Source organism: Lathyrus oleraceus, chromosome 3 (assembly GCF_024323335.1).
Source record: "Lathyrus oleraceus cultivar Zhongwan6 chromosome 3, CAAS_Psat_ZW6_1.0, whole genome shotgun sequence".
In the NCBI taxonomy this organism is placed as follows: domain Eukaryota; kingdom Viridiplantae; phylum Streptophyta; class Magnoliopsida; order Fabales; family Fabaceae; genus Lathyrus; species Lathyrus oleraceus.
The window spans coordinates 287,977,081-288,049,169 of NC_066581.1; the positions used below are offsets into that span (position 1 = coordinate 287,977,081).

The 72,089-nt window shown below is 32.7% G+C and overlaps 1 protein-coding gene across 1 annotated transcript; it reads left to right on the top strand.

Moving 5' to 3' along the window:
- Positions 1 to 9,681: 9,681 nt before the first annotated feature.
- Positions 9,682 to 32,969, top strand: LOC127129168 (uncharacterized). Its single transcript, XM_051058450.1, has 2 exons — positions 9,682 to 10,242; positions 32,484 to 32,969. Exons 1-2 carry the CDS (start codon positions 9,682 to 9,684, stop codon positions 32,967 to 32,969), a joined length of 1,047 nt encoding a protein of 348 aa, XP_050914407.1.
- The last annotated feature ends 39,120 nt before the right edge of the window (positions 32,970 to 72,089 follow it).

Sequence of the window (72,089 nt, forward strand, 5' to 3'; positions counted from 1 at the left end):
TGTCAGCTTCCAAGTCTTATTTCTCTCTAAGACATCAAGTTCTTATTTCATGGACTTCAGCGTGACTTTCTTCATGAGAGCTTCTTCCATGCTTACGGGTTCAGAGTCTACTAACATGAAACACTGAATACTTCCCCTTCAAAATCTACTTCAATATCTTACAACATGTCAAACTCTGCAAACCTTCTCGAAATGTTTCTGGTTCTTTGTGGCCTCTGAACTTGTTCATAACCTTCTGATTCTGGAATAGTATCAGATATTGGAACTCCAGAAGTACCGACTTCAGAAGCATGACCACCTTAAGAATTTGGAATATTCCCAGAATCAGGATAACCACCAGAATTTGAATCACCATCAGAATCTAGATCACCAAAATCTGAATCACCATTAGAATCTGGATAAGAATCAGATTCTTCCTCACAATAAATCTCGCCTTCTGATTCTGACTCACTCTCAGAATCATTTTTAGGCTCTGACTCATCTTCAGATTCAGAATCAATATCTTCAGAAGTTAACTCTGCACCGAAGTTGGATTGAGAGTTGCTCCAATCCCATATTTCCGACTCTTTCAACAAAATCTCTGCTGACTTCAACCTTATTAATGACTGGAAAATAAAGCTTATAAGCACTTGTACTGTGATACTCCACCAGTAACATCACCTTGCTTCTATCATCCAACTTCTTTCTAGTAGCATCCGGAACATGTTTATAATAGACAAAAACAAATAATCTGAAATGACTCATACTTTGCTTATCTCCAGCCCACCTCTCAAAAGGAACAATTCCCTTCAGCTTCTGGGTTGGACACCTGTTGAGCACATATGCTGCAGTGACAACAACTTCTCCCCACAAAATGTTAGGAAGCTTCTTCTCCTTCAGCATGCTCCTTGTCATATAAAGAAAAAATGGTTTATCCTTTCAGCAAGCCCATTGTGTTGAGGACTATATGGAGTAGTCACTTCATGATTAATTCCATTCTCCTCACAGAACTTCTTGAACTCTGTAGAGTTATACTCACCTCCACCACCAGTTCTGAGAATCTTTAGAGTCTGACCACTCTGTTTCTAAGCCTTGATTTTGAATTTCTTACATTCAATAAACACCTCGTGTTTGAACTTTATAAGGGATACCCTAGTCATCCTTATGAACTCATCCATAAATGACACAAAGTATTTATTCCCTCCTAGTGAAGGTTTTGGAAATGGTCCACAAACATCAGAATGCATTGCTCCTAAAACATGTTTTGCTCTTGGAGCTACTTCTGATGTAAATGGTAGTCTTGGTTGCTTCCCTCTAATGCACACATTGCATAAATTTTTTGGTTTCTTAATTGCAGGAATTCCATGTACCAGTTTCTTTGAATTCAGATTTCCTAAGCTTCTGAAGTTCAAATGACCAAATCTTTTGTGCCACAAATCACTTTCCTTTACAATACTTGTTGCGCTAAGGGATTCAAAGTTTGTAGTTTTAATATTCATCTTGAATGCTCTATTCCTTCCGTGTTCTAACTCCATAATTATCTTCTGATTACAATCATACAACTTCAAAAGATTGTCCTTCATGGTAACTGAAAATCCCTTTTAAATTAATTGACCTACACTCATCAGATTACTCTTCATGCCGGGAACATACCAGACGTTCTGAATTAACGCAAATTTTCCATTATTCATAATCACTCTAACATTATTCCTTCAGCATTCAGATACTTATCATCAGCACATCCGATCTTGGTCCTCTTCATAGAGTCAAAATCAATTAGCCATTTCTTATTTCTTGTAAGATGGTTTAAACAACCAAGTCTATATACCACTATTCTTCTAGAGACGCACTATCAGAATCAAAATCCATTAATAGAACATGTTCATCATCAGAACTTCTGGCTATATTCGCTTCTTCTGATTTCCTCTCCTTGTTTGACCAACAATCTGCAGCGAAGTGGCCAAACTTCTTACAACAATAACATTGAAATTTTCTCTTGTCATACTTCTTCTTTCCCTTCAGACTCCCAGAATTTGAGGTTTTTGACTTTTGAGACCTACCATGTCTTTTCTTAGCTTCTGACCAAGATTACTTCTGGTCTTTCTTGACAAAAGAAGCTTTCAGAGCATGCTCTACATCTCTCTCAAAGGTTCTTTCAGTCAGATGCAACTCTTACGCCTCTAGACTATTGTGCATCTCTTCTATTCTCATGCTGCTCAGATCTTTAGAATGTTCAATTGCTATAACAATGTAATCAAACTGAGGAGTAAGAGATCTAAGTACCTTCTCAATGATACTTTCTTTAGAGAGAGTTTCTCCCCACGACTTCATCTCATTTGTGATCAGAATCACTTTGGAGACGTAGTCAGGTAAATTCTCATTGTTCCTCATGCTAAGACTCTTATACTGCTTACATAGTGACTGAAGCCTCACCTTCTTCACTGATGCATCACCGCCGTAGCACCGCACCAGTGTGTCTCACGCAGCTTTCACCGTTGTCGAATCAATTATTTTCTCAAATAGATTCACGTCCACACAGTGATGGATGTAGAACAGAGCTTTCTGATCCTTCTTTCTCAGATCACGCTGAGCATTTATCTGTGCATGAGTTGCATTTTCTAGAAGTGCAACTGAACATAACCATCGTTGATGAGATCAAGAATATCTTGAGCTCCAAACAACACACTCATCTGAATCATCCAACGATTCCAGTTCTTGCCATCAAACATTGGAAGCTTGATACTTAGACTATCATTTTCCTTCATCTTTAACCTTCTGCAAAACACTTAGATCTCACCTAAACACAGTGTTTCCCGATCCTGTAGAATCAAGATATGTGATTCTGTTACATTTGTGAACAAAAATTCAACATGAATTCTCCGAATATAAACCAATCACACAATGCCTCACAGTTTCCCTCGTGTTTCCCATTATGTTTTCCCGTGGATCTGAACCGGAGCTCTAGATACCAATTATTGGTGCACGGGTGATAAAGATGAATAAACAAACAAAAGAGAGAAGAGAGAATAAACTCCCATTACTCTTGAATTGGTTATAAAATGGTTGCACCAAAAATGCATACATACATTGCAAAAAGAATAAAGGTATAATTTGTTGACACCACTCACTTGCTTAAATACAAGTTGGACTTAATGAGAAATACTAAAATACCCTCTAACAAACTTTATCTACATGTTACTGAAAATGAATTAATTTTAACATTTATATTGTTTTATTTCTCATTTTCTTTATTTCATTTATTTTTCAAATGATAAATTATTGTCATCTAAGTGGAAGATTGTTAGATTAATTATTTAAGTAATCAAATATGGATTAACATAATCAATTATTAACTAATTACATTATGGTCAATTGTTATTAAACCACTAATTAATGATGAATTACTTGTTGGATTTTGTGCCTGAATGGACCATGATGGGTTGTACAATTCAGTTAAGCCCAGTGAGAGGTCTCTGCCCTCAACCGTTTAGCTATTTAAGCATTTCCCCATTAAGCAATTAATATACGCTACAACCCTAAACGATAATGAATATGGTAATCGTCTCATACTCACTCTTCCAATGACAGTCTCTCAAATTCTACAAGGTACACCATTCTTATTATTCTGAATTATTAATTGATTAAATAATATCCTATAATTTGTGTCTATCTTATTCCTTTAAATTTAACAATTGGTATATCCCACCCCCATTTATTGTATTTTTATTTATTTATTTGCTTTAATTTTTTTTCCTTTAGATAGTTAGTTAAAATGAACTAATTAAATAATTGATCAAAAATAAAATCAACCTTTCTAAAATAAAATAAAAAACATGATCAACATCAAGAGCATTTTCCAAAACTAATAAAACCAACCATTTTGAGACAAAATCAACTTGGTCAAGACCTAGCCTTTTCTTAAAGAAACATCTCAATTCATTTCAAATCATTCTGCCACGCCAATCAAACCTCGATCAACATCGAGTGCATTTCCGAAATAAAAATAAGAACACTTAATCTTTATCAAACTTTTTGTCACAAGTAAGGATGAAAAAAGAACATGGTGTATATCACGAGCTTCCGAGGGTTAGCATACGAGGTGTATATCTCGACCATCTGAGTGCTTGTCATCCCTTTAAAAACTCTCAATGTGATTGATGCAAATCGATTTCTCAATAAATTGGACAAAAAAAGGAACATGGTGTATATCACGAGCTACTGAGGGTTAGGATACGAGGTGTATATCTCTATCATTTGAATGCTCGTCGTTCAACCAAAAATACCTGATTACATTAAACCCTTTCATAAATAAGATAAAAAGGAATGTGGTGTATATCATGAGCTCCTGGGGTTTAGAATACAAGGTGATATCTCGACCATTCTTGTCCTCATCATCATCCAAAAATATATCCAACTCATCCAAACCTTTTGCCTTTTGGCATAATCTCAAACTTCTTTTTCAAACGAAAGATGTTTCGTCTCGAGACGATGCAAAACAATGCTTCGTTAAGATATGTCCGAGTGAGCTAAGTGACGTTTTCCTGCGAATGTTGATATTAGATATCCATTCTATTGTGTTAAAAATGCCCCCTCCTCTAACTATTTTGGGCAAGAAATGGTTTCTGTTCAATTGCGACAAAATAACTTTCGCTAAAATCGACCAACAAAGAAACATTTTCTACCCAGAATTATGTAGCCTTAAGTTCTCAATCGCACACAGAGATACGTAGGAGCAAGACCCACAATCTTGTCAGGTACCTTAATAAAAAACTTTTGTGCGACACCTTTATTTTTCTCTTTGAATTTTTAAACTCGAGAAAACAAACATTTTTAAGCTAACACTTTTGCAGGAAACTAACTAAATAGTTCCCGTTGAGTACAACGGACATGAGTTGTGCTAACACCTTTCCCTTATGTAATCGTCTCCCGAACTCGGTTTGGTTGCGGCGACCATATCTTTGTCATCTTTAAGTGTTTTATCGATATTTTCTCTTCCCCTTTTTGAAAATAAATAAAGTTCGGTGGCGACTCTGTTTAATCTGGTCGAAATCAGATGTGAGCTCGATGGATTCAAACGGCATAAATATGAGATATTGATTTCTAGAGACTTCAATTACTTCACCTGAGATGCTTTCGGAGTTCATATCTAAGAATCGAATATGGAATCGTGAAAATTATGGGAATCAGAAGTTGATTCCCACAGACGGCGCCATTATTCCGTTGCAGAATGTGAAATGGATGATATTTTTGAAATCGTGGTGGAGCGGAGCTTCGTAGGTGACTTTCTGACCTGACACCGTGGATCGAAGGTTAAGATCACGGTGCTTCTTGAACCAGGAGCGTTAATCTTGAGCCAGTGTCACTAAAGACAATCTTATAGATTATTTTTTTAAAATAATCCATTGAAAATATGATATCTAAAGTCTAAAAAAAATTTATGCAATAATTTATCCTCTCATATTTCATAATATTTATTTAATATAAATGTAAGTTTTTAATTTACAATGGATAAGGAAGCAAAAATATAAACAAATCAATATTATATTTACGATAGGATGCAACTATGTAAAATATATAATAATATAAAGAAGTTGAATATTACAAGCCGACATTGAGATCTCTTCAAAGTAGGATAAAGCTCAAGGTCATGTTTGAGCATTGCATCAACTGGCATATTTACTAATGGTTGAGGAACTGTGAACCAAAATGATTCTACAAAAAGTACAATAGAAATGTGATTTAGAATCTAAATAAAATCATTAATCACAAAACTCATAAGTATTTTATAAACAACATTCTTTAAGAATTTCAATTAGATTCTAAATATGAATAGAGTCAAAAATAAATATTAGAGAGGAAAAAACGAATAACAAGCAAGGTGTGAACGGTGAAAATGAATGGCCAATAAGTTACCTATGAAAAATCAACAAATTGATTTCATTGTAAACGGGATCTAGAGTTTATATAACTCTCAAGACAACATAAGAAATAAAGGAACGATCATCTCTAGCTTTCAGTCAAAGCCCTTGATTTTCAAAATTTTATCATACAAATAATTTTTTTTGGCAACAATCGAACATGTGAGTAATGTGGATAATATACATATAATTCAAAATCAAAAACACACGGGATTAATATTTTGGATTATAAAATTAAACAATTTTTTCAATCTATCGAAATTTACACACGTTTTAAGTTTTATAGGAGTAATAGAGATTTGTTTATAATAATATTTTGAAATTACACACGTTTTAAAAAAATAGGATCATTTTGAAATTACACCACCATATATCTTATTTACACCCGTTTTTAGTTCAACCAGTTTAAATTTAAAATTATATTTTTCTTTTTGCACTAATGACTCTGTTTATCACCATCGACCGTGCGATGCGCTCGTGGTTGTGTTTTTCACGCCGCGACACATGACCAAAGAATATACAAAGCAATCGTCATCATCTTCAACCTTTCTCTATGCATACACACAACAATTACACATAATCATTTTTGTTGGGTGCCATCTAGATTCAAGATTGATAAGGTCCAATTTAGGATTTATAAAATCAAATTGGGTTGAGATTACTTTGGGGGTTTCAGTGATAAAACCAATTGAGGTTTTTCCTCCAATATCAAGTTGTATTTGGGGGGGGGGGGGGGGGGTTCTTGATCTTGCTTAAGATTAAGGGAAGAGAAGAAGATATAATCAACATCAAATTTGAGATTTTGGGGTTTGGATTTCTATTTCTCTCTTGTATTCAATATTTTGCAAAGATTTTCGAATTTCTCGATTCCATTTGGAATTGGGGGGAGACGTACCCATAGTGAGAACAATTGGGGAACTGTCTAAACAAATCCTTCTATGCTTTCTTTCTCCCTTTCTCTCTCTCTCTCTGTCTATGTGTGTGTGTGTGTGTTTAAGGTTTAAGGTAGCCGATGGTGATGTGTATGAAAGATCAGTGACATGTTCTTGAGAGGTGGAGAGAGAACTAAGAGGGTGAATAGAGAAGAGAGAGTGAAAGGAGAAAAATTGTTGAAATGATTCTCTCTCTCTCTCAGGCGCATTGTGATACCCTTTCCTTGCACACCTTGTCTCTACCGTTGATACCCCATATGTTGAGCTTTCTAGCAATTTATTTATTTATTATTTATTCTTTTTTAATTTATTGCATTTTTATTTTATTATTATTTTGTAAAATAGTTTAAATATTTATATTTTGAATTTTGTTTCATTATTTATTTATTTATATATCTTTTTTTTAAAAGTATTTTTATGCATATTTTGCAAGTATTTATTTATTTTCTTTAAATTTATTAAAATCATGTTTAACTAAAAAAATGATTTTCCTCTTAATTTAACTTATTTAAAAGATAATTTTTCTAACCAATCCCTTATTTGTAAATAATAATAGTTTCTTTTAAAAATTTCTCTCTTAAATAAAAATTCAAAAATTTAAATAGCACCATTATTTTCTTTCTTTTATTTGTTTATCTTATTTCATTTTTTCATATTATTTATTTCTTATTTGTTTTATTTTATTTATTCCTTAAATGAGAAATGTATCCTCATTTCTTTGATTGCATTTTTATTTATTTATGTGTGTTTATTTTTTGCTAGTTAAAATGAACTAATTAAATAATAGATCAAAAATAAAATCTATCTTTATAGAATAAAAAAAATCATGATCAACATCAAGTGCATTTTTCTAAACTAATAAAATCAATTACTTTGAGTCAAATATCAACTTGGTCAACACCAAGCCTTTGGTTAAATAAACATCTTAATTCATTTCAAATCATTCTGTCACGCCAATCAAATGTCGATCAACATCAAATGCATTTTCAAAATAAAAATAAAAATACGTAATCATTATCAAACTTTTTTTCACAAATAAGGATGAAAAAGGAAGGTGGTGTATATCATGAGCTCCAGAGGGTTAGGATACAAGATGTATTTCTCGACCATCTGAGTGCTCCTCGTCCCTTTAAAAACTCTCAATGCGATTGATGCAAAGCATTTTTTCAAAATATTGGACAAAAAAGGAATGTGGTGTATATCATGAGCTCCCAAGGGTTAGGATATGAGGTGTATATCTCTACCATCCGAATATTCGCCGTCCAACCAAAAATATATAGTTATATTAAACCCTTTCATAAATAAGATGAAAAAGGAACGTGGTGTGTATCGCGAGCTTCCTAGGGTTAGGATACAAGGTGATATCTCGACCATTCGAACACTCATCATTACCCAAAAATATACCCAACTCATCCAAAACTTTTGTCTTTTGACATAATCTCAAGCTTCTTTTTCAAACGAAAGATCTTTCGTCTCGAGATGATGAAAAACAACGCTTCATTCACATATGTGCGAGTGTGCCAAGTTACGTTTTCCTACGAATGTTGATATTAGAAATCCATTCTGTTGTGTTAAAATTGCCTCATTCTCTAATTATTTTGAGCAAAGAATATTTTCTGTTCGATTACGATAAAATAGCTTTCGCTAAAATCGACCCACAAACAAATATTTTCTACCCAGAACTACGTAGCATTGAGGTCTTCATCGCACCCGGAGATACGTAGGAGCAAGTCTGCAATCTTGTCAGACACCTTAAGAAAAAACGTTTTTGCGACCCCTTTCTTTTTCTCTTTGAATTTTTAAACTTGAGAAATCAAACATTTTAAAGCTAACACTTTTGCACAAAACTAACTAAATGGTTCTAGTTGAGTACAACGGATGTGAGAGGTGTTGATATCTTCCCTTTCCGTAATCGACACCCGAATCCGATTTGGTTGCGGCGATCATATCTTTACAATCTTTAAGGATTTTATCGATATTTTCACTTCTCTTTTTTAGAAATAAATAAAATCTGATGGTGACTCTAAATATCACCATCGATCGTGCGACGCGCTCGTGGTCGTAGTTTTCGCGCCGCAACACATGACCAAATACAAGTAGGAAATGCATTCACCACATTTAGTCGATTTGTAAATCAAGAAGTATAAAATACTAATAATTGATATGTAAATCCTTAAGTTTTGATGGTTGAGGAAATCATATAATTGAATAACAAACAACCGAAATATAAGTCTAGAGTTTTCTTTAAATTTGATTTTAAGAAAATTTGATGTACATGTTTTCTAATTATCTATCTTTCTCGATTAAGATTTTAAATGATTTCTCATGGAGACCGCGAATAAAATAAGGCTTTGTTTAATCCCTTTATTGCCAATTTCATGTAAGACACAAAATATAAGTCTACTAAGTCATTAATAAGTTAACGACATGAGAAAATAATATTTGATTGTTAGAATAAATAAAGAGACAAAAAAGCAGTAGCTCTCCAAATGAGAGCATAAATCTTCTTGGTAAAATCTTGAACAAGAGAAAACTACAAAATATTATTCAAATGAGTAACTTTGAATACAAATTACAAGTTCTGGTTAGTGCTCAAAGTAACTGATCTATCTATCACAATATGCATTTTAATATATCATCATCTTTGATCATTAGTTTTAAAGTATATTAAAAAGAACAAATTACCGGAATCAGTAGTTGAAATTGGCTAAACAACAAGGTAGTGTACAATTTGTTCTTTAACCTCAAAAGTGTTTCTTTAGTGATTCTAGTTATAAACACATACCTATATATATATATATTCACTTAAATCTCCCATAAATCATCAAACACTAACAGCAACAATACACAAAATGAAGAGATTTTGCCCTAAAGTTTCTTTTCTTTTGTTTCTTACTCTTATTATAATAAGTTTTGTCTACTCGGAAGCTCAGAGTTGCCGTCCAAGCGGTAGAATTAGAGGAAAGAAAGCTCCTCCGGGACAATGTAATCAAGAGAATGATTCTGATTGTTGTGTACGAGGAAAAATGTATACAACTTATCAATGTTCTCCATCTGTCTCAACTTACACCAAAGCATATCTCACTCTTAACAGTTTCCAAAAAGGTGGAGATGGAGGCGGTCCTTCAGAATGTGACAAGCAGTATCATTCCGACGATACTCCAGTAGTTGCACTTTCTACCGGATGGTTCAACCATGAGAGCCGGTGCCTTAAAAATATTACAATAAGTGCTAATGGGAAAAGTGTGGTGGCCATGGTTGTTGATGAGTGTGACTCCACAAAGGGATGTGATGCAGAACATGATTACCAACCTCCATGTCCAAACAACATTGTTGACGCTTCCAAGGCTGTGTGGAAAGCTTTAGGTGTGCCTAAAGAACAATGGGGTGGCCTTGACATTACTTGGTCAGATGCTTGATTGTAGAAGATGAAATCTATGTTTGTGATTGTGATGCAATACTTGTGTACTTTTATTTCTCATCTTATTTGTATATTATTATTATTATTATGTAAATGTTATTATGATTAAACATTCACTTATAAATTAAGAAAATTTCATACATTCCTATGGTTTTATAAAGTAAACTTCATCACCTTATGACATGTCTGCAACATTTCTCACCGTAAATCATACAATGTTTAGAATAAGCATGAGAAGAGTTACGAGTGAGAAAGAATTATTCTCAATAAATTGGAAATGAGCTCAATGCAACTATATGTAGAGTTACAGTGGAAAACAAACTCTATCTGATTAAAAAATAAGCCTAACTACTTCCAACTGTTATTTAACAAACTTCTAATAATGGACAACTTGCTACACAAGCTATTCATTTATTTCCTCTATTGTTACCCCCCACAAGATGTCCACGTATCCAAGCCTGGTGACGAGAAAATATAAATGCTGCAAGTTTAAAGTCTTGATTAAAATATTAGCAACTCGGAAAAAAACGCAAGAGTTTTATGAGTTGTTCTTGACCCTTAAAGCCTAACAATGTGACAATAAGTATCCAAATGCTAGGTGCGCTCATGAAAAACAGGAATGACAACAATTTGCATAACACTTAAAATCATGCTTGAGAAATGGAATCCTCCGAAGTTCCCTTGTGGATGCAGCTAATTCTCTATATTCTAGTTTAATAGAGGAGCATGAAACTGTATTTTGCTTCTTCGATTTTCATAATATGAGAGAATGACTCGTTGGTAAATTAACAAGTGTACTAATATATCAATATAATAATAATGAAAAATTTCAAAATATCGATCTCAAAGACTAAGTGACGATACAAAATTCGAGTTTTAAATCAGTTAACCAAAAGACTTGGAGTTTTGAATTGATGTTTTTGATATAGAAAAATAAACTAACAAATAACAGTAAACAAAACAGTTGAACGAATGAAAACAATAAGAGTAGGCATGCTAGGAAATGTGTATGTTAGAATTCGTTAGCAATTCTAACCTGACCTTGCAACAATTTATTTTAAAATATTGATTACCAATTCGTAAGGGTGTTTACTTCTAAATCCTTAATGAGTAAACCTTTAATTATTCAAATTAACTCCTATATCCGTAGTGAATTATAGATGAATTTAAGTATTACTTTAACAAGAAAAGTCTGGTTTCCATAGGGTATCATTAGTTCTATGTGATATCTACTACAATATTCTTTTAATTGAGCCTTAACAATGACAATCCTACTTACATATTAACCGTAAATCAAACTCAATTAAACACATATTAAAAGTAAATCGAAGATAATAGAAAAACTCAATTCTTGCATGCTTAATTCCATTTTCATAGATTATATTAATATAATTCGATTGTTGTATGATCCTTAATTATAATCAAGTTAACGTGGCTTTTCGTTATCGTGTTTGATTAAGTCATGTTTGTTTAATTCACGAGAGCTTAAATCTGTTTGTGTAATTCAGATAATAGGAACTTACATCGCATAATACAAATTATGCTTGTCAATGAGTTTTGTAATCGAATAGGAATAGATAATCCACTAAGAAAATTGGAATTGCAATAGTCAATGATAAGTCGGAACCCGAATAAGTAGGATTAGCCGTTTTAGCTTATCCGTAATCAAATTACTTTTACTATTATTTTGTTCGGAACCTAAACCTTAAAACCCCATCCCTTTCTGTTGGTAAGAGTCCTTGTGATACGACATTCGAGTGTTACTTTCCTAAACTACACATTTTATTGAATTTTTTTTTTAAATATCCAAAATTTTCAAAAAAAATTCAAAATTAACCATTTTTTCAAAAAAATTACACAAATGGGCAAAATTTGCCCTAATTGTGTACATAGGCGCCACAACGAACCAAATTGGCATTGTTGTTGGGGACTCTCTGTTTTTTTAGACAATTTTAGAATCATAACGTATAGTGTTGTTTGAATTTTTTGTTTTGTTTTGTTTTGTTTTATTTTGTTTCTTGTTTGTTGATTTTCAGGGTTGTAATATAGTGGTAAGTATTCAATCTATCAGATGACATTGTGTAAGCTACTGTTTCGAATTGCTCCGAATGATTTCCATAAATTCAAAAATAATTAAACAAACATTACACTTTTCAAAGAAACTTTTAATTGATTTTGACCCTCAAAATCGCAAATTCCTCATTTTTCTATTTTATTTAATTTATTTTTTGTTTTTTATATTTTCGAAAAAATCCAAAACAATTTGTAGAGTCTTATTTTGATTTTATTAGATTTTTATAGATATTTTTCAGATTTTATTTTATTTTATTTTAATCTTTTTTTTCATTTTTTCAATTGTTTTTCTCATTAGGGACATTGTTGATATTTTCATAGTTGTAGTTTGCTGATTCATGATGCATCTGATTATGTGTTCTCCCATAATTCTTTTTATTATAATATGGATAAATAAAGAACATTCAGAGAACTTGATGCATCTAATTCATTATTTGTTGATTTCCCTTCTTTATCTGATTTTGGTGACATCTATACTTGTGATGTTTGTACTGATATTCACTTATGCTCAATTTGTACTTAAATTGAAGCTTCTTTACAAGGTGACATTTCTTCTAATATTTCTTATGAGATTTCTACTGACAAAGTTGATGTTGTAGATGTAAATGTAGCTTTTGCTGCCAAATTTTTGTCATCCATTGAGCAACCACCTACTTTAAAGCTAAAGCCACTCCCTGTGTTTTTAGAGTTTAATGAAAACTTTCTTGTAATAATTTCATTTAAACTTAAATCTAAACAAGAACAAAAGTTATTACACGTATTGATGGAACATAAGAGGACAATTGGATGGACCTTGGCTGACATTCCTGGTATTAGCTCATCAATATGCACACATCAGGTCTTACTTGAAGATGTAGCAAAAGTAGTGAGGTAACCCTAAAGGCGGCCTAACCCTTTTATTTTGGATGTTAAAAAAATGAGATCTATATTTCCCCAAAATACAAAGAGAATGCCATTTTCACTTGTCCATTTGACACTTTTACCTATAGAAGAATGTTCTTTGATCCTGGAATAAAAAGTGAAGACACTGATAAAAATTTCAAATTCAATAAACACTCTCTCAAGCTATTCCACGAGAGCCCCACATTGGAAGAGGAAACTATAAAAGAGATCTCATTGGGAAAAGCTATATATTCAATCATCTATCCGTCTTGACTCCTCGGATGTATTCTTTCCTCTCTCTTCTCTCTCTCTTATTTTAAGCTTGTTCATTTCATTGAGGATAATGTGTATTTTAAGTGAGGGGGTGTCATTTACTTTTCTTATTTTGTTTTCTTTATTTAGTTTTGTTGTTTTATTTTCTTTAAAAAATATATGCATGCTTTTTCGTTGGTTTCTGGGGTTGTAAGCATAAGTAATTTATCCCTTCTCTTGAATAAAGATTCATGATGTGATGTGAGTGATTTGATATGCATTCTTAATATGATAAGTATGACTAAATTCTGAATTATGTACTATTTGTGGTAGATCATTAACCTTTATGAGATTTTGAGCCTAATAATGGATAACATTCAAAAATCCATCTCATTCTTTCTTGTGTGAATTTACTCATGTCTGTTAGTCTCTAGAACTTGATCTGACTCTATTTGAAATAGTTTGATTACTTGTGTACACTGGTATGATAAAGGCAAATTGTTTGTGTTTTATTTTTTAAGCCAATTAACCAAAAAAATCCAACCCTAGAAAATATCATCCCTCGTTTGAAAATCCCATTAAGCTTATTTATCCCATTTTTTGTTTACAACTCATTACAAGCCTATAAGTGAAAAACAATGTTATCACCATATTCAAAGGATTAAAAGAGTCTGTTTGGAGTTGTGTGATGTTGAATAATTTTAGTTGTGATATTTCATTCAAAAGTTGGCAGTAAATAGAAAAAGATAAAGAAATAGAAAAAGAATAAAAAGAAGAATGACAATACATATTTCTTCGGGGGAAAAAGGAGAAAATAGAAAAGAGAAGAGAAATAGGTGGAACGTTGTTATGTGAAAGTGAATGAAATTTTATTTAGTTCAACTCCCGAATTTTCTTTCAATTTTCTTTTGACCCTTTGAAATTTATCGTAGTAAACCTTATGATCTATCTCACATTTACCTTGGCCAACGTACAACCCAAATAAAGTCCTTTTGATCATTGTGTGCATGTATTTAAATTTTGGATGTTAGAGTCTTTTCAAGTTTTATGATAGTGCCAATTTTCATGATGTGCTTTGAGTGTAAATAGTCAACCTAAACACTTGAGAGTTGAGTGAATTTTATCCTGTGAGGATGTTTCTACTTATGATGTGCTCTTCAGTAAACTATCCGCTTATTTGCTTTGACTATCACGAAAATTTGTTCACTAACACAGTATTCTTAAAGCTTAGAATTAGGATTTTGCTTGATCTTTATCATCCTGAAAACTTTTAAATAGCATTTTATGTTTTGCTCTTATTTTTCTACTTTGAATTTTAAGTCTAGAATTTTGCTCAGAGTGCAAAAGTTTAAGTGTGAGGAAATTTGATCAGTGTATTTTAATACACTGTATTTTTACTTTGTGCTGAGAGTTTTATATGAATTCTCATATTATTTTAATTTATTTTAATAGGTTTTTAATAGTTAAGTTGATTTCTGCTTATTTTCTGAATAACAATTATTTGACACCTTCTCGATGTGTGGGTCATAACTTGAGCTTACAGAATCGGATTGACGCGTTCTAATATGTATTGGAAATATGAGATAAGAATCTACAAGTTTTGTGTTAAAGTCAGAAGCAAATTCGGAGTGCAGAAGAGTGGAATAATTCATTTTCAATTCAGACATAAGAAAATACTTAGGTTTTGGGCGGTTTCGTATTTTTTCGGGTCGGGTACTATTAGGCCCAAATTCCTTGCTCTATTTAAACAAATAAGTATTTTTAGAATCCAATTCACTATTCACAAAATTCCTTGCTCTGTACGATTTTCATGGAGAACTAATCCCTAAGGCGAATTCTGTTGATTTACGGATTCCAATGCTTTGAGGTTATAATAATTTCAATCAAATTTCTATTTCTTTCAATTTTATTTTGTGATTCTTGCAAGCTTAATTTGATTTTCATAGAGTATATTGATTTAATTTGATTGTTGTATGATCCTTAACTATAATCACGTTAGCTTTTTTGTTATCGTGTTTGATTAAGTCGTGTTTGCTTAATTCGCGAGAGCTTAAATCTGTTTGCTTAATTCGGACAATAGGAACTTACATCGCATAATACAAATTGCGCTTGTCAGTGAGTTTTGTAATCAAATAGAAATAGATAATCCTCTTAGGGGATTAAAGTTACAATAGTTAGTGATAAGTCGGAACTCAAATCAGTAGGATTAGTTGTTTTAGCTTATACGTAATCAAATCCTTTTTACTGTTAGTTTATTCGAAAACTACACCTTAAAACCCCCATAGCTTTCAGTTGGTAAAATTAAATACAAGAGTCCTTGTTGTTAAGGTTGGTTGAAAATATACATGTTGATACTCTTTATGGTGGATTATGATTATCGGTGAAGACAATGAAAACTTATGTATTATTTTAAATTAAGGTGGAGATTGTTGAGGTTGGTTGAAAATATACATGTTGAATAAGTCTCACATCGCTTAGTTTTGTGAATGAAGAGTGATTCCAAGTATATATATATATATATATATATATATATATATATATATATATATATATATATATATATATATATATATATATATATATGTATATATATATATATAGGATATAAGTTTTTTGAAGTCCCACATCGCTTGGTTTTGTGTAGGAAGAGAGAGTCCAAGGTTATATATAAGATTCAAGTACTTCATTCCAAGATGCACCAGTCAAAAGTACTTTAAGCTTATATTTGACTTTCTTTGTTCTCTTATACTCTTGTATTAGAGTGTTATGAGATGTAGTTAAAATATATGTTTTGGACGGTATGGATTTACTGGGGCCTAGGTTAGTTGAAGGTATATTATATGTTGTAACAATTTTCGCATTGTGTTATTCTCTGGTTGTCTATTGACAACGACCATGATTTTTTCTCTGATTTTGGAGTTTCCACGTTATGTTCTTATGTTGTGATTGTGTTCCTCATTTCTTATTATGCTCTGTAGTTGGAATCACAAATTTCATTGTGCATTTGGGCTAGACAAAGTTGATGGAAGAATTTTTTTGACTTGTAGAAAGTTCAAGTCAAATGTGCGTTGATACAATCAAGATTACATAAGGTGAAAATTATGTCGGTGGTTGAAGAGCTTCATGCCAACAATGAAGTTGCACCATAATGTTTCAACTTGGTTATCAACATGTGAAATTTTTTGAAGTGGTTTAGCTTCAAGTGAAGTATAGGATTATTTAGATGGAGTATGGTAGTTTTTTAAAAACTATGATTTTTGGTGAAGACAGTGTGAAATTATTGGAGTGGTTTAACTTCAACTGAAATTTATTCTTCATGATAAAGTATATGATTGTCGGTGACAATAATGTGAAATTCTTGAAGTGGTTTATATCCAAGTGAAATATATTTTTCATGAGAGAGTATGATAGTTTTTAAAACTATGATTGTCGGTAAAGACAATGTGAAAATTCTTGGAGTAGTGTAGCTTCAAGTGAATATACTATTTATGGTGGAGTATGATTGTCGGTGAAGACAATGGAAGTTTATGTATTATTTTCAATCAAGATGGAGATTGTTGAAATTGGTTGAAAATACACATGTTGATACTCTTTATGGTGGAGTATGATTATCAGTGAAGACAATGAAATCTTATGTATTATTTTCAATCAAGGTGGAGATTGTTGGGGTTGGTTGAAACTGTACATGTTGAAGACGTCCCATGTCGTTTACTTTTGTGAATGAAGAGTGAGTCCAAAGCTATATATAGGATACAAGTTTTTTGAAGTCCCACATTTCTTGGTTTTGTGTAGGAAGAGGGAATCCAAGGCTATATATAGAATTCAAGTTCTTCATTCCAAGTAGGCATGGCAACGGGGCGGGTCAGGATGGTTTTTACCTCCCCCAAACCCAAAGCCGAATCCCCAAACAATCCCCGTTCCCCTCCGCAAACCCAAACAAGGATGGAGAATCAAAACCCAAACCCGTCCTAAACGGGTTCGGGTATTCCCGCCCCCGCCACCATTCATTTAGTGAAATGATTTTTTTTAGTAGAAATAGTTATTTTTTCCAAAATAAAGTTACAATACAAATAATAAAATAAAACAATCTAAAAAAATTCCACACTTACATTTCAAATATTTTAAATAATAAATTAAAATTAAAATATCAAAATATTGACCACATATTTAATATTCTAAATTATCAAAAATAAATAATAAAGTACATAATGAAATAAGTGGGGCGGGTTCGGGGTGGGTACTAGTGTCCCCATTATCCGACCCGTCTCCATATTTTAAAATTGGGGAAAACCCAAACCCAAATCCAGTTAAAGTGGGTTTTCCCCGTCAACTTCGGGGCGGGTTCGGGTGGGTACCCGCGGGTACGGGTAATGTTGTCATGCCTAATTCCAAGATGCACCAATCAAAAGCACTTTAAGTTTATATTTGACTTTCTTTGTTCTCTTATACTCTTGTATTAGAGTGTTGTGAGATATAGTTAAATATTTGTTTAGAGGGTGTGGATGTACTGGGGGCCTGAGTTAGTTTAGATTATATTATGTATTGTAACAATTTTTCACATAGTGCTATTCTCTTGTTGTCTATTGACAACAACCATTATTTTTTCTCTGGTTTTGGAGTTTCCACGTTATGTTCTTGTGTTGTGATTATTTTCCTCCTTTTTTTCTCAATGCTTTGTTTGTTTTTTCCCAACGTGATACGACATTCGAGTGTCGCTTCCCTGAACTACAAGTTTTATTTACTCGTTTTTGACTCATGCGCGATAATAGATCAATAAAGAGGTGGCAGGTTTAGTTTGTGTTGTGGTTTTTAGGAAAGGATGTGTTGGTTTTTTGTTGCGGCTTTAGGCGGTAGAGGAGTTTGGGTTTTGTTAAAGGTCTTAGTAAATTTAGGTTTTGCGTCCTTCAGTTTAGTCTAAATTAATTTGGCTAATCACACTGGTTGTGAAATAAAGTAACGGTGATTGATGGAAATTTCATTTTCAAAATTTGGGTTAAGTACATTTATGAAACAGTTAAGAATTGCATCAGGCGGTAACCTCAATACTCGGTTACCCAATTTTTCAAAGTTAGCTTGGTATTTTGAAGCATTCACATGTTTTTAAAGTTTAAACAATTGAGCTTGGTGATTTTCATACATTGTGGGGGCTAAGCCATAATTCAAGAGAACATGAAAAAGTATTTTAATAACTTAATTATTTGTTTTGAACCATCCATTTATACCAACTAAGAGGCATGTCATTTCATATAGAAAAAAAACCATACATGAACGATTTTCTAAATGGGTATAATAATAAGCACAAAATTGTACAGCTTGAAATAACCATGCTAATGGATAAGAGCCATAAAAAATCATTACCTCAATTTTGGGGTTTAAATAAGGGACATGGGGTGTTATAATTTTTCAAGCAAAATAGGAAAATATGTAGGGTTGTTGAAAAGGGTGTGGTGAAAAGAAATGGCTGGAAAAGTTATGAAAGATGGGTGAGCAAAGTGTAATGGTGGAGGTAGTGGGAAATTATGAGGTGGTGGTGGTGGAATAACTAAATTAATAGCAAGTTGACTCCCCTTGTGTTCAGGGAAAATATCACGATTACTGAAAACCCCTCTCACAATGGTTGGAAAAGGGATATTATCATGGTTGACCAACCATTCTGAGATAGGGTGTAGTTGTAAGTATGCTCTTTTTCACCACGTGCGTCTGACCGTTGTGATAAACTAGGTATCACGCTATCTATCACAATGGTTATATTAAATAATCATTGTGATATATATATATATATATATATATATATATATATATATATATATATATATATATATATATATATATATATATATATATATATATATATATATGTGTGTGTGTGTGTGTGTGTGTGTGTGTATGTGTGTGTGTGTAGGTCATAAGTTTGAAACTCAGCAACAACAATTTAATTAAAGCGCAAATAAAAGTAACATTCCACCATGGTTATATATTCTAACTATGGTGGTATATATATATATATATATATATATATATATATATATATATATATATATATATATATATATATATATATGAGTTTATTATAAAATATATGGATTTCTTATTTTTCCTTACCCCTCAATAAACATATACGATCATTCAAATTGATTGAAAAGATAATAATTTGAAAAATTAAATTATTCTTGAAAAACAACTTAGACGATCCACTATTTTTCGAATTGAATGCATCTTGTAATTCATCTCTCGCTCTTTAACATATAGAATTTGGTTCAATGCACCCAAGTTTTTCAAAACAACAGTTAGTTCTCTTATAGTTTATTTTGTAAAGCATCCATTTGTTGACTAATTCGGAGTCATCATCATCACTATCATCATCATTATTTTAATCGACGATGATGATTATTATGATGACAGTCATGAAGATGATTCATTATTTATCAACAAATTTGATGTTTAGCAATATAAAATAAAAGATAATGAATCGTTTCTTTAAATAATTTGGGGCGTTGAACCAAATTGTATATGTTAAAGAACGCGAGATGAATTACAAGATGCATGCAATTTGGAAAATATTGAACATAAATTTTTAGATTTTGAAGAAAAACTAGTATCATACATGGAAGAAAGCTTATGAATAACATGGAAGAAAGCTTTTGACGAAGAAGAGGAATGATCAAGCGTATGAACTTGATTATCTTTTAGTATGAATAAGCTTATGAGGACAAGTTTGTTGCATGTGGAAGAGAGAGATGTTAGAGTTTTATTTTTAGAGTGACGATTGTTATAACATGATGCACAAGGAGATCGAGGTGTATGTCGACGATATGATTGCAAAGTCGAAAACGGAAGTTGAACATGTAGAACACTTGTTGAAGCTTTTCCAGCGTTTGAGGAAATACAAACTCCGCTTGAATCCGAACAAGTGTACATTTGGAGTCTGTTCCGGCAAGTTATTGGGATTTATTGTCAGGGAGAGAGGTATTGACGTTGATCATGCTAAGTTCAAAGCAATACAAGATTTGCCTGCGCCCAAAACTGAGAAGCAAGTCCGAGGTTTTCTTGGCCGCTTGAATTACATTTCGAGATTTATATCCCACATGACTGCCACATGTGCGCCTATATTCAAGCTCCTCCGGAAAGGTCAGCGTCATGATTGGATCGAGGATTGTGAAAAGGCCTTTGACAGTATCAAAGAGTATCTGTCTGAACCTCCGATTCTATCTTCGCATGTTGAAGGGAAACCATTGATTATGTACTTGATTGTGCTTGATGATTCCATGGGTTGTGTCCTTGGTCAGCAAGATGAATCAGGAAAGAAAGAGTATGCAATATACTACTTGAGTAAGAAGTTCACCGACTGTGAGTCTCGGTACTCAATGCTTGAGAAGACATGTTGTGCTTTGGCTTGGGCCGCTAAGCGTTTACACCAGTATATGTTGAACCATACAACTTGGTTGATATCCAGAATGGATCCGATCAAATATATCTTTGAGAAGCCTGCTTTAACTGGGAGGATTGCCCGTTGGCAGATGCTGTTATCTGAGTATGATATTGAGTATCGAGCTCAAAAAGCTGTTAAAGGTAGTATCTTGGCTGACCATCTGGCGCATCAACCAATTGAAGATTATCAGTCTGTGCAATATGACTTCCCTGATGAGGAGATTCTGTATTTGAAAATGAAAGATTATGATGAGCCTACGCTCGATGAAGGGCCTGAGCCTGGTTCCCGATGGGGTATGGTGTTCGATTGCACTGTCAATCAGTATGGAAATGGTATTGGGGCAGTGATTATTACTCCTCAAGGCACACATTTTCCTTTTATATCAAGGCTAACTTTCAAATGCACGAATAACATGGCGGAGTATGAGGCTTGTATTATGGGTTTGGAAGAATGTGTTGATCTTAGGATCAAACATCTTGATGTTTATGGCGATTCGGCCCTTTCTGTTAATCAGATTAAGGGTGAATGAGAGACGAATCATCCTGGTCTCATCCCATATAGAGATTATGCGAGGAGGATTTCAACTTTCTTTACTAAAGTTCACTTTCATCATATCCCTCGAGATGAGAATCGGATGGAGGATGCTCTCGCTACGCTTGCTTCAATGATTATTGTCAATTACTGGAATGAAGTCCCAAATATTACTATGATGCGCTTGGACAGACCAGCTCACGTGTTTGCAGTTGAGGAGGTGAAAGATGATAAGCCATGGTATTATGATATCAAGTGTTTTCTCCAAAGTCAGATTTACCCGCCTAGGGCATCTGTTAAAGATCAGAAGACTTTGAGGAGATTATTTGGTAGTTTCTACCTTAATGGTGATGTGCTTTACAAGAGGAGTTTTGACATGGTTCTACTCAGATGCATGGATAGACACGAAGCAGACCTGTTGATAACTGAGGTCCATGAGGGTTCATTTGGTACTCATTCCAATGGATATGCCATGGCAAAAAAGATGTTGAGAGCAGGCTACTATTGGCTGACAATGGAGTCTGACTACTGCAAGTTTGTGAAGAAATGCCACAAGTGTCAGATTTATGCAGATAAGATTCATGTTCCCCCGACACTTCTGAATGTTATTTCCTCACCATGGCCTTTCTCCATGTGGGGAATTGACATGATTAGTATGGTTGAGCCTAAGGCGTCAAAAGGTCACTGTTTTATTTTCCTAGACATTGATTACTTCACCAAGTGGGTTGAGGCGGCATCGTATGCAAATGTGACCAGGCAGGTGGTTGTGAGGTTTATTAAGAACCAACTCATATGCCGATATGGTGTGCCAGACAAGATCATTACTAATAATGGATCTAACTTGAACAATAAGATGATGAAAGAGCTATGTAGCGAATTCAAGATTGCACATCATAATTCTTCTCCCTATAGACCCAAGATGAATGGGGCTTTTGAGGTTGCTAACAAGAACATCAAGAAGATTATTCAGAAGATGGTTGTCACGTACAAAGATTGGCATGAGATGCTTCCATTTGCTTTGCAGGGCTATCGTACATCTGTCCGCACTTCAACAGGGGCAACCCCTTTCTCCCTTGTATATGCCATGGAGGTTGTGCTTCCCGTAGAGGTCGAGATCCCATCAATGAGAGTCTTGATGGAAGCTAAGTTGACTAAGGCTGAATGGGTTCAGAGTCGTTATGACCAGCTGAATTTGATTGAAGAAAAGAGATTAACTGCCATGTGCCATGGTCAGTTGTATCAACAAAGGATGAAGAAATCCTTTGATAAGAAGGTCAAGCCTCGTGTGTTCCAAGAAGGTGACCTCGTGCTTAATAAAGTCTTGTCCTTCGCGCCCGATTCCAGGGGAAAGTGGACTCCAAACTACGAAGGTCCATACGTTGTTAAGAGAGCCTTTTCAGGTGGTGCTTTGTTGCTCACAACTATGGATGGGGAGGATTTCACTCGTCCTGTGAATTCAGATGCAGTCAAGAAATACTTCACCTAAAAATAAAAATAGAATAGCTCGCTAAGTTGAAAACCCGAAAGGGAGGCTTATGCAAAAATGAGCGTCTCGGTGGATTGAAAACCCGAAAGGGCGATCTAGGCAAAAGTTAGAGACATGAAAAAAATGAATATATATATCCCTCTAGATTGAGTACCTCACCCTGGGGCAATCCAGGCAAAAATTAGGTATTTGGCAAGTCACTGCATCCTGACAAGACTATGTTCTACAACTGTCATCTGTCAAAGATTCTCGCTCAGTCATCATCAATTGAAGTTTCGAATACAGTGGATTCAGAGTTGGTGGAGAAATGGTCATTATGTTCAATGTAGCCCTTTTCCATGTATATCACCAATTTCAAATTTGTAAAGATCCATGGAGTCTCGCCATTTGCGGACTACCATTCTCTTAAATAAATTTGAGCCTTTACCAATTCTTTGTACTCTTATTTGTTTCTGTTTAACAAACGCTTGCATGTTTTAATTGATGAATATCAGTGTTTTAAACAAATAAAGTTTTCATGAATAAACTGTTTTTAAACAAAATGAACATTCACAATGACTGAAAGAGTAAGTGGAATATCCTCAGTGCTCTCCCAAGGATAGTATGATCACCAAAAAGGGTAATACATTTGTTCACATTCTGGCATTTTTGCTCCTTATATCCTCTTCATCAGCTTTCAGTTGTCTCCCCAGCGAGCGCAAAAAGAATAATACATCATCAGCTTCCCAGAGAGTCTGGCATGAGAAGTTCTCCTTAATGGCAGTGGTTTGATCTGTCTTATGGATTGCCTTCCCCTAGCAGGATTTTTGGATGTTCATCCAATGCATTCCCGGTAGTTTGTTTGTGTATGCATACCTATTTCTCCCGCAGAGTTTTAGCAATCCATGATTGGTATATGGTTGATTTATGAATGATCCCTTCTTTTCCAAGTTTTGCCTCGATATTTTAGAGATGTATATCCCTCTATATCAGGCACTAGCATTTGTGTTTTATCAGTTATATGGTTGTCATCCCTTGTGTGGACTGACCTAAAATCCCTTATAGATTGATAAAAGTTGATATGATTTAAGTTGAGAATATCCCTTGTCTCTTTCCTGACTATCTACTCACGAGGAAGGTTGTCTTTTCCCAGTCTGAGTAAGAATCTCCAACGGAGTAAGCATGTGTTCCCTGCAGAGCTGCCTTTCCAAATAGTTGTCTCCTCAGCAGGAAGTTGCCTAGTGCAATTGATGAAGGGCTTGTTTCCCGTTTCATTTATTTTGAAAAGGGGGTATCCCCGATATGTCGCTTGTTGGTGAAGGATTCATCTCCAATTTCTCCAACAAGGGTAGTTTCCTCAAGAGCATTTGCAGCTTGTCCCCAGTAGGGTTGCCAGATCAGAGTTTGATGTTTGTATCTCCTCCGATTCTGAAGATTTCTTCTAGCATTAAGAGCTGTTGGTGAAGATGTTTATTTCCTTCTCCAGCGGAGCAAAATGCTATTATTTCCCTTTTGCAGAGTTTCCTCTCCGGAAGATATAAGGGAGTGTTTTGATTGATGTACATCTGATTGGTGGTTGTTCCCCATGGAATTTCACATAATTCCTTGATAAGCTTCCCCAGTAGAGTTTCTTCTCCGACGGATCTTATTGTTATTAACCACCTGTCCCCAAGAGAGTTTATGGAAACTCCCCGACAATTTTTTTTTCATCTTCCTTATGTCAGGATTGTTTGCTCCAGGAAGACTTCTCCCGTGCAGAGTGTTATTTCCTGCAGTTAGAAGCTTTAACTTTGCCTATTCCCAGCTATGGTTAAAGTCTTCCCTTGTTTATTCTTATTCCAGAGATAATCCCTCGTCAGAGTTTAGTTCTCTGTTTTGATCATCTTCTTTCGCTGCTCCTGAATACATCTTTTTTGAATCCTCTGCGAGTGTAGCTTTGGGATATGGTTTGATATCCCGGTGATTTATTTTCATCCTTCTCGGGTTATTCCCAAGCTGAGTTCTCCAGTAGGCGTTGCCCTTCTTGTCGAGACGTTGTGCCGAGTGTCTATTCGTGATTCTCGGACTTGTTTGTGTTAGATATGTCTGTTTGTCAGCATTAATCATGCATAATCATAGCATTCAGATATTCATGATGCATTCTTTGCCATATATTTTTGCTTGTTATCTCCTGCTATTGGTGAAATGTTCTTCCCTAAGCATATGTTTGTGTCTGATCTCTCCATATAGAGTCAACCCCATAGGCAGAAAGTGTCTATCTTTTCTTCTTTCTTCCCCACTGAGTTATGTCCTCGTGGATGATTTTTGTTTCAGTTTCCTCCCCAGTTGTGTATCGGGATGGAATTATTCCCCTGAGTTATATCCTCATTGGGTTGAGTCTTGTTTGATTGTGTCTTTATAGTTGGTTCCTAGATTGATTCCCTTCTTGTTATCCCTTGCAGTTCCCCGTGGTTCAGTTGTTCAATTGCTCAGTAACCAGTAATTGTTCATCCTTTCCCCAGTGGATCTTGTGGCCTTCTACCCAGTAACCGGTAGTTGTAAGTCCTATTTCTGTGGTTTTCTACCTAGTAACCGGTAGATGTAATCCCCTATTTGTTGGTTATCTTTACCCGGTAATCGGTATTGATATTCCTTCGTTTTTGAGTATACCACCCAATAGCCGGTGATATATCTCTTGGATAATTGTTGTTGTCAGGCAATTTATCCCTAGCGGGTCATCTTTCATTTACCCTTGTTTGGTAATGATTGTTTCTCCTTCTGATTGGTCATCATTTTATACCCTGTAACCGGTATCCCGATGTCCTTTCTTTTCGGCCGATTTATCCTTTATTAACCCAGTAACCGGTTGTGGATAATCTTCCATGCGATTATGTTATCTACGTTTTTACCCATATAACGGTAGTAGATAATATATCTCATGCGCTCTTCAGTCGAAGTCTTTTTCTTCCCCAGTCGAGTAAGATTCGTATTTCCTTGTGGAATCGAATGTCCATCTTGTAAGTCGAGTTTGCTTTTTTCAGCCCTCCTTTCAGATGATGAGTGTCTTGGATATGTTCCCAATTCACGTCTGGTTGGTCACCTATTATATACCCAGTAACCGGTATCCCTGGTGTTCCTTCCTTCTGCTCCCTATTATGACTTTTTGTCCCATGTGGAGTCAGATTTTCCTGAGTTGAGATGTGTCTTTTGGGTCCTCCTCAGATGTTTCGGACGATTGATATCTCTCACCCTTATACTGATCTTAGATAGTCTTTCTCCCTGAGCATGTTGTTCTCTCACCCAGTAACTGGTGTTTTGATAACATGTCTCTCTTTGAGTTTATTACCCAATAACTAGTAATATCTAGTGGTTTCTTCCTCGCTGAGTCCTTTGTGGACATCCCCGTCTGAGTCCGGATTTTTTATCCGATGTTTTCCTTTGTGGATAGTTTTGTTGTATTGGCATATTCCCCATTACACGCATCTTTGCGTCAGCTCGAGTCTTTCCATCGATTTATTTTTGCGGAATCCCTTCGTGTCTCCCAGCAAGTTTTCAAGTCGTGACCTGCTCACGCATTTTTACCTTATTTCTCCCAAAGTCTTTGTCTCCCTAGTGAGTATGTTACTCCTATGGATATTCAGTTTCTCCCGATTTCTTTTCCTTTGTGGCAATTATTCACCATGAAGATTTTATTTTGCATGCATACATTTGCATCATGAGGTCTCTTAGGGACCAAAATTTGACTATTTGCTATTATTTAAGCTCATTCTATCTCGTCGAGACGAAGATTTTAACCTTCATATCTCCGACTAGAATGACCTTAAATAGGGGCATCTGTAAGACCCTAATTTTTACCCTAATATCCCTCATGGCATCATGTTATTGTACAAGTGCATCGCCTCAAGGATCATAGCATGTTTGACTCCTTAACCCTAGGGTTGGGACTTGTTTGAGTGTTTTGAGATCACCAAGCATGCTTGTATTGTATGTTATTTCTTTTCTTATTTGATTACTAACCAAAAGCACAAAAATATGTCACTAACTCTTTTTGTTTTGAAGCTCAAGTGATCATATGCTCCACAATGCTCACAGGAGGCTCCTAAGCCCAATGCAATGGCTAGATGAAGATGAGAAAAAGCATGACAAAGGTCCACAAAGTTCTTAATCATCATATATGTCTCCCAAGTATCTCAATTTGCCAATTTTATCAAGATAACCCAAAGGGCTTGAAGATTGTTTCCCAAGAAAACCCTATTTTCACTATGCTTTGACTGTGCCTTGCCCATGAAGCAATCTTAGCCTCTGATCAAATTTAATCAAGGGAAGTTCTTTCATTTATAATTTTATGCATATATGAGCCTATTTGAGGTCCCTCAATCATTTATTCATCAAGATTGGAAGTTTGGCCTTGAAAAGTTAACCAGTCAAGTCATCTGACTAAGCTGAGGTTCAATGAGCTATAACGTTTGATGTGTTTGTCAAATGAAGATGACCCCAAGAGAAAAAATGTTCCGAAGAACCATATGAAAAACTTTCATGTTCATAAAAATCCATTTGAATCTGGGAAGGTCATCATTCATTTCAAAACATTATAGGTCATTTTGACTGAAACCCTAATTTTTTGTCAAATTACCAAGGGCATAACTTCCTTAATTTTTGCGATTTTTAGGTGAGACCAAATGCATTAGAAACATTGAGATGTATACTTCAAATTGTATGTTGGAAAAAATTTCATAATCCTAAAATAAATACGTGTGATATTGCAAAACATTATAGGTCATCTTGGACCTAATTCATTGAATTTGAAAAAGTACCTAGCTTCAAATGGCCATAACTTTGTCATAGAAAATCCAAATGATTCAAAATTTGAGTCTAAATTGACTACCTTGAAAATATCTACAACTTTTATGTTGGAAATCGTTTCATTTTAAGCATGTATCATGAAGAAAGAGGGGTTTGATCAAGCTTACTTTTGGTGAACTTTTTCAAAATGATTTGAGCATGTTTTGACTTGAATATTCCCAGCCAGTTTTGATCAATTTTCACATGCCAAATGATTTTTTACCCAACATGAATTTTGTTCCTTATTTCAAGATCTTTCCAACAATTACTCACAACAGTCTTTTGGATTCACCATTTGGGAGATTCGAATTTCTTTTCATTTATGTGCATTTTGATATTTTATGTTGAAACTTGAATTGCAAGCATTTACCATCCAATGTGCACGACCAAATGCCTTTCATGTGAATTCAGCAAGCTCCATCAGCCATCCATGGGCCTTTCACACGTCCACAAAGGCCCATGCACTTAATTTTCAAATTCTCATGCACATGAGCAAAGTGTGAACTCAACCACATCCAGCTATAAATAGAGGCTTCGTGAGCTTCATTTCAGAACCTTTTGGAGATCCCATATGCTGCTGCACTGAAACCTTAACCCTCACCAAGGAATCAATCACTTTCTTCAATATTTTCGAGCTTGAAATTAAGCAACATTAGCTGAGTTTTAAAGCCAGATTCCTTAGCCAATCATTTCCACTACGTTCATAGATCAAGAAGGAGCAAAGATCTTGGAGAATTCGTGGCTAGAAACTCATCAATTTGAAGGTATCAACTCAAACTTTTTAGATCTGAAACTCTTATTTCAATGTAGCATTCTTGTGTTTCTGTGGTTCTCCGAAGTCCTCATACTTGAGGCAAGACTTTGATGCATTCAATTTGCCATTTCATGAACAATCTATGCGGACACCATGATTTTCTCCTTCATCTTTCTCTCAATATAGGAAGATTGAAAGAAATCCAATGGTACAATGATGATCTACATCACAAGAGCTTTATTTCCATGGCCTTGTTTTTAATTTTCATTGAGGTTCATTTCTCTGCAAATTTGGCCGGAATCTGTTGCTTGGCCGGAGAAGAAGGTGGTTTCCACCACCACCACCACGTGTGCATGCTTGTAGCCTTTAGATCTTGCTTCCATGATCTAATCGTGTGCGTCCGTTTTAATTACTTCTTTTAATTCTTTGTGTGGCGTTGTTGACTTATGTGTACAGTGTATCCTCAGATCCAGGCCATGCATTAGTGCCACGTCAATTAATGAAGTGGATCTAATGGCTCTGCATTTTTCGCTTATTTCATTTTCCTTTTACTTTCTTTTAATTCATTTCATTTTCAATGATTCATTAAAAAATCATTTGAGGTCAGAAAAATATGAGACCAACTTCAAAAATTTTCTTGAAAAATCTAGTTTCATACTATGATTTTTAATTATTTTTGTGACTTCATTTGATATTTTTTACGAATTACTTGGTTTTTAATGATTTTAATTCATTTTAAAATACTTTCTGACTTTTAAAAAATACAAAAATATTTCCATAGCATCTATGGATCATGATAAGTCAATGAAAAATAGTCTCAACAATTTCTTGTTTGTTTTGAGATTATTTGATATTTTAATTCATATTATGCTATTTTTGGTTATTTTTAATTGATTTTAATTACTTTCTGATTTCAAAAATTTGTGAGAAAATTGGTCAAAGCTTGTTTAACTATGTTGAACCTATGAGAATTTAATTGGACTCATTGAAGTTGTTTTGAATTGAATTTAAGGTTCAACTTTATTTATTTATTTTTTATTTGTATTTTCTTTTAATTCAAAAAATACCAAAAAAATATGGTTGACTTCTTGACTTGTTATATTCATTCCTCTTCTGTTTGGTGTTGATCAAGGTTAATTTGATTCAACTTTGATCAATTGGGATTGGTTGTTGTCTTCTTACCCCCTCCCTTTCATCTTCATCCTTTTCTTTCCTTCAATGGCCAATGAGTTAAAGTCATGAGGTTGGTCTTGACAAATAGGAGTTTAATCTTCTTTGATCCAAACCAAACTCAACTTGATCCATGATCAAGTGAGTTATTTTGTGTCAAAGATAGGTTACTTCTTGGTCAAGCAAATAACCAAAAGTCAATACAAGGCCCTTCCCCTTTTGTTTGGCATGGCAAGTTTATGGAGTTTGGCTTACTAGTCATGACCTCTAACTTGTGTTCTTTGCCTATATTCTTATTGACCGGTCTCAGATAGGTGTGACTACTACATTAGTCCATTTACGATTGCTTAACATAGCATTACATTGTCTTATGACAAGCTAACATAACTCTACTAACTATAACTTTAATTTGAGATTTTAAATTCTTGTCATTTACTTTTACTTCTTGCTCATTATTCATCTTGATTTTCATCTTTGCTCACTTGAGCACATATTTTATGTTTATGTCATTTTTCTTTTGCTCATTTGAGCCTATTATTGTATATAAATATATTGCTATTTTGTGTTGTTTGTGTTTGTTTTGATGTGAACCAAAATGCAAAAGGAGAAAGGACTTAGAATTAGTATTTACCCATGCTTAAAGGAGTTCAAGAGCAACTAGGCCTCATGCCTTTACAATGCAAAATTTGTTGAAGAGCAACTAGGCCCCATGCCTTTAGAATGCTAAAATTCAAAGTTGATCTCAAAGGACTTCTCCTCAAACTTATTCTTTGTACATTCCCTTTATTGTGTTGTGAGCTTTTTGATGTGTGCTTTTGTGTGATAGGGATCCCATCTTAAGATTGTGAAAAGAGGACCATTGTCATGAGTAACCAAGTTAAGAGCTAAGCCAAATGGAGATCCTAGGAGCTTGAATTCAAGTTATTGATTGCTTGTTTTGTGTGCTAAGTCCAAAGAAAAAGAACATCTTGAGTCATCTCTATGACTCCAAGAAAAGGAACTCAAAGGGTTTTTCTTTCCCCTATTATCTTTGTATGCTTTAGGAATAGTCCTTCTCTCTTCTCCCCACTCTAACCAAGCCAAAAATCATTTTCAAAACTTTGACTTTATTTCAAATTAGAAACCTAGGCCTTAGGCCTTTGACTTTTTTCAAAACCATTTTCATAAATACTCATTGTAAATAAACTTTGATCAAACTTTGACCTTATTTTGTAAATAAATCTAACTTGTAAATAAGACCCATTTCAAGTTGTTTTGTGGTTCCAATGGCCACTTGTTAAAATCTTTTCAAAAATATTAGTCATAGGTTTGAGTTATCATAGTGGTTGATGTAAATCTCACCTCATCCTTAGTGTTGGATTATAAGCCTTCCATGCTTATTAAAGGGTTAACCCCTCATTAGCATGTTGAAGCCTTCCTCACATGGTGGATTGTTGGTTTAGGTTGAGTTTTCTCCCTTTGATAACAAAACACCTTAAGGCTTTTGATTAAAATCAATTCACCAATCTTTGAGATTTTTACCACGAACTACGAGGTTTTGATCCTCCTTTGTGATGGTACGTAGGCAATGGGTTCATCCATTCAAACAACAAAATTTGTAAATATAATATATTCTTTTCTCATCCCTTCCATCTTTTGTACAAATCTTTTCACAAATACCAACCTACAACACACATTTGCAAAAAGAGGTTCCCTTAGAGTACTAAGGATGTTTTGGGTGCGTAAAACATTCTCAATTCATAACCAAACCACTTACCTAGATCTCTGACATTTTTATTAGTTTTTGATTTGAAAAACTTCTTACTTGGCTTTTGTTCGCTTTTTAGGCTTTCCTTTGGACAAATAAAAGTGCGGTGGCGACTCGAATTGTATGTTGACTTTTGGTTTAGTCAATAAACCTAAAGGTAACGAAAACCCCACTACAAATATAAATAGAGTCAAAAATAAAAATAAAAATAAAATTTAATGGAGATTCTGTTTATCACCATCGGCCATACAAAGCGTTTGTGGTCATATTTTTCACGCTGCGACTCATGACCAAATACAAGTAGGAAATGCATTCAGCACATTTAGTTGATTTTTAAATCAAGAAGTATAAATACTAAGTTTTGATGGTTGAGGAAATCATATAGTTGAATAACAAACAACCGAAACCGAAATATAAGTCTAGAGTTTTCTTTAAATTTGATTTTAAGAATATTTGATGTACATGTTTTCTAATTATCTATCTTTCTCGATTAAGATTTTAATTGATTTCCCACGGAGACCGCAAATAAAATAAGCCTTTGTTTTTTCCTTTATTGCCAATTTCACGTAAGACACAAAATATAAGTCTACTAAGTCAATAATAAGTTAACGACATGAGAAAATAATATTTGATTGTTAGAATAAATAAAGAGACAAAAAAGCAGTAGGTCTCCAAATCTTCTTGGTAAAATCTTGAACAAGAGAAACCTACAAAATATTATTCAAATGAGTAACTTTGAATACAAATTACAAGTTCTGGTTAGTGCTCAAAATAACTGATCTATCTATCACAATATGCATTTTAATATATCATCATCTTTGATCATTAGTTTTAAAGTATATTAAAAAGAACAAATTACCGGAATCAGTAGTTGAAATTGGCTAAACAACAAGGTAGTGTACAATTTGTTCTTTGACCTCAAAAGTGTTTCTTTAGTGATTCTAGTTATAAACACATACCTATATATATATATATATTCACTTAAATCTCCCATAAATCATCAAACACTAACAGCAACAATACACAAAATGAAGAGATTTTGCCCTAAAGTTTCTTTTCTTTTGTTTCTTACTCTTATTATAACAAGTTTTGTCTACTCGGAAGCTCAGAGTTGCCGTCCAAGCGGTAGAATTAGAGGAAAGAAAGTTCCTCCGGGACAATGTAATCAAGAGAATGATTCTGATTGTTGTGTACTAGGAAAAATGTACACAACTTATCAATGTTCTCCATCTGTCTCAACTTACACCAAAGCATATCTCACTCTTAACAGTTTCCAAAAAGGTGGAGATGGAGGCGGTCCTTCAGAATGTGACAAGCAGTATCATTCCGACGATACTCCAGTAGTTGCACTTTCTACCGGATGGTTCAACCATGAGAGCCGGTGCCTTAAAAATATTACAATAAGTGCTAATGGGAAAAGTGTGGTGGCCATGGTTGTTGATGAGTGTGACTCCACAAAGGGATGTGATGCAGAACATGATTACCAACCTCCATGTCCAAACAACATTGTTGACGCTTCCAAGGCTGTGTGGAAAGCTTTAGGTGTGCCTAAAGAACAATGGGGTGGCCTTGACATTACTTGGTCAGATGCTTGATTGTAGAAGATGAAATCTATGTTTGTGATTGTGATGCAATACTTGTGTACTTTTATTTCTCATCTTATTTGTATATTATTATTATTATTATGTAAATGTTATTATGATTAAACATTCACTTATAAATTAAGAAAATTTCATACATTCCTATGGTTTTATAAAGTAAACTTCATCACCTTATGACATGTCTGCAACATTTCTCACCGTAAATCATACAATGTTTAGAATAAGCATGAGAAGAGTTACGAGTGAGAAAGAATTATTCTCAATAAATTGGAAATGAGCTCAATGCAACTATATGTAGAGTTACAGTGGAAAACAAACTCTATCTGATTAAAAAATAAGCCTAACTACTTCCAACTGTTATTTAACAAACTTCTAATAATGGACAACTTGCTACACAAGCTATTCATTTATTTCCTCTATTGTTACCCCCCACAAGATGTCCACGTATCCAAGCCTGGTGACGAGAAAATATAAATGCTGCAAGTTTAAAGTCTTGATTAAAATATTAGCAACTCGGAAAAAAACGCAAGAGTTTTATGAGTTGTTCTTGACCCTTAAAGCCTAACAATGTGACAATAAGTATCCAAATGCTAGGTGCGCTCATGAAAAACAGGAATGACAACAATTTGCATAACACTTAAAATCATGCTTGAGAAATGGAATCCTCCGAAGTTCCCTTGTGGATGCAGCTAATTCTCTATATTCTAGTTTAATAGAGGAGCATGAAACTGTATTTTGCTTCTTCGATTTTCATAATATGAGAGAATGACTCGTTGGTAAATTAACAAGTGTACTAATATATCAATATAATAATAATGAAAAATTTCAAAATATCGATCTCAAAGACTAAGTGACGATACAAAATTCGAGTTTTAAATCAGTTAACCAAAAGACTTGGAGTTTTGAATTGATGTTTTTGATATAGAAAAATAAACTAACAAATAACAGTAAACAAAACAGTTGAACGAATGAAAACAATAAGAGTAGGCATGCTAGGAAATGTGTATGTTAGAATTCGTTAGCAATTCTAACCTGACCTTGCAACAATTTATTTTAAAATATTGATTACCAATTCGTAAGGGTGTTTACTTCTAAATCCTTAATGAGTAAACCTTTAATTATTCAAATTAACTCCTATATCCGTAGTGAATTATAGATGAATTTAAGTATTACTTTAACAAGAAAAGTCTGGTTTCCATAGGGTATCATTAGTTCTATGTGATATCTACTACAATATTCTTTTACTTGGTCAGATGCTTAATTGTAGAAGATGAAATCTATGTTTGTCATTCTGCTGCAATACTTGTGTACTTTTATTTCTCATCTTATTATTATTATTATTATTATTATTATTATTATTATTATTATTATTATTATTATTATTATTATTATTATTATTATTATTATTATTATTATTATTATTATTATTATTATTATATTATTATTATTATTATTATTATTATTATTATTATTTATTATTATTATTATTATTATTATTATTATTATTATTATTATTATTATTATTATTATTATTATTATTTTATTATTATTATTATTATTATTATTATTATTATTATTATTATTATTATTATTATTATTATTATTATTATTATTATTATTATTATTATTATTATTATTATTATTATTATTATTATTATTATTATTATTATATTATTATTATTATTATTATTATTATTATTATTATTATTATTATTATTATTATTATTTTATTATTATTATTATTATTATTATTATTATTATTATTATTATTATTATTATTATTATATTATTATTATTTTATTATTTTATTATTATTATTATTATTATTATTATTATTATTATTATTATTATTATTATTATTATTATTATTATTATTATTATTATATTATTATTATATTATTATTATTATTATTATTATTATTATTATTATTATTATTATTATTATATTATTATTATTATTATTATTATTATTATTATTATTATTATTATTATTATTATTATTATTATTATTATTATATTATTATTATATTATTATTATTATTATTATTATTATTATTATTATTATTATTATTATTATTATTATTATTATTATTATTATATTATTATTATTATATTATTATTATTATTATTATTATTATTATTATATTATTATTATTATTATTATTATTATTATTATATTATTATTATATTATTATTATTATTATTATTATTATTATTATTATTTATTATTATTATTATTATTATTATTATTATTATTATTATTATTATTATTATTATTATTATTATTATTATTATTATTATTATTATTATTATTATTATTATTATTTATTATTATTATTATTATCATCATCATCATCATCATCATCATCATCATTATTATTATTATTCTTATTATTATTATTATTATTATGTAAATGTTATTATGATTAAACATTCACTTATAAATTAAGAAAATTCCATAAATAGTAAACTACATCACCTTATGACAAATATGTCAATGCTTTTATTGTGAATAATTTTCTTTCTTAGATTAGAAGATATGTTAATATAAGGTGAGACTCAATAAGACCTCGCCCTGAGAAGACAGGAATGACAACAATTTGCATAACACTTAAAAAATCATGCTTGAGAAATGGAATCCTCCGAAGTTCCCTTGTGGATGCAGCTAATTCTCTATATTCTAGTTTAATAGAGGAGCATGAAACTGTATTTTGCTTCTTCGATTTTCATAATATGAGAGAATGATTCGTCGGTAAATTAACAAGTGTACTAATATATCAATATAATAATAATGAAAAATTTCAAAGTATCGATCTCAAAGACTATGTGACGATACAAAATTCGAGTTTTAAATCAGTTAACCAAAAGACTTGGAGTTTTGAATTGATGTTTTTGATATAGAAAAATAAACTAACAAATAACAGTAAACAAAACAGTTGAACGAATGAAAACAATAAGAGTAGACATGCTAGGAAATGTGTATGTTAGAATTTGTTAGCAATTCTAACCTGACCTTGCAACAATTTATTTTAAAATATTAATTACCAATTCGTAAGGGTGTTTACTTCTAAATCCTTAATGAGTAAACCTTTAAACATTCAAATTAACTCCTATATCCGTAGTAAATTATAGATGAATTTAAGTATTACTTTAACAAGAAAAGTCTGGTTTCCATAGGGTATCATTAGTTCTTTGTGATATCTACTACAATATACTTTTAATTGAGCCTTAACAATGACAATCCTGCTTACATATTAACCGTAAATCAAACTCAATTTTTCTGAAAGAAAAAACATTAAACACATATTAAAAGTAAATCAAAGAAAATAGAAAAACTCAAATCTTGCATGCTTAATTCGATTTTAATAGATTATATTAATATAATTTGATTGTTGTATGATCCTTAATTATAATCAAGGTAACGTGGCTTTTAGTTATCGTGTTTGATTAAGTCATGTTTGTTTAATTCACGAGGGCTTAAATCTATTTGCGTAATTCAGATAATAGGAACTTACATCGCATAATACAAATTATGATTGTCAATGAGTTTTGTAATCGAATAGGAATAGATAATCCACTTAGAAAATTGGAATTGCAATAGTCAATGATAAGTCGGAACCCAAATCGGTAGGATTAGCCGTTTTAGCTTATCCGTAATAAAATTACTTTTACTATTATTTTGTTCGGAACCTAAACCTTAAAACCACATCCCTTTCTGTTGGTAAGAGTCCTTGTGATATGACATTCGAGTGTCACTTCCCTAAACCTAAACCTTATTTACTAGTTTTTTACCAGCGCGCGACAACGAATCAAATTGGCGTTGTTGCTGGGGACTCTCTATTTTTTTTGACAATTTTAGAATCATAACGTATAGTCTTGTTTGAATTTTTTGTTTTGTTTTGTTTTGTTTTATTTTGTTTCTTGTCTGTTGATTTTCCGGGTTGCAATATAGTGGTAAGTATTCAATCTATCGGATGACATTGTGTAAGCTACTGTTTCGAATTGCTCCGAATGATTTCCATAAATTCAGAAATAATTCAACAAACAATACACTTTTAAAAGAAACTTTTGATTGATTTTGACCCTCAAAATCGCAAATTCCTCATTTTTCTATTTTATTTAATTTATTTTTTGTTTTTTATATTTTCGAAAAAATCCGAAACAATTTGTAGAGTCTTATTTTGATTTTATTAGATTTTTATAGATATTTTTCAGATTTTATTTTATTTTATTTTATTTTATTTTAATCTTTTTTTTTTCATTTTTTCAATTGTTTTTCTCATTAGGGACATCGTTGATATTTTCATAGTTGTTGTTTGCTGATTCATGATGCATCTGATTATGTGTTCTCCCATAATTTTTTTTAATTATAATATGGATAAACAAAGAACCTTCAGAGAACTTGATGCATCTAATTCATTATTTGTTGATTTCCCTTCTTTATCTCATTTTGGTGACATCTATACTTGTGATGTTTGTACTGATATTCACTTATGTTCAATTTGTACTTAAATTGAAGCTTCTTTACAAGGTGATATTTCTTCTAATATTTCTTATGAGATTTCTACTGACAAAGTTGATGTTGTAGATGTAAATGTAGGTTTTGCTGCCAAATTTTTGTCATCTATTGAGCAACCACCTACTTTAAAGCTAAAGCCACTCCCTGTGTTTTTAGAGTTTAATGAAAACTTTCTTGTAATAATTTCATTTAAACTTAAATCTAAACAAGAACAAAAGTTATTACACGTATTGATGGAACATAAGAGGACAATTGGATGGATCTTGGCTGACATTCCTGGTATTAGCTCATCAATATGCACACATCAGGTCTTACTTGAAGATGTAGCAAAAGTAGTGAGGTAACCCTAAAGGCAGCCTAACCCTTTTATTTTGGATGTTAAATAAATGAGATCTATATTGCCCCAAAATACAAAAAGAATGCCATTTTCACTTGTCCATTTGACACTTTTACCTATAGAAGAATGTTCTTTGATCCTGGAATAAAAAGTGAAGACACTGATAAAAATTTCAAATTCAATAAACACTCTCTCAAGCTATTCCATGAGAGCCCCACATTAGAAGAGGAAACTATAAAAGAGATCTCATTGGGAAAAGCTATATATTCAATCATCTATCCGTCTTGACTCCTAGGGTGTATTCTTTCCTCTCTCTTCTCTCTCTTATTTTAAGCTTGTTCATTTCATTAAGGATAATGTGTATTTTAAGTGTGGGAGTGTCATTTGCTTTTCTTATTTTGTTTTCTTTATTTAGTTTTGTTGTTTTATTTTCTTTAAAAAATATATGCATGCTTTTTCGTTGGTTTCTGGGGTTGTAAGCATAAGTAATTTATCCCTTCTCTTGAATAAAGATTCATGATGTGATGTGAGTGATTTGATATGCATTCTTAATATGATAAGTATGACTAAATTCTGAATTATGCACTATTTGTGGTAGATCATTAACCTTTATGAGATTTTGAGCCTAATAATGGATAACATTCAAAGATCCATCTCATTCTTTCTTGTGTGAATTTACTCATGTCTGTTAGTCTCTAGAACTTGATCTGACTCTGTTTGAAATAGTTTGATTACTTGTGTACACTGGTATGATAAAGGCAAATTGTTTGTGTTTTATTTTTTAAGCCAATTAACCAAAAAAATCCAACCCTAGAAAATATCATCCCTCGTTTGAAAATCCCATTAAGCTTATTTATCCCATTTTTTGTTTACAACTCATTACAAGCCTATAAGTGAAAAACAATGTTATCACCATATTCAAAGGATTAAAAGAGTCTGTTTGGAGTTGTGTGATGTTGAATAATTTTAGTTGTGATATTTCATTCAAAAGTTGGCAGTAAATAGAAAAAGATAAAGAAATAGAAAAAGAATAAAAAGAAGAATGACAATACATATTTCTTCGGGGGAAAAAGGAGAAAATAGAAAAGAGAAGAGAAATAGGTGGAACGTTGTTATGTGAAAGTGAATGAAATTTTATTTAGTTCAACTCCCGAATTTTCTTTCAATTTTCTTTTGACCCTTTGAAATTTATCGTAGTAAACCTTATGATCTATCTCACATTTACCTTGGCCAACATACAACCCAAATAAAGTCCTTTTGATCATTGTGTGCATGTATTTAAATTTTGGATGTTAGAGTATTTTCAAGTTTTATGATAGTGCCAATTTTCATGATGTGCTTTGAGTGTAAATAGTCAACCTAAACACTTGAGAGTTGAGTGAATTTTATCCTGTGAGGATGTTTCTACTTATGATGTGCTCTTCAGTAAACTATCCGCTTATTTGCTTTGACTATCACGAAAATTTGTTCACTAACACAGTATTCTTAAAGCTTAGAATTAGGATTTTGCTTGATCTTTATCATCCTGAAAACTTTTAAATAGCATTTTATGTTTTGCTCTTATTTTTCTACTTTGAATTTTAAGTCTAGAATTTTGCTCAGAGTGCAAAAGTTTAAGTGTGAGGAAATTTGATCAGTGTATTTTAATACACTGTATTTTTACTTTGTGCTGAGAGTTTTATATGAATTCTCATATTATTTTAATTTATTTTAATAGGTTTTTAATAGTTAAGTTGATTTCTGCTTATTTTCTGAATAACAATTATTTGACACCTTCTCGATGTGTGGGTCATAACTTGAGCTTACAGAATCGGATTGACGCGTTCTAATATGTATTGGAAATATGAGATAAGAATCTACAACTTTTGTGTTAAAGTCAGAAGCAAATTCGGAGTGCAGAAGAGTGGAATAATTCATTTTCAATTCAGACATAAGAAAATACTTAGGTTTTGGGCGGTTTCGTATTTTTTCGGGTCGGGTACTATTAGGTCCAAATTCCTTGCTCTATTTAAACAAATAAGTATTTTTAGAATCCAATTCACTATTCACAAAATTCCTTGCTCTGTACGATTTTCATGGAGAACCAATCCCTATGGCGAATTCTGTTGATTTACGGATTCCAATGCTTTGAGGTTATAATAATTTCAATCAAATTTCTATTTCTTTCAATTTTATTTTGTGATTCTTGCATGCTTAATTTGATTTTCATAGAGTATATTGATTTAATTTGATTGTTTTATGATCCTTAACTATAATCACGTTAGCTTTTTTGTTATCGTGTTTGATTAAGTCGTGTTTGCTTAATTCCCGAGAGCTTAAATCTGTTTGCTTAATTCGGACAATAGGAACTTACATCGCATAATATAAATTGCGCTTGTCAGTGAGTTTTGTAATCAAATAGAAATAGGTAGTCCTCTTAGGGGATTAGAGTTGCAATAGTTAGTGATAAGTCGGAACTCAAATCAGTAGGATTAGTTGTTTTTGCTTATTCGTAATCAAATCCTTTTTACTGTTAGTTTATTCGAAAACTACACCTCAAAACCCCCATAGCTTTCAGTTGGTAAAATTAAATACAAGAGTCCTTGTTGTTGAGGTTGGTTGAAAATATACATGTTGATACTCTTTATGGTGGATCATGATTATCGGTGAAGACAATGAAAAGTTATCTATTATTTTAAATTAAGGTGAAGATTTTTGGGGTTGGTTGAAAATATACATGTTGAATAAGTCTCACATCGCTTAGTTTTTTGAATGAAGAGTGATTCCAAGGATATATATATATATATATATATATATATATATATATATATATATATAAGTTTTTTGAAGTCCCACATCGCTTGGTATTGTTTAGGAAGAGAGAGTCCAAGGTTATATATAAGATTCAAGTACTTCATTCCAAGATGCACCAGTCAAAAGTACTTTAAGCTTATATTTGACTTTCTTTGTTCTCTTATACTCTTGTATTAGAGTGTTATGGGATGTAGTTAAAATATATGTTTTGGACGGTGTGGATTTTCTGGGGGCCTAGGTTAGTTGAAGGTATATTATATGTTGTAACAATTTTCGCATTGTGTTATTCTCTGGTTGTCTATTGACAACGACCATGATTTTTTCTCTGGTTTTGGAGTTTCCACGTTATGTTCTTATGTTGTGATTGTGTTCCTCATTTCTTATTATGCTCTGTAGTTGCAGTCACAAATTTCATTGTGCATTTGGGCTAGACAAAGTTGATGGAAGAATGTTTTTGACTTGTAGAAAGTTCAAGTCAAATGTGCGTTGATACAATTAAGATTACATAAGGTGCAAAATTATGTCGGTGGTTGAAGAGCTTCATGCCAACAATGAAGTTGCACCATAATGTTTCAACTTGGTTTTCGACATGTGAAATTTTTTAAAGTGGTTTAGCTTCAAGTGAAGTATAGGATTATTTAGATGGAGTATGATAGTTTTTTAAAAACTATGATTTTTGGTGAAGACATTGTGAAATTATTGGAGTGGTTTAACTTCAACTGAAATTTATTCTTCATGATAAAGTATATGATTGTCGGTGACAATAATGTGAAATTCTTGAAGTGGTTTATATCCAAGTGAAATATATTTTTCATGAGAGAGTATGATAGTTTTTAAAACTATGATTGTCGGTAAAGACAATGTGAAAATTCTTGGAGTAGTGTAGCTTCAAGTGAATATACTATTTATGGTGGAGTATGATTGTCGGTGAAGACAATGAAAGTTTATGTATTATTTTCAATCAAGATGGAGATTATTGAGATTGGTTGAAAATACACATGTTGATACTCTTTATGGTGGAGTATGATTATCGGTGAAGACAATGAAATCTTATGTATTATTTTCAATCAAGGTGGAGATTGTTGGGGTTGGTTGAAACTGTACATGTTGAAGACGTCCCATGTCGTTTACTTTTGTGAATGAAGAGTGAGTCCAAAGCTATATATAGGATACAAGTTTTTTGAAGTCCCACATTTCTTGGTTTTGTGTAGGAAGAGGGAATCCAAGGCTATATATAGAATTCAAGTTCTTCATTCCAAGTAGGCATGGCAACGGGGCGGGTCGGGACGGTTTTTACCTCCCCCAAACCCAAAGCCGAATCCCCAAACAATCCCCGTTCCCCTCCCCAAACCCAAACAGAGATGGAGAATCAAAACTCAAACCCGTCCCAAACGGGTTCGGGTATCCCCGCCCCCGCCACCATTCATTTAGTGAAATGATTTTTTTAGTAGAAATATTTATTTTTTCCAAAATAAAGTTACAATACAAATAATAAATAAAACAATCTAAAAAAATTCCATACTTACATTTCAAATATTTTAAATAATAAATTAAAATTAAAATACCAAAATATTGATCACATATTTAATATTCTAAATTATAAAAAATAAATAATAATGTACATAATGAAATAAGCGGGGTGGGTTCGGGGTGGGTACTAGTGTCCCCATTACCCGACCCGTCCCGATATTTTAAAATTGGGGAAAACCCAAACCCGAATCCAAACCCAGTCAAAGCGGGTGTTCTCCGTCAACTTCAGGACGGGTTCGGGTGGGTACCCGCAGGTACGGGTAATGTTGTCATGCCTAATTCCAAGATGCACCAATCAAAAGCACTTTAAGTTTATATTTGACTTTCTTTGTTCTCTTATACTCTTCTATTAGAGTGTTGTGAGATATAGTTAAATATTTGTTTGGAGGGTGTGGATGTACTAGGGGCCTAAGTTAGTTTAGATTATATTATGTATTGTAACAATTTTTCACATAGTGCTATTCTCTTATTGTCTATTGACAACAACCATTGTTTTTTTCTCTGGTTTTGGAGTTTCCACGTTATCTTCTTGTGTTGTGATTATTTTCCTCCTTTTTTTCTCAATGCTTTGTTTGTTTTTTCCCAACGTGATACGACATTCGAGTGTCGCTTCCCTGAACTACAAGTTTTATTTACTTGTATTTGACCCATGCGCGATAATAGATCAATAAAGAGGTGGCAGGTTTAGTTTGTGATGTGGTTTTTAGGAACGGATGTGTTGGTTTTTTATTGCGGCTTTAGGCGGTAGAGGAGTTTGGGTTTTGTTAAAGGTCTTAGTAAATTTAGGTTTTGCGTCCTTCAGTTTAGTCTAAATTAATCTGGCTAATCACACTGGTTGTGAAATAAAGTAAGGGTGATTGATGGAAATTTCATTTTCAAAATTTGGGTTAAGTACATTTATGAAACAGTTAAGAATTACATCAGGTGGTAACCCCAATACTCGGTTACCCAATTTTTCAAAGTTAGCTTGGTATTTTGAAACATTCACATGTTTTTAAAGTTTAAACAATTGAGCTTGGTGATTTTCATACATTGTGGGGGCTAAGCCATAATTCAAGAGACCATGAAAAAGTATTTTAATAACTTAATTATTTGTTTTGAACCATCCATTTATACCAACTAAGAGGCATGTCATTTCATATAGAAAAAAAACCATACATGAACGATTTTCTAAATGGGTATAATAATAAGCACGAAATGGTACAACTTGAAATAACCATGCTAATGGATAAGAGCCATAAAAAATCATTACCTCAATTTTGGGGTTTAAATAAGGGACATGGGGTGTTATAATTTTTCAAACAAAATAGGAAAATATGTAGGGTTGTTGAAAAGGGTGTGGTGAAAAGAAATGGCTGGAAAAGTTATGAAAGATGGGTGAGCAAAGTGTAATGGTGGAGGTAGTGGGAAATTATGAGGTGGTGGTGGTGGAATAACTAAATTAATAGCAAGTTGACTCCCCTTGTGTTCAGGGAAAATATCACTATTACTGAAAACCCCTCTCACAATGGTTGGAAAAGGGATATTATCATGGTTGACCAACCATTCTGAGATAGGGTGTAGTTGTAAGTATCCTCTTTTTCACCACGTGCGTCTGACCATTGTGATAAACTAGGTATCACGCTATCTATCACAATGATTATATTAAATAATCATTGTGATATATATATATATATATATATATATATATATATATATATATATATATATATATATATATATATATATATATATATATATATATATATATGTGTGTGTGTGTGTGTGTGTGTGTGTGTGCACGTGCGTGCGTGCGTGTGTGTGTAGGTCATAAGTTTGAAACTCAGCAACAACAATTTAATTAAAGCGCAAATAAAAGTAACATTCCACCATGGTTATATATTCTAATTGTGGTGGTGTATATATATATATATATATATATATATATATATATATATATATATATATATATATATATATATATATATATATATATATATATATATATATATATATATATATATATATATATATATATATATATATATATATATATATATGAGTTTATTATAAAATATATGGATTTCTTATTTTTCCTTACCCCTCAATAAACATATACGATCATTCAAATTGATTGAAAAGATAATAATTTGAAAAATTAAATTATTCTTGAAAAACAACTTAGACGATCCACTATTTTTCGAATTGAATGCATCTTGTAATTCATCTCTCGCTCTTTAACATATAGAATTTGGTTCAATGCACCCAAGTTTTTCAAAACAACAGTTAGTACTCTTATAGTTTATTTTGTAAAGCATCCATTTGTTGACTAATTCGGAGTCATCATCATCACTATCATCATCATTATTTTAATCGACGATGATGATTATTATGATGACAGTCATGAAGATGATTCATTATTTATCAACAAATTTGATGTTTAGCAATATAAAATAGAAGATAATGAATCGTTTCTTTGAATAATTTGGGGCGTTGAACCAAATTGTATATGTTAAAGAACGCGAGATGAATTACAAGATGCATGCAATTTGGAAAATATTGAACATAAATTTTTAGACTTTGAAGAAAAACTAGTATCATACATGGAAGAAAGCTTATGAATAACATGGAAGAAAGCTTTTGACGAAGAAGAGGAATGATAAAGCGTATGAACTTGATTATCTTTTAGTATGAATAAGCTTATGAGGACAAGTTTGCTGCATGTGGAAGAGAGAGATGTTAGAGTTTTGTTTTGAGAGTGACGATTGTTATAACATGATGCACAAGGAGATCGAGGTGTATGTCGACGATATGATTGCAAAGTCGAAAACGGAAGTTGAACATGTAGAACACTTGTTGAAGCTTTTCCAGTGTTTGAGGAAATACAAACTCCGCTTGAATCCGAACAAGTGTACATTTGGAGTCTGTTCCGGCAAGTTATTGGGATTTATTGTCAGGGAGAGAGGTATTGACGTTGATCATGCTAAGTTCAAAGCAATACAAGATTTGCCTGCGCCCAAAACTGAGAAGCAAGTCCGAGGTTTTCTTGGCCGCTTGAATTACATTTCGAGATTTATATCCCACATGACTGCCACATGTGCGCCTATATTCAAGCTCCTCCGGAAAGGTCAGCGTCATGATTGGATCGAGGATTGCGAAAAGGCCTTTGACAGTATCAAAGAGTATTTGTCTGAACCTCCGATTCTATCTTCGCATGTTGAAGGGAAACCATTGATTATGTACTTGATTGTGCTTGATGATTCCATGGGTTGTGTCCTTGGTCAGCAAGATGAATCAGGAAAGAAAGAGTATGCAATATACTACTTGAGTAAGAAGTTCACCGACTGTGAGTCTCGGTACTCAATGCTTGAGAAGACATGTTGTGCTTTGGCTTGGGCCGCTAAGCGTTTACACCAGTATATGTTGAACCATACAACTTGGTTGATATCCAGAATGGATCCGATCAAGTATATCTTTGAGAAGCCTGCTTTAACTGGGAGGATTGCCCGTTGGCAGATGCTGTTATCTGAGTATGATATTGAGTATCGAGCTCAAAAAGCTGTTAAAGGTAGTATCTTGGCTGACCATCTAGCGCATCAACCAATTGAAGATTATCAGTCTGTGCAATATGACTTCCCTGATGAGGAGATTCTGTATTTGAAAATGAAAGATTATGATGAGCCTACGCTCGATGAAGGGCCTGAGCCTGGTTCCCGATGGGGTATGGTGTTCGATTGCACTGTCAATCAGTATGGAAATGGTATTGGGGCAGTGATTATTACTCCTCAAGGCACACATTTTCCTTTTATATCAAGGCTAACTTTCAAATGCACGAATAACATGGCGGAGTATGAGGCTTGTATTATGGGTTTGGAAGAATGTGTTGATCTTAGGATCAAACATCTTGATGTTTATGGCGATTCGGCCCTTTCTGTTAATCAGATTAAGGGTGAATGAGAGACGAATCATCCTGGTCTCATCCCATATAGAGATTATGCGAGGAGGATTTCAACTTTCTTTACTAAAGTTCACTTTCATCATATCCCTCGAGATGAGAATCGGATGGAGGATGCTCTCGCTACGCTTGCTTCAATGATTGTTGTCAATTACTGGAATGAAGTCCCAAATATTACTATGATGCGCTTGGACAGACCAGCTCACGTGTTTGCAGTTGAGGAGGTGAAAGATGATAAGCCATGGTATTATGATATCAAGTGTTTTCTCCAAAGTCAGATTTACCCGCCTGGGGCATCTGTTAAAGATCAGAAGACTTTGAGGAGATTATTTGGCAGTTTCTACCTTAATGGTGATGTGCTTTACAAGAGGAGTTTTGACATGGTTCTACTCAGATGCATGGATAGACACGAAGCAGACCTGTTGATAACTGAGGTCCATGAGGGTTTATTTGGTACTCATTCCAATGGATATGCCATGGCAAAAAAGATGTTGAGAGCAGGCTACTATTGGCTGACAATGGAGTCTGACTACTGCAAGTTTGTGAAGAAATGCCACAAGTGTCAGATTTATGCAGATAAGATTCATGTTCCCCCGACACTTCTGAATGTTATTTCCTCACCATGGCCTTTCTCCATGTGGGGAATTGACATGATTAGTATGGTTGAGCCTAAGGCGTCAAAAGGTCACCGTTTTATTTTCCTAGACATTGATTACTTCACCAAGTGGGTTGAGGCGGCATCGTATGCAAATGTGACCAGGCAGGTGGTTGTGAGGTTTATTAAGAACCAACTCATATGCCGATATGGTGTGCCAGACAAGATCATTACTAATAATGGATCTAACTTGAACAATAAGATGATGAAAGAGCTGTGTAGCGAATTCAAGATTGCACATCATAATTCTTCTCCCTATAGACCCAAGATGAATGGGGCTTTTGAGGTTGCTAACAAGAACATCAAGAAGATTATTCAGAAGATGGTTGTCACGTACAAAGATTGGCATGAGATGCTTCCATTTGCTTTGCATGGCTATCGTACATATGTCCGTACTTTAACAGGGGCAACCCCTTTCTCCCTTGTATATGCCATGGAGGTTGTGCTTCCCGTAGAGGTCGAGATCCCATCAATGAGAGTCTTGATGGAAGCTAAGTTGACTAAGGCTGAATAGGTTCAGAGTCGTTATGACCAGCTGAATTTGATTGAAGAAAAGAGATTAACTGCCATGTGCCATGGTCAGTTGTATCAACAAAGGATGAAGAAATCCTTTGATAAGAAGGTCAAGCCTCGTGTGTTCCAAGAAGGTGACCTCGTGCTTAATAAAGTCTTGTCCTTCGCACCCGATTCCAGGGGAAAGTGGACTCCAAACTACGAAGGTCCATACGTTGTTAAGAGAGCCTTTTCAGGTGGTGCTCTGTTGCTCACAACTATGGATGGGGAGGATTTCACTCGTCCTGTGAATTCAGATGCAGTCAAGAAATACTTCACCTAAAAATAAAAATAGAATAGCTCGCTAAGTTGAAAACCCGAAAGGGAGGCTTATGCAAAAATGAGCGTCTCGGTGGATTGAAAACCCGAAAGGGCGATCTAGGCAAAAGTTAGAGACATGAAAAAAATGAATATATATATCCCGCTAGATTGAGTACCTCACCCTGGGGCAATCCAGGCAAAAATTAGGTATTTGGCAAGTCATTGCATCCTGACAAGACTATGTTCTACAACTGTCATCTGTCAAAGATTCTCGCTCAGTCATCATCAATTGAAGTTTCGAATACAGTGGATTCAGAGTTGGTGGAGAAATGGTCATTATGTTCAATGTAGCCCTTTTCCATGTATATCACCAATTTCAAATTTGTAAGGATCCATGGAGTCTCGCCATTTACGGACTACCATTCTCTTAAATAAATTTGAGCCTTTACCAATTCTTTGTACTCTTATTTGTTTCTGTTTAACAAACGTTTGCATGTTTTAATTGATGAATATCAGTGTTTTAAACAAATAAAGTTTTCATGAATAAACTGTTTTTAAACAAAATGAACATTCAGAATGACTGAAAGAATAAGTGGAATATCCTCAGTGCTCTCCCAAGGATAGTATGATCACCAAAAAGGGTAATACATTTGTTCACATTCTGGCATTTTTGCTCCTTATATCCTCTTCATCAGCTTTCAGTTGTCTCCCCAGCGAGCGCAAAAAGAATAATACATCATCAGCTTCCCAGAGAGTCTGGCATGAGAAGTTCTCCTTAATGGCAGTGGTTTGATCTGTCTTATGGATTGCCTTCCCCTAGCAGGATTTTTGGATGTTCATCCAATGCATTCCCGGTAGTTTGTTTGTGTATGCATACCTATTTCTCCCGCAGAGTTTTAGCAATCCATGATTGGTATATGGTTGATTTATGAATGATCCCTTCTTTTCCATGTTTTTCCTCGATATTTTAGAGATGTGTATCCCTCTATATCAGACACTAGCATTTGTGTTTTATCAGTTATATGGTTGTCATCCCTTGTGTGGACTGACCTAAAATCCCTTATAGATTGATAAAAGTTGATATGATTTAAGTTGAGAATATCCCTTGTCTCTTTCCTGACTATCTACTCACGAGGAAGGTTGTCTTTTCCCAGTCTGAGTAAGAATCTCCAACGGAGTAAGCATGTGTTCCCTGCAGAGCTGCCTTTCCAAATAGTTGTCTCCTCAGCAGGAAGTTGCCTAGTGCAATTGATGAAGGGCTTGTTTCCCGTTTCATTTATTTTGAAAAGGGGGTATCCCCGATATGTCGCTTGTTGATGAAGGATTCATCTCCAATTTCTCCAACAAGGGTAGTTTCCTCAAGAGCATTTGCAGCTTGTCCCCAGTAGGGTTGCCAGATCAGAGTTTGATGTTTGTATCTCCTCCGAGTCTGAAGATTTCTTCTAGCATTAAGAGCTGTTGGTGAAGATGTTTATTTCCTTCTCCAGCGGAGCAAAATGCTATTATTTCCCTTTTGCAGAGTTTCCTCTCCGGAAGATAAAAGGGAGTGTTTTGATTGATGTACATCTGATTGGTGGTTGTTCCCCACGGAGTTTCACATAATTCCTTGATAAGCTTCCCCAGTAGAGTTTCTTGTCCGACGGATCTTATTGTTATTAACCACCTGTCCCCAAGAGAGTTGATGGAAACTCCCCGACAGATTTTTTTTCATCTTCCTTATGTCAGGATTGTTTGCTCCAGGAAGACTTCTCCCGTGCAGAGTGTTATTTCCTACAGTTAGAAGCTTTAACTTTGCCTATTCCCAGCTATGGTTAAAGTCTTCCCTTGTTTATTCTTATTCCAGAGATAATCCCTCGTCAGAGTTTAGTTCTCTGTTTTGATCATCTTCTTTCGCTGCTCTTGAATACATCTTTTTTGAATCCTCTGCGAGTGTAGCTTTGGGATAGGGTTTGATATCCCGGTGATTTATTTTCATCCTTCTCGGGTTATTCCCAAGCTGAGTTCTCCAGTAGGCGTTGCCCTTCTTGTCGAGACGTTGTGCCGAGTGTCTATTCGTGATTCTCGGACTTGTTTGTGTTAGATATGTCTGTTTGTCAGCATTAATCATGCATAATCATAGCATTCAGATATTCATGATGCATTCTTTGCCATATATTTTTGCTTGTTATCTCCTGCTATTGGTGAAATGTTCTTCCCTAAGCAGATGTTTGTGTCTGATCTCTCCATATAGAGTCAACCCCATAGGCAGAAAGTGTCTATCTTTTCTTCTTTCTTCCCCACTGAGTTATGTCCTCGTGGATGATTTTTGTTTCAGTTTCCTCCCCAGTTGTGTATCGGGATGGAATTACTCCCATGAGTTATATCCTCATTGGGTTGAGTCTTGTTTGATTGTGTCTTTATAGTTGGTTCCTAGATTGATTCCTTTCTTGTTATCCCTTGCAGTTCCCTGTGGTTCAGTTGTTCAATTGCTCAGTAACCAGTAATTGTTCATCCTTTCGCCAGCGGATCTTGTGGCCTTGTACCCAGTAACCGGTAGTCGTAAGTCCTATTTCTGTGGTTTTCTACCTAGTAACCGGTAGATGTAATCCCCTCTTTGTTGGTTATCTTTACCCGGTAATCGGTATTGATATTCCTTCGTTTTTGAGTATACCACCCAATAACCGGTGATATATCTCTTGGATAATTTTTATTGTCAGGCAATTTATCCCTAGCGGGTCATCTTTCATTTACCCTTGTTTGGTAATGATTGTTTCTCCTTCTGATTGGTCATCATTTTATACCCTGTAACCGGTATCCCGATGTCCTTTCTTTTCGGTCGATTTATCCTTTATTAACCCAGTAACCGGTTGTGGATAATCTTCCATGCGATTATGTTATCTACGTTTTTACCCATATAACGGTAGTAGATAATATATCTCATGCGCTCTTCAGTCGAAGTCTTTTTCTTCCCCAGTCGAGTAAGATTCGTATTTCCTTGTGGAATCGAATGTCCATCTTGTAAGTCGAGTTTGCTTTTTTCAGCCCTCCTTTCAGATGATGAGTGTCTTGGATATGTTCCCAATTCACGTCTGGTTGGTCACCTATTATATACCTTGTAACCGGTATCCCTGGTGTTCCTTCCTTCTGCTCCCTATTATGACTTTTTGTCCCATGTGGAGTCAGATTTTGCTGAGTTGAGATGTGTCTTTTGGGTCCTCCTCAGATGTTTCGGACGATTGATATCTCTCACCCTTATACGGATCTTAGATAGTCTTTCTCCCTGAGCATGTTGTTCTCTCACCCAGTAACTGGTGTTTTGATAACATGTCTCTCTTTGAGTTTATTACCCAATAACCGGTAATATCTAGTGGTTTCTTCCTCGCTGAGTCCTTTGTGGACATCCCCGTCTGAGTCCGGATTTTTTATCCGATGTTTTCCTTTGTGGATAATTTTGTTGTATTGGCATATTCCCCAATACACGCATATTTGCGTCAGCTCGAGTCTTTCCATCGATTTATTTTTGCGGAATCCCTTCGTGTCTCCCAGCAAGTTTTCAAGTCGTGACCTGCTCACACATTTTTACCTTATTTCTCCCAGAGTCTTTGTCTCCCTAGTGAGTATGTTACTCCTATGGATATTCAGTTTCTCCCGATTTCTTTTCCTTTGTGGCAATTATTCACCATGAAGATTTTATTTTGCATGCATACATTTGCATCATGAGGTCTCTTAGTGACCAAAATTTGACTATTTGCTATTATTTAAGCTCATTCTATCTCGTCGAGACGAAGATTTTAACCTTCATATCTCCGGCTAGAATGACCTTAAATAGGGGCATCTGTAAGACCCTAATTTTTACCCTAATATCCCTCATGGCATCATGTTATTGTACAAGTGCATCGCCTCAAGGATCATAGCATGTTTGACTCCTTAACCCTAGGGTTGGGACTTGTTTGAGTGTTTTGAGATCACCAAGCATGCTTGTATTGTATGTTATTTCTTTTCTTATTTGATTACTAACCAAAAGCACAAAAATATGTCACTAACTCTTTTTGTTTTGAAGCTCAAGTGATCATATGCTCCACAATGCTCATAGGAGGCTCCTAAGCCCAATGCAATGGCTAGATGAAGATGAGAAAAAGCATGACAAAGGTCCACAAAGTTCCTAATCATCATATATGTCTCCCAAGTATCTCAATTTGCCAATTTTATCAAGATAACCCAAAGGGCTTGAAGATTGTTTCCCAAGAAAACCCTATTTTCACTATGCTTTGACTGTGCCTTGCTCATGAAGCAATCTCAGCCTCTGATCAAATTTAATCAAGGGAAGTTCTTTCATTTATAATTTTATGCATATATGAGCCTATTTGAGGCCCCTCAATCATTTATTCATCAAGATTGGAAGTTTGGCCTTTAAAAGTTAACCAGTCAAGTCATCTGAATAAGCTGAGGTTCAATGAGCTATAACGTTTGATGTGTTTGTCAAATGAAGATGACCCCAAGATAAAAAAATGTTCCGAAGAACCATATGAAAAACTTTCATGTTCATAAAAATCCATTTGAATCTGGGAAGGTCATCATTCATTTCAAAACATTATAGGTCATTTTGACTGAAACCCTAATTTTTGGTCAAATTACCAAGGGCATAACTTCCTTAATTTTTGCGATTTTGAGGTGACACCAAATGAATTAGAAACATTGAGATGTATACTTCAAATTGTATGTTGGAAAAAATTTCATAATCCTAAAATAAATACGTGTGATATTGCAAAGCATTATAGGTCATCTTGGACCTAATTCATTGAATTTGAAAAAGTACCCAGCTTCAAATGCCCATAACTTTGTCATAGAAAATCCAAATGATGCAAAATTTGAGTCTAAATTGACTACCTTGAAAATATCTACAACTTTTATGTTGGAAATTGTTTCATTTTAAGCATGTATCATGAAGAAAGAGGGGTTTGATCAAGCTTACTTTTGGTGAACTTTTTCTAAATGATTTGAGCATGTTTTGTACTTGAATATTCCCAGCCAGTTTTGATCAATTTTCACATGCCAAATGATTTTTTACCCAACATGAATTTTGTTCCTTATTTCAAGATCTTTCCAACAATTACTCACAATAGTCATTTGGATTCACCATTTGGGAGATTCGAATTTCTTTTCATTTATGTGCATTTTGATATTTTATGTTGAAACTTGAATTGCAAGCATTTACCATCCAATGTGCACGACCAAATGCCTTTCATGTGAATACAGCAAGCTCCATCAGCCATCCATGGGCCTTTCACACGTCCACAAAGGCCCATGCACTTAATTTTCAAACTCTCATGCACATGAGCAAAGTGTGAACTCAACCACATCCAGCTATAAATAGAGGCTTCGTGAGCTTCATTTCAGAACCTTTTGGAGATCCCATATGCTGCTGCACTGAAACCCTAACCCTCACCAAAGGAATCAATCACTTTCTTCAATATTTTCGAGCTTGAAATTAAGCAACATTAACTGAGTTTTAAAGCCAGATTCCTTAGCCAATCATTTCCACTACGTTCATAGATCAAGAAGGAGCAAAGATCTTGGAGAATTCGTGGCCAGAAACTCATCAATTTGAAGGTATCAACTCAAACTTTTTAGATATGAAACTCTTATTTCAATGTAGCATTCTTGTGTTTCTGTGGTTCTCCGAAGTCCTCATACTTGAGGCAAGAATTTGATGCATTCAATTTGCCATTTCATGAACAATCTGTGTGGACACCATGATTTTCTCCTTCATCTTTCTCTCAATATAGGAAAATTGAAAGAAATCCAATGGTACAATGATGATCTACATCACAAGAGCTTTATTTCCATGGCCTTGTTTTTAATTTTCATTGAGGTTCATTTCTCTGCAAATTTGGCCGGAATCTGTTGCTTGGCCGGAGAAGAAGGTGGTTTCCACCACCACCACCACATGTGCATGCTTGTAGCCTTTAGATCTTGTGTACTTTTATTTCTCATCTTATTATTATTATTATTATTATTATTATTATTATTATTATTATTATTATTATTATTATTATTATTATGTAAATGTTATTATGATTAAACATTCACTTATAAATTAAGAAAATTCCATACATAGTAAACTACATCACCTTATGACAAATATGTCAATGCTTTTATTGTGAATAATTTTCTTTCTTAGATTAGAAGATATGTTAGTATAAGGTGAGACTCAATAAGACCTCGCCCTGAGAAGACAGGAATGACAACAATTTGCATAACACTTAAAAATCATGCTTGAGAAATGGAATCCTCCGAAGTTCCCTTGTGGATGCAGCTAATTCTCTATATTCTAGTTTAATAGAGGAGCATGAAACTGTATTTTGCTTCTTCGATTTTCATAATATGAGAGAATGATTCGTCGGTAAATTAACAAGTGTACTAATATATCAATATAATAATAATGAAAAATTTCAAAGTATCGATCTCAAAGACTATGTGACGATACAAAATTCGAGTTTTAAATCAGTTAACCAAAAGACTTGGAGTTTTGAATTGATGTTTTTGATATAGAAAAATAAACTAACAAATAACAGTAAACAAAACAGTTGAACGAATGAAAACAATAAGAGTAGACATGCTAGGAAATGTGTATGTTAGAATTTGTTAGCAATTCTAACCTGACCTTGCAACAATTTATTTTAAAATATTAATTACCAATTCGTAAGGGTGTTTACTTCTAAATCCTTAATGAGTAAACCTTTAAACATTCAAATTAACTCCTATATCCGTAGTAAATTATAGATGAATTTAAGTATTACTTTAACAAGAAAAGTCTGGTTTCCATAGGGTATCATTAGTTCTTTGTGATATCTACTACAATATACTTTTAATTGAGCCTTAACAATGACAATCCTGCTTACATATTAACCGTAAATCAAACTCAATTTTTCTGAAAGAAAAAACATTAAACACATATTAAAAGTAAATCAAAGAAAATAGAAAAACTCAAATCTTGCATGCTTAATTCGATTTTCATAGATTATATTAATATAATTTGATTGTTGTATGATCCTTAATTATAATCAAGGTAACGTGGCTTTTAGTTATCGTGTTTGATTAAGTCATGTTTGTTTAATTCACGAGGGCTTAAATCTATTTGCGTAATTCAGATAATAGGAACTTACATCGCATAATACAAATTATGATTGTCAATGAGTTTTGTAATCGAATAGGAATAGATAATCCACTTAGAAAATTGGAATTGCAATAGTCAATGATAAGTCGGAACCCAAATCGGTAGGATTAGCCGTTTTAGCTTATCCGTAATAAAATTACTTTTACTATTATTTTGTTCGGAACCTAAACCTTAAAACCCCATCCCTTTCTGTTTGTAAGACTCCTTGTGATATGACATTCGAGTGTCACTTCCCTAAACCTAAGCCTTATTTACTAGTTTTTTACCAGCGCGCGACAACGAATCAAATTGGCGCTGTTGCTGGGGACTCTCTATTTTTTTGACAATTTTAGAATCATAACGTATAGTCTTGTTTGAATTTTTTGTTTTGTTTTGTTTTGTTTTATTTTGTTTCTTGTCGGTTGATTTGCCGGGTTGCAATATAGTGGTAAGTATTCAATCTATCGGATGACATTGTGTAAGCTACTGTTTCGAATTGCTCCGAATGATTTCCATAAATTCAGAAATAATTCAACAAACAATACACTTTTAAAAGAAACTTTTGATTGATTTTGACCCTCAAAATCGCAAATTCCTCATTTTTCTATTTTATTTAATTTATTTTTTGTTTTTTATATTTTCGAAAAAATCCGAAACAATTTGTAGAGTCTTATTTTGATTTTATTAGATTTTTATAGATATTTTTCAGATTTTATTTTATTTTATTTTAATCCTTTTTTTTTCATTTTTTCAATTGTTTTTCTCATTAGGGACATCGTTGATATTTTCATAGTTGTTGTTTGTTGATTCATGATGCATCTGATTATGTGTTCTCCCATAATTTTTTTTAATTATAATATGGATAAACAAAGAACCTTCAGAGAACTTGATGCATCTAATTCATTATTTGTTGATTTCCCTTCTTTATCTGATTTTGGTGACATCTATACTTGTGATGTTTGTACTGATATTCACTTATGTTCAATTTGTACTTAAATTGAAGCTTCTTTACAAGGTGATATTTCTTCTAATATTTCTTATGAGATTTCTACTGACAAAGTTGATATTGTAGATGTAAATGTAACTTTTGCTGCCAAATTTTTGTCATCCATTGAGCAACCACCTACTTTAAAGCTAAAGCCACTCCCTGTGTTTTTAGAATTTAATGAAAACTTTCTTGTAATAATTTCATTTAAACTTAAATCTAAACAAGAACAAAAGTTATTACACGTATTGGTGGAACATAAGAGGACAATTGGATGGATCTTGGCTGACATTCCTGGTATTAGCTCATCAATATGCACACATCAGGTCTTACTTGAAGATGTAGCAAAAGTAGTGAGGCAACCCTAAACGCAGCCTAACCCTTTTATTTTGGATGTTAAAAAAATGAGATCTATATTGCCCCAAAATACAAAAAGAATGCCATTTTCACTTGTCCATTTGACACTTTTACCTATAGAAGAATGTTCTTTGATCCTGGAATAAAAAGTGAAGACACTGATAAAAATTTCAAATTCAATAAACACTCTCTCAAGCTATTCCATGAGAGCCCCACATTAGAAGAGGAAACTATAAAAGAGATCTCATTGGGAAAAGCTATATATTAAATCATCTATCCGTCTTGACTCCTAGGGTGTATTCTTTCCTCTCTCTTCTCTCTCTTATTTTAAGCTTGTTCATTTCATTAAGGATAATGTGTATTTTAAGTGTGGGAGTGTCATTTGCTTTTCTTATTTTGTTTTCTTTATTTAGTTTTGTTGTTTTATTTTCTTTAAAAAATATATGCATGCTTTTTCGTTGGTTTCTGGGGTTGTAAGCATAAGTAATTTATCCCTTCTCTTGAATAAAGATTGATGATGTGATGTGACTGATTTGATATGCATTCTTAATATCATAAGTAGGACTAAATTCTAAATTATGCATCATTTGTGGTAGATCATTAACCTTTATGAGATTTTGAGCCTAATAATGGATAACATTCAAAAATCCATCTCATTCTTTCTTGTGTGAATTTACTCATGTCTGTTAGTCTCTAGAACTTGATCTGACTATGTTTGAAACAATTTGATTACTTGTGCACACTGGTATGATAAAGGCAAATTGTTTGTGTTTTATTTTTTAAGCCAATTAACCAAAACAAGCCAACCCTAGAAAATATCATCCCTTGTTTGAAAATACCATTAAGCTTATTTATCCCATTTTTTGTTTACAACTCATTACAAGCCTATAAGTGAAAAACAATGTTATCACCATATTCAAAGGATTAAAAGAGTCTGTTTGGAGTTGTGTGATGTTGAATAATTTTAGTTGTGATATTTCATTCAAAAGTTGGCAGTAAATAGAAAAAGATAAAGAAATAGAAAAAGAATAAAAAGAAGAATGACAATACATATTTCTTCGGGGGAAAAAGGAGAAAATAGAAAAGAGAAGAGAAATAGGTGGAACGTTGTTATGTGAAAGTGAATGAAATTTTATTTAGTTCAACTCCCGAATTTTCTTTCAATTTTCTTTTGACCCTTTGAAATTTATCGTAGTAAACCTTATGATCTATCTCACATTTACCTTGGCCAACGTACAACCCAAATAAAGTCCTTTTGATCATTGTGTGCATGTATTTAAATTTTGGATGTTAGAGTCTTTTCAAGTTTTATGATAGTGCCAATTTTCATGATGTGCTTTGAGTGTAAATAGTCAACCTAAACACTTGAGAGTTGAGTGAATTTTATCCTGTGAGGATGTTTCTACTTATGATGTGCTCTTCAGTAAACTATCCGCTTATTTGCTTTGACTATCACGAAAATTTGTTCACTAACACAGTATTCTTAAAGCTTAGAATTAGGATTTTGCTTGATCTTTATCATCCTGAAAACTTTTAAATAGCATTTTATGTTTTGCTCTTATTTTTCTACTTTGAATTTTAAGTCTAGAATTTTGCTCAGAGTGCAAAAGTTTAAGTGTGAGGAAATTTGATCAGTGTATTTTAATACACTGTATTTTTACTTTGTGCTGAGAGTTTTATATGAATTCTCATATTATTTTAATTTATTTTAATAGGTTTTTAATAGTTAAGTTGATTTCTGCTTATTTTCTGAATAACAATTATTTGACACCTTCTCGATGTGTGGGTCATAACTTGAGCTTACAGAATCGGATTGACGCGTTCTAATATGCATTGGAAATATGAGATAATAATCTACAACTTTTGTGTTAAAGTCAGAAGCAAATTCGGAATGCAGAAGAGTGGAATAATTCATTTTCAATTCAGACATAAGAAAATACTTAGGTTTTGGGCGGTTTCGTATTTTTTCGGGTCGGGTACTATTAGGTCCAAATTCCTTGCTCTATTTAAACAAATAAGTATTTTTAGAATCCAATTCACTATTCACAAAATTCCTTGCTCTGTACGATTTTCATGGAGAACCAATCCCTAAGGCGAATTCTGTTGATTTACGGATTCCAATGCTTTGAGGTTATAATAATTTCAATCAAATTTCTATTTCTTTCAATTTTATTTTGTGATTCTTGCATACTTAATTTGATTTTCATAGAGTATATTGATTTAATTTGATTGTTTTATGATCCTTAACTATAATCACGTTAGCTTTTTTGTTATCGTGTTTGATTAAGTCGTGTTTGCTTAATTCGCGAGAGCTTAAATCTGTTTGCTTAATTCGGACAATAGGAACTTACATCGCATAATATAAATTGCACTTGTCAGTGAGTTTTGTAATCAAATAGAAATAGGTAGTCCTCTTAGGGGATTAGAGTTGCAATAGTTAGTGATAAGTCGGAACTCAAATCAGTAGGATTAGTTGTTTTTGCTTATTCGTAATCAAATCCTTTTTACTGTTAGTTTATTCGAAAACTACACCTCAAAACCCCCATAGCTTTCAGTTGGTAAAATTAAATACAAGAGTCCTTGTTGTTGAGGTTGGTTGAAAATATACATGTTGATACTCTTTATGGTGGATCATGATTATCGGTGAAGACAATGAAAACTTATCTATTATTTTAAATTAAGGTGAAGATTTTTGGGGTTGGTTGAAAATATACATGTTGAATAAGTCTCACATCGCTTAGTTTTTTGAATGAAGAGTGATTCCAAGTATATATATATATATATATATATATATATATATATATATATATATATATATATATATATATATATATATATATATATATATATATATATATATATATATATATAAGTTTTTTGAAGTCCCACATCGCTTGGTATTGTTTAGGAAGAGAGAGTCCAAGGTTATATATAAGATTCAAGTACTTCATTCCAAGATGCACCAGTCAAAAGTACTTTAAGCTTATATTTGACTTTCTTTGTTCTCTTATACTCTTGTATTAGAGTGTTATGAGATGTAGTTAAAATATATGTTTTGGACGGTGTGGATTTTCTGGGGGCCTAGGTTAGTTGAAGGTATATTATATGTTGTAACAATTTTCGCATTGTGTTATTCTCTGGTTGTCTATTGACAACGACCATGATTTTTTCTCTGGTTTTGGAGTTTCCACGTTATGTTCTTATGTTGTGATTGTGTTCCTCATTTCTTATTATGCTCTGTAGTTGCAGTCACAAATTTCATTGTGCATTTGGGCTAGACAAAGTTGATGGAAGAATTTTTTTGACTTGTAGAAAGTTCAAGTCAAATGTGCGTTGATACAATCAAGATTACATAAGGTGCAAAATTATGTCGGTGGTTGAAGAGCTTCATGCCAACAATGAAGTTGCACCATAATGTTTCAACTTGGTTTTCGACATGTGAAATTTTTTGAAGTGGTTTAGCTTCAAGTGAAGTATAGGATTATTTAGATGGAGTATCATAGTTTTTTAAAAACTATGATTTTTGGTGAAGACAGTGTGAAATTATTGGAGTGGTTTAACTTCAACTGAAATTTATTCTTCATGATAAAGTATATGATTGTCGGTGACAATAATGTGAAATTCTTGAAGTGGTTTATATCCAAGTGAAATATATTTTTCATGAGAGAGTATGATAGTTTTTAAAACTATGATTGTCGGTAAAGACAATGTGAAAATTCTTGGAGTAGTGTAGCTTCAAGTGAATATACTGTTTATGGTGGAGTATGATTGTCGGTGAAGACAATGAAAGTTTATGTATTATTTTCAATCAAGATGGAGATTGTTGAGATTGGTTGAAAATACACATGTTGATACTCGTTATGGTGGAGTATGATTATCGGTGAAGACAATGAAATCTTATGTATTATTTTCAATCAAGGTGGAGATTGTTGAGGTTGGTTGAAACTGTACATGTTGAAGACGTCCCATGTCGTTTACTTTTGTGAATGAAGAGTGAGTCCAAAGCTATATATAGGATACAAGTTTTTTGAAGTCCCACATTTCTTGGTTTTGTGTAGGAAGAGGGAATCCAAGGCTATATATAGAATTCAAGTTCTTCATTCCAAGTAGGCATGGCAACGGGGCGGGTCGGGACGGTTTTTACCTCCCCCAAACCCAAAGCCGAATCCCCAAACAATCCCCGTTCCCCTCCCCAAACCCAAACAGAGATGGAGAATCAAAACTCAAACCCGTCCCAAACGGGTTCGGGTATCTCCGCCCCCGCCACCATTCATTTAGTGAAATGATTTTTTTAGTAGAAATATTTATTTTTTCCAAAATAAAGTTACAATACAAATAATAAATAAAACAATCTAAAAAAATTCCATACTTACATTTCAAATATTTTAAATAATAAATTAAAATTAAAATACCAAAATATTGATCACATATTTAATATTCTAAATTATAAAAAATAAATAATAATGTACATAATGAAATAAGCGGGGTGGGTTCGGGGTGGGTACTAGTGTCCCCATTACCCGACCCGTCCCCATATTTTAAAATTGGGGAAAACCCAAACCCGAATCCAAACCCAGTCAAAGCGGGTGTTCCCCGTCAACTTCGGGACGGGTTCGGATGGGTACCCGCAGGTACGGGTAATGTTGTCATGCCTAATTCCAAGATGCACCAATCAAAAGCACTTTAAGTTTATATTTGACTTTCTTTGTTCTCTTATACTCTTCTATTAGAGTGTTGTGAGATATAGTTAAATATTTGTTTGGAGGGTGTGGATGTACTAGGGGCCTAAGTTAGTTTAGATTATATTATGTATTGTAACAATTTTTCACATAGTGCTATTCTCTTATTGTCTATTGACAACAACCATTGTTTTTTCTCTGGTTTTGGAGTTTCCACGTTATCTTCTTGTGTTGTGATTATTTTCCTCCTTTTTTTCTCAATGCTTTGTTTGTTTTTTCCCAACGTGATACGACATTCGAGTGTCGCTTCCCTGAACTACAAGTTTTATTTACTCGTATTTGACCCATGCGCGATAATAGATCAATAAAGAGGTGGCAGATTTAGTTTGTGATGTGGTTTTTAGGAACGGATGTGTTGGTTTTTTATTGCGGCTTTAGGCGGTAGAGGAGTTTGGGTTTTGTTAAAGGTCTTAGTAAATTTAGGTTTTGCGTCCTTCAGTTTAGTCTAAATTAATCTGGCTAATCACACTGGTTGTGAAATAAAGTAAGGGTGATTGATGGAAATTTCATTTTCAAAATTTGGGTTAAGTACATTTATGAAACAGTTAAGAATTACATCAGGTGGTAACCCCAATACTCGGTTACCCAATTTTTCAAAGTTAGCTTGGTATTTTGAAACATTCACATGTTTTTAAAGTTTAAACAATTGAGCTTGGTGATTTTCACACATTGTGGGGGCTAAGCCATAATTCAAGAGACCATGAAAAAGTATTTTAATAACTTAATTATTTGTTTTGAACCATCCATTTATACCAACTAAGAGGCATCTCATTTCATATAGAAAAAAAACCATACATGAACGATTTTCTAAATGGGTATAATAATAAGCACGAAACTGTACAGCTTGAAATAACCATGCTAATGGATAAGAGCCATAACAAATCATTACCTCAATTTTGGGGTTTAAATATGGGACATGGGGTGTTATAATTTTTCAAACAAAATAGGAAAATATGTAGGGTTGTTGAAAAGGTTGTGGTGAAAAGAAATGGCTTGGAAAAGTTATGAAAGATGAGTAAGCAAAGTGTAATGGTGGAGGTAGTGGGAAATTATGAGGTGGTGGTGGTGGAATAACTAAATTAATAGCAAGTCGACTCCCCTTGTGTGCGTGGAAAATATCACTATTACTGAAAACCCCTCTCATAATGGTTGGAAAAGGGATATTATCATGGTTGACCAACCATTGTGAGGTAGGGTGTAGTTGTAAGTATGCTCTTTTTCACCATGTGCGTCTGACCGTTGTGATAAACTAGGTATTACGCTATCTATCACAATGATTATATTAAATAATCATTGTGATATATATATATATATATATATATATATATATATATATATATATATATATATATATATATATATATATATATATATATATATATATATATATATATATATAAGTGTATTAGAAAATATATGGATTTCTTATTTTTCCTTACCCTTCAATAAACATATACAATCATTCAAATTGGTTTAAAAGATAATAATTTGAAAAATTAAATTATTCTTGAAAAACGACTTAGACGATCCACTATTTTTTGAATTGAATGCATCTTGTAATTCATCTCTCTCTCTTTAACATATAGGATTTGGTTCAATGCACCCAAGTTTTTCAAAACAACAGTTAGTTCTCTAATAGTTTATTTTGTAAAGCATCCATTTGTTGACTAATTCGGAGTCATCATCATCACTATCATCATCATTATTTTAATCAATGATGATGATTATTATGATGACAGTGATGAAGATGATTCATGATTTATCAACAAATTTGATGTTTAGCAATATAAAATAGATGATAATGAATCGTTTCTTTGAATAATTTGGGGCGTTGAACCAAATTGCATATGTTAAAGAACGAGAGATGAATTACAAGATGCATGCAATTTGGAAAATATTGAACATAAATTTTTAGATTTTTAAGAAAAACTAGTATCATACATGGAAGAAAGCTTATGAATAACATGGAAGAAAGCTTATGACGAAGAAGAGGAATGATAAAGTGTATGAACTTGATTATCTTTTAGTATGAATAAGCTTATGAGGATAAATTCGATGCATGTGGAAGAGATAGATGTTAGAGTTTTGTTTTGAGAGTGACGACTGTTATGTGTGAAAGCTTGATAAGTTCGCTTATATATGTGTAAAACTTATCATGGTTGTTAACAAAAACCGTAATGAAATGTAAGTACTATTCACAACAGTTTCTGGTAATAATTGTGGTAATAAGTATTTTAATATTAATATTTTTATAAGACTATAAGGACAAACTCTTTTTGTAACGAAAAATATAAAAAATTGTTAGTGTTGAGAATCCAAGCAAGTAACCTTTCATCTATCACAACGGTTGTTATTAAGGACCGTAATGAAATGTCTTTCAATAAAATAATAAAAAGTCCAAGCATGCAAAAATGAGTTTTTACTACGGTTGTTTAAACGTCTGTAATAATTTGATGTTACCAAACATATATTTTGTAGTAGTGTATGTAAAGGTATATGTAAGAGTGAAAAAGATGTGTTAATAACAACATTTTTAGATAAGATATTTAAAGGTAAGGAAGATATGCTTGCATAAATTTTATTATGTGATGGAAATGCTCACATGCCAGTAAATTATTGAGTCATAAGGGATGTGATTAGTGCAATTTTAACTTCCATGTGGTCATTAATACTACCACTACTACAAATAACATAGCTCACTTCGCACGCAAAATGATTTTTACCTCAGTTACACTACCGAGGTAACGAAGGGTGACATGAAAACCTACCACTTTACCCATCGATTTTGGAAAAACCGAGGTTATAATGGAAATAGTCATTGGTTTGATTCCTAGCAACAACATCTTTTTATTTTCAAAACTATGAAGTGTGTGCTATTTTACCTAACGATTTTATTTAATATCTGAGGTAGTAAGTTATGTTGGTACGTCTTGTTTAATTCATAACTGATGGGTTAAATCTTATCTATTTCCATATACAATTTGTTTAAAATCTCATTTTGACTGGCCCATATAATTTTTAACACAAAAACTATAAAATATTGAAAGAATTAGGATCAGATCATTTTAAATCTTGTAAACGAAGAATACTAAATTGACATTGTTTTCAAAACCAAATGTACAAATTTACATTGTTCTCTTCAATACAGAATACTAAATTTACATATTTGCACCTAAAAATGAAAAAGTCTCTCTCTCTCTCTCTCTCTCTATCTCTCTCTCGATATATATATATATATATATATATATATATATATATATATATATATATATATATATATATATATATATATATATATATATATATTTTATATATATATATATTATATATTAAGCTTATAAGAACCAAGAAAAATTATTGTTGTTGAGGTTCATAACAAGATAAGAAGACATCAGCCCAACATGATCGGATGTCACTCATATCTTTTTGTGAGAATGGTGATTCGTCGGTAAACTCTTATGATTAGAACAAATTTAAATTATGATAACCTAAAAATAACAACATTAACTTAAGAAATATACATAAATTACATGTATATGGATTAAGTTAATACCTTAAGCTTACTTCATCCATTTTGAAGTTCCTCTGGAGACAATATCAAACATTTATCTCATAGCATAGTATCCACAAGAATAGTTGTCGGGTTGTTTTCAAGACTACAACTTATTTTCATATATTTATATCACTAATACGCACAAATAAAAGAATGTCAAAAAGCACATTAATATACTAACTTTTGGATAATGGAACTTTGACTTTCTACCAAGTACATTAGGTTTGATAACATTTTATCCCTCAATCGTTTTACACATGTCGGTTAAAATTAAACATAAATAAAAACTATTTAAAACTAAAGGTAAAATTTGAGTATTAAAAGTAATATCACTTACCCACTCAAGGTTTTTGTGCAACAAGCAAAACATAACTACAACATTTTGCTTCAGACATATAATAATTAGTTGTCAACATTTACTGCATAAACATTCAGAATAATTAATAATATGTATAAAATTTATTTATAAATGAAAATACAAATTAATATATACTTACGCGTGGTAAAAAGGGGTCAAATAACATTCTTTGTTCTCTTTCAACAACTTGTCATGTACATAAACCGTGATATTGTTTACTACCAGCCCATCCTGAAGGCTAATGTTTGTTGGATCTATGAAACAATATTTATTAAGTTCCTTTCAATAAACATCTCATGCAATAATTTGCAACATTCAAATTTTTATGTTAAAGTACGAGAACATATGAATATAAATAGAAATCAACGTAAAAATTATACTTACGAGCACCACAATTGTAATATGGTATTGTCTAGCAATTCATCCGCCTTTAAAAACTCCATAATAGAAGTCTTAGGAAGTACGTAAAACTGATATGGATCATGACTTAATTTAAAATTCTCGTAGATGTCTGGAATACTATTTAATATCATTGAAAGTCTCTTAGTGTTATCTAGTTATGGTAGTATGGTTTCAATATTGTCTTGGTGGACATAACAACTTTATTTCGTGTTTGTACCATCCATAACTTTATTATGAATGTACAATTGATCATTTGAAATTGTTTGGTTGAGTAGACCCATTGAATTCAATTTCTACATTATAAAAACAACAACAATACAATACAAAAAGTAAAATACCCAAACAATAATAACAACAATATATAACATAATTTTTTTAACTTATACTTATACCTTAAACACATCGCGAGTACACTTCTAGGACATCTTCTCAAGCTTTTCCTCACACTAATTCTTTTGATCCTCCTTGACTAACCTCTATCGCTCCCATTGCTCCTTCTAAAAACTCTCCTGCACTTGCTGTAACAATCTCTCCCTCTCTTCCTGAATCCTTTGGTCCTTTTCCTCCCCCAAATTTACAATAACTATCTCTTCAATCTCTCTCCTACAATTTACTTATGTAGATTATTGAGATGGTCCAAAATGTGACTTGAAGCCAATGCCTCTTCCAAGACCACAAACACGCCTAGGATGCTCCTCAGTTCCAATCGCTTCTACCAATATGTCATGACGATCTTATGAAACGAAGAGGCCATTTTTTTATTGTTCAACAAGTACATCCTACGATACATATAAAATTTCATCTTTACCAAATTTATTTAACTAAAATAAATATTTTTGAAAAAGTATCTATTTATAATCTTTTCAGCCACTTCGTGTGTAGCCTCTAATATGAACTCACCACCTTTACTTTGACGCACTCTCTTCCATTTCTCATGGTGTGATGGTGGAGATGGAGTGCGATCAAGGCTTATAGAATCTCCCAAATTCAGTTCGCTTTGTTGTCTTTTTTACTCAATCATCTTTTTTTCAAGTTTTTCATATCCTCCATGAGACAATCTAGGCAGATAGATATTTTTAGATCTATTATCCTTTCCTTTTTTTCCTCTTAGCCAAGAAGTCATGAGTGGTGTGAGACTTTACAAATTTCTGCCAAACATCCTGATCAATAAAAGGATACATCATGTATAGAGGCTTAGCTTGATCACTTGGATGATTAATATAATCACAGGTGAGTTGTTCCTTAATGTCCTTCCAACACTCACCAGCATATGTAAGCAATTTCTTTTTCATCATACTATCCTCTAGATTAACAATAAAACATCATATATTTACACAATGCATTTGTTATTAGTATTAAACAAAACAAAAATGATCATATATACTTGTGAAAAGATCAAAAAAATTCAAAATAAATATTGTAATATGGGTCCATAAGTTGTTTTTCAATTGTTCGTCAACGTCGTGCCAACTATCTATTAAAATACTCACTTTACTTCTATCTTGCAATGCAATATAACCCATAAAATCCCTAACATTTTCACCATAACCCCTGCTGGTTGCAACATCAACTGTAATCGGGTAGCAAACACTACTAAAAATAACATTTTTTATGATGAAGTTTTCACCTCGAAATGCTAAAAACCGAGAGTACAGTTTCTACTAGTGTCATGCTAACAACCTTTTACGTTGGTTATCCATACAACCAAGGGAATATATCTACAAGGAGCACTATTTTTATTTTCAAAATAACTTATTACCCCAGTCTTTTGTAAAATTAGTATTTTGAATCACAGTTACTTAATTTTATGTTTTTTTCAATTGTTTAATTAGTATTTCTCACTTGGTGCCTTTCCAGATTCCATTTTTTCTTTCTCAAATTTTTTTATACACTTTTTTCTTTGTTAATTAGAAAAATTCAAAATCTTTGTTATCAATAAAAAATATCACGCAATAATACGTTTGAAAAGGAAAGGAAAAATTGCATTGATAATTAGAGAACTATTTCACATATTCAAACTTCTGACTCCACTTAACTTCAATAGTTAATTCTTCTCTTTTTACCCTTTTAACTATCCCTAACTGAGAGAAAAAATCCAAAAAGACTCTTTCATATGGTATGAAAAAAGTTATTTCCTCGCAAGAGATCACAACCATTTCCATTAAGAAGTTAAATATAGTAAGAGGAAGATTAATTTTGACGTTGTGGATAAGGAAGTACAAAAGATACTTGTCATCTGAAGTAAGCGTTTCTAATTGTTTCTCTCTTGGACGAAGATTTGACACTAGAAATTGATGCCAAACTTTTACAATTGGGATGAGAGTAGTAGGACTGGTGAGGTTATTGTAGTTGGCATAAACTAGGAGAAGGTGGTTAGAGAAGACATTGTTGAATGTATATTGTTAAACATAAATACCTTTCTCTTCATACTTTATTGTGTGAGTAATAAGTGATGGATTAATGGTGATAGGAAAGCCATATACATTGGACTGTATTGACTTAGCATCCTCACTAGATTGCCTAATTGAGGCATTTAACTAGAACTTTGTTACGAGATTAGTGTAAATGAGTACATGAAGCATGTCAAAGTAACTTTTCAACTTATGTTTGAAAAGAGTTTTCATTAGATCAAAACATTGGTCTTTCAACTCATTCAAATCAACAAACTTTTCATTAATAACGAAAAAAAGGTTTTTGTACACATATTTTGAAGAAAAAAAAGACTTTTAAACTAGATTTGAAGACACTGAGATATAGGAATGAAATAATACCTGAATAATCTATATAATATATTAAATTTGAAGTGGCAGATTATATCACGACAAATGATAAACTCATTTTCAAAAGGTCAAATGCATTAGTTATTCTCTCTTAGATGTCACGAGTTCAACTCCTTGCAAAGACAAAAAAAATACAATATTTATTCTTTATTGGAAGTCAAAAAATTCAATTTTTCACAAAAACACAAATATTTATGAATCTAAACACTAAAATTGAAAATTTGTTTTCTTTAACATCATAAAAAAAATATTAAAAAATTGAGTTACAAACTTATTTCTTGACAACTCATTCTCTTACATGTTAGAAGATTAAAGATTATGATGTGACACTCTTCAAAAATAAAATAAAAAATTTAAAACTTCTCCATCCAATATATAATGTTGCATCCTTATACAAATTGTACATCTATAGTAGATGGAGACACATATTTATATTTATATTTATATTTATATCTATATAATATATTAAATATGAAGCGACAGATTATATCACGACAGATGCTAACTTTTGTAATTTATATGTGAGACATCATCCCATTGTCCTATGTGGCACCTCCATAAACTGATTTTCAAAAGGTCAAATGCATTAGTTATTCTCTCTTAGAGGTCTCGAGTTCAACTCCTTGAAAAGACAAAAAAACTACAATATTTATTCTCTATTGAAAGACAGATAAAAACAAAAATATTTATGAATCTAAAGACTAAAATTGAAATTTTATTTTCTTTAACATCATAAAATAAAATTAAAAGATATTAAAATTGAATTACATACTATTTTTTTGACAACTCATTTTCTTACATGTTAGAATATTAAAGATTATGATGTGACACTCTTCAAAAAAATAAATTCAAAACTTCTCCATTCAATATATAATGTTGCATCCTTATACAAATTGTACATCTATAGTAGATTGAGACATGCTAACTTTAAATCTGTAGCAACAAATTATTTCACGACACATGCTAACTTTTCTAATTTATTTGTGCCACATCATCCCATTGTCCTTTGTGGCACCTCCCTAAACTCATTTTCAAAAGGTCAAATTCATATTTAAATACCAAAATCATTGTACAACCGATAGAGACTCATTCAACAATCATACTCACTTCCTTTCTATACTACAAATTCAATATAAAATAGAGAATCTTATCTAGGATTTTAACGGTGACCTTCAGGAATGGTTATATAAAGTGTGAGTAGTTTGAATGTGGAATATTTTTCGTCAACGAAATAATAAAGAACAAATATTCTTAGAGATGTTGAAAAAAAGGAAAGGAAATATTTAAAAAATTATTGAAATTCCTTACACTTATTTTACCCTGCGCATCGCGCGGGTCTCTATCTAGTGTATAAGTAAATTGGAAAAGAGAAAGTGAAAAAAACAAAGAAGCTCAAACACCTCCTTGAAAATCCAAAAGACATGTTACGTTTTGAACAAGGATGATCATTACTATTCTAGTGATATGACTCCAAGGCGTGATGATCATTACTATTCTATTGATAAGATTCCAAGGCGCGATGATCATTACTATTTTTAAAAAATATAAAAACAACATATTACCTCGATTTTTCATATAACCAAAGGGAAAAACCAAGAACCAACAATCCAAGAACCTTTTTTTATTACATTTTTTATCTGTAAATATTCTTTATAATCAATGAAATGTAAAAAAAAATCAAAGATTCTTTACCTCAGTTTTCTATTAAAACGAGGATTAAAGTATTTTACCTAAATTAAACATAAAAAACCATTAGTGATTATGTTGATCAAATATATGTCGTTCATTTTATGACATATCAACGCTCAAGATACTACCATTAGTGATCCGCGTGAAACATAAAAAACTTTAATTATAAATTTTTATTTTCTGTGTAATATTCTGGGTAAACCATGTAATATTCTGGGTAAACAATGTAATATTCTGGGTAAACATTGTAGTTTGTAAAGAAATTATTTTATTAATATTATGTGTAAATAATGTAACGAGTTTTAATTAAAAAACAATTTATTTTACCCCTCGGATTTGTGGATAAATCGAGAGGTATGAGATGGTGTCTTTGTAAATAATAAAAATGCAGATGTTAGGGGCTTGAACTCATGATCAGATAACTTTACCCCTTGGTTTTTCATTAACCGAGGTGTTAAGTGGTATCTTTCCAAGTCACCCGTCGTTACGTCTCATCGGTAACTGAGGTTACATCTCTTTCACGTGCGACGTTAAAAGCGTTATTTGTAGTAATGGAACACCATTTTCGTGGACTTTTTAAACTTGGTATACATCATGGAACCTATAATTTTTATTTTACATTTTGTATTAAAAGAGGTTGCTGCAAATGTTGTACGGGAGGTGCTTGTCAAATCAGCCATGAAAATATAAATAAAGAAAACTACCAGAGACACCAATGTGAACCAAACAACAAGTATAAACATACTAACTAACATCATTTCAGTGATAAACAACATGTGGAAACATATTAACTAACAATATTTCAGTGAAAAATAAATGCAAGTCTCACTAATAGAAGACATTTGTTCAATAGGTGCTGAAACAAATTATCGAAATGGAAAAAAATGATTAAGAGAAACTGTGGATTATTTCGGTTGTACTAAACCTATTTCAGTGATATAAAACTCAAACTTGATAAAGAAGAACAAACTTACCTCAAACGTGATGAAAAAGTTTCAACGATGAAAATCGAGTTTTAATGTTCGAGTGTTGATGAATATCGCCTACTGTTGGAAGAGTTTTGATGAGAGTGACGATGAAAATCTCCTAGGGTTTTTGCGCAGAGAATGACAGTAAGAAGTTAGAGCGTTGATAAGTAAATGAAAAGTTAGAGTCTAGTTCTCTGAAGTATTTCACGCAAAATAGGAATCATGCAGGCTTTCCAAAAAAATGACATGTATGTATTAAATAAAAATATAAAATATAAAAAAGCATCATAGCGCAATATTCTGGAAATACATTTAAAATATCTATCACATTGATTTTTGAGAAAAATCGAGGAATTTGAATATATAAAATAACAAATTAAAAAGGATTTTTGAAAATGTTATTTTGAAAATATTAATACAAAATATATTATCTCTTAGTTGGACCATGTACCCGACGTTAATACTAATAAAAAATGAAGAAAAAATAACAAAGAAAAAAAGAGAAGTTGGAAAGGAGCAACCTGAGAATTACTAATTAAATCATTGAAAAAAATATTAAATGCAATAAATGGGATTCAAAACACATGCGCGCGCGCGCACACACACACATATATATATATATATATATATATATATATATATATATATATATATATATATATATATATATATATATATATATATATATATATATATATATATATATATATATATATGGCACCTCTAGTATATATCCACTCGGTTTTTGATTGTTCGAGGTAAAAGTTTTGTTATAAAATTTCTTATTTATAGTAGTGTACTATCCAAAAGAATCAAATGCTTAGAGAGATATTGTTTGAGGTTTTACAAAAGACCCAATGCATCAAGATGGTTTGATTGTTGGTTTCCATGTTTATTTCAAGGTTGTAGTTATACGAATTAGAGTGAAGTTGGTGGTTTTTGAAGACATTGAGAAATGAAAGTGCCAATATAATTTGTGCTACCTCACTATTATTCATATGTGGCACTTTCCAAATTTCATCATCACTTCTCAAAAGACACAATCATAGTCTTAGAGGTCACGGGTTCAAGTCACGACAAATGCAAAAAAATGTATTAACTTAACAATTACTTATAAAGTTCAATACATTTCATTTTCATAAAACTTATATAATATCATTTTTATTTTTCTTGAAAATATTTTATAAAAATTAAAGAAAATAAATTTTGATATATATTTTAAATTTTATTTTCTATTATATATTCTTCATATTATGATGGACAAATTAATTAAAGGCGAATAATAATATTTTTTATTTCTAACATATAAAGATATATAATTTTTCAAAATTGATTTATAGTTTGCCAAAATATTTCTTACATGTATCATAAGGAGTATAATAAAAAACGTAGGTAGTGATAAGTGCTCAATTGCGTTATAATTGATATATAAAAACTTGGCATTTTTGGACTATGTTGCGGTTTCATTGTTGAATTTTCCATGTTTGCCACCGGATGTCATATAAGTTGCAATTAACTTTGGCATCCTTGATTTGTGTGTTAATGTGAAGGAAATTATGCAAGAAAC

Coding starts and splice junctions, on each gene's coding strand:
- LOC127129168 (XM_051058450.1), top strand. CDS start 9,682: ATGAAGAGATTTTGCCCTAAAGTTTCTTTTCTTTTGTTTCTTACTCTT. Junction 10,243..32,483: donor TTGACATTACTTGGTCAGAT/GCTTGATTGTAG, acceptor TCGGAAGCTCAG/AGTTGCCGTCCAAGCGGTAG.